We start from the raw sequence: 72,089 nt of genomic DNA on the forward strand, positions 1-72,089 counted from the left end.
CCTTTGAGCAGATTGAGTTTCTGGAGCATCACATTTGTGGGGTCAATGAAACGCTCAAAATGGCCAGAAAAAGAGAACTTTCATCTGAAACTCCACAGTCTATTCTTGTTCTTAGAAATGAAGGCTATTCCACAAAATTATTTGGGTGACCCCAAACTTTTGAACGGTAGTGTAAATAAATAGATTACTGTACAGATAAATATATTGCACTTTTTCATATGCATCCATGTTTATGGATGTATGTTATATTGTCTTTATATTCCAGCAAGTTAATCCATTTTTGGGCGGAATTGAGGGGATTATTATGATGCGTTCAAGAGTCTGATGGTCTGAGGGAAGAAGCTGTTACAGATCTGCTACGGAGGCTGCGGAACCTTTTTCTAGAGTCCAGCAGTGAAAACAGTCCTTGGTGGGGGTGGGAGGAGTCTCTGCAGATTTTCTGAGCCCTGGTCAGGCAGCGGCTTTTTGCGATCTCCCGGATAGGAGGAAGAGGAGTCCTGATGATCTTTTCCGCCGTCCTCACCACTCTCTGGAGAGACTTCCAGTCTGAGGCACTGCAGGCTCCAGTCCAGACAGAAATGCAGTTGGTCAGTAGGCTCTCGATAGTGCCTCTGTAGAATGTGGTGAGAATGGTGAGAGGGAGCTACAAGGGGGTGTAACGAGTCGTTTTCACAACAATTTAATACAAATCATAATTCGAGGTTGCCAATACGATTCAGGGATGATATTAGTTTATGTAGAACGATAAAATCCAAAACGACAAAGTGAGCTGAAATCGATTGACTTAACTTTTTTGCCATTTTTGCCTTCTACCAGTGTGACTGAAGTAAATACTGAATAGACATTGCAGGTGAAGTTTTGTATGTTATTATTTATTGTATATATATTATATATATATATATATATATATATATATATATATATATATATATATATATATATATATATATATATATGAGGTGGCAACTTGTCCAGGGCGTATCCCGGCTTCTGCCCGAGTGCAGCTGGGATAGGCTCCAGCACACCCGCGACCCCAAGAGGGACAAGCGGTAGAAAATGGATGGATGGATATACCGTAATTTCTGGACTATAAGCCGCACCTGACTATAAGCCGCACCAGCTAAATTTAGGGGAAAATACAGATTGCTCCATATATAAGCCGCACCCGACTATAAGCCGCAGGGTTTTGATGTGTAATTAGCGTAGTATATAGGGGTTCCTGCTACCACGGAGGGGATTGTCGGGACAGAGATGACTATTTAGGAACGCAAAGCGTCCCATCTATTAACAATAAATCTTTCAATCATTCAATCAAACTTTCACATCTTTGACATGGCGAACAGCATTCGTGCAGAGTACAAATAATACAACGGTGCAAAGTAATACAAAGTGCTCGCCTGTACGTTATCAAAATAACCAGCCTACCGGTATATGAAAAGTCAGTCTTTAATCATTGTGTCATCGTCTTCCTCCTGCGTACTAAAACCACCGAAATCCTCTTCGTCGGTGTCGGAGAAGAACAGGCCGTAAATAAGCCGCACCCTTGTATAAGCCGCAGGGACCAGAACGAGGGGAAAAAGTAGCGGCTTATAGTCCGGAAATTACGGTATATGTATGTAGACCTTGCCAAAGTTTAACTTAACCAAACACTCATAGGACTATGTGATCAAGATAGTAATCCAAAAATCACGAAAGGAATTGGAAAAGTCGGCATAAACGAAACTTGAAAAATGCTCTGGTGGCAATGCACGCTCTGCCAAAAGATTGCATGCCTCCTTCTTTTATTTTGACTTTCTCCCCCCACCTGACCACAGCTGCTTCCAGAGGGAAGTGGGTCGTAAACAGCGTTGCCTTTGGTTACCGAACAGTTTAAAAGGAGAGGTCGTAGAACAGTTCAAAAAGAGTTCCATAAAATAGTTCAAAAAGAGTTCCAAAATGGTGGTTTATATTTTGTCAATCAAAATCATGCAAAAGCTCAGAGTCCAGGGCAGCCCAGTGCCCCCAAATACGGGAAGACATGCTGAGAGTCTGATGGGTAGGACAGAATCGAGTATCCAATGACTGTCTAGTTTTGCTGCAGTGGAACAAACCCACTCTTTGCTGCCCCATTTAAGGTTTTGGACGATGAGCATCAACACTAGTGCTCTGCGACATTATAGGAACGAACGAGAAGCATGAGTGACCTGTGATAAGTAGCTGATTCTGAACAAAAGTTGAAAGCTTTTTTAGGGGAGCTGAGCTTTCTTTGGAGTCTCAAAGCAATCACCACTCCTATGCAGTGTTTTGCTACGAATGGTAGCAAGACACCATGATTGTGTTAAGAATCTTGTTACATGTTCTCAGTTCTGTATTTGCTCCTAAAGGTTGGAGGTTATGATGGCGACATACGTCTGGCCAGCGCAGAGGCTTATAACCCCCAGACTAACAACTGGATAATATTACCACCCATGGAGTGCCCACGAAGCAACTTTGGCATTGAAGTAGTTGAGGATCGCCTTATTGTTGCTGGGGGTTACAATGGCGTCTCCCCAACCAAGCTTGTAGAGTACTATGACCTAACAACTGGTCTTTGGTCTCCAGCCAGCGACATGGGGGTCTCCAGAAGTGGCTTGACATGCTGTGTGATGTCTGGACTTGGCAACATAACACAATATGCTATGCTTCGAAACGATCTACCTTTGCTACTATTGGAAGACAATACGCAGGATACGTCGGATTGGTCCAACCACGCTATAAACTCTGAAATTGACTGAAAAGCATCTGCACCAATGCATAAAAAGAAGAGTGAAGAATGGAAAACTTTCACAAAACTGTATTTTATTCAATGGCGTTCATATGTATGCACAATAACAAACATTCAAATATCCCATCCATGGATCAATAAAGTCTAATGTTTTTAGCTTTTTTGCCTTTTATTTTCTAAAGTGCATTTTCTTAATAGTTTTGTTTTGAAATGCTCTGTGACAGTGTGTGGACTATATGCTTGGTTATATACAAGCTTTTATTTTGACTTGCATAGTGACACCAAAGAGCCTGGTAGCCACATTGGAAATCAGGGGCCGTACTTATCAAGCTTCTTAGAATGACTCCTAAGAAGTCTGCTAAGAGTTGACTTAAGAGTAAATAAATTCTTCGCTGAAAGCTGCACTTAAAAGTTAGTTATCAAGCGTCTTACTCACACTTTCAGCGAAGTGTAGGACTGAATCTTAAGTGTCACACTCAGAGCTGAATTACGACATTACTATGTGCCGTAAACGGAATTTTAGGTGACGTCATTTCTGTGTCCATAGAAATGACCAATCACGGAAGGGAATCCCTTGTCTAAGAATAAAGAAATATCTTGGAAATATTTAAGTGGACAATGGGAGTGTATATTTTGACAATAAACTACAAAATAATACAAAACAAACTAGTCCCCGCCGGCACTCACGCTACCGCTCCCTCTCTTCTATCGCCCACACACTCACTGACGTCACTCACCTCACGGCCACACACATACGCTACTGTCATAACATTTTCTTTCCAATTCATTAATTAGGCAACTAATTTGAAACTGGTGTGGGTGGCTCTATATATACTAGCCCACTGCAGACACACGCAGAAATCAACAAGGAATCGAAAAGTATTAAATCTGTGACAAAAATAATATCCGCTCTGTCTAAACGATACCGTTTGATCAGCTGCTCGTCATAAAAAACAAACAAACATTGTTCCGTTCCCTGAACGTTGGCGCACGTCTCTCTCGCCTCAGTGCCATCCCCTGCTGGCAACTCCTAACCACTTAAGACACCTCTGAAGGTCTCTTAAATATCGTGGAGAGTAGGAGTGATTCTTAGACTTAAGAACGTTGATAAAAAGCTTTTATTCTTAAGTTTGAGAGTAGGACTAAATTTCGCAAATTCTCAGGACTTAAGTGTAAAATGGCACTCTAAGAAGCGTGATAAGTACGGCCCCAGTTCTTCAGTCACGTCTCTGCCTCAAGCTGCATTTTTCTACTTGTAAGCTTTGTGTTCTTTGCGTCTTCGAAAGCATGGACTATGTCATCATTTATTGACGTGCATTTGTTGTCTTTAGCTTCGCTCCAGTTCATCCTGGATTTGACAGTGCACTCTATTATAGCACTTGGAGCTTGGATGCTACTTCCTGACTCCTGTAATAATTTTGGATGGAGTTTGCCTTGCTGTTGACTTGTGTGCACTTACACACACACACACACACACACACACACACACACACACACACACACACACACACACACACACACACACACACACACACACACACACACACACACACACACACACACACACACACACACACACACACACACACACACACACACACACACACACACACAATGGGAACAGCACAGCAGGGCTTTACTGCACTTAGATTTTATTGTCACTGATCGAAAATATATGTGACCAATGTGAAGGATTAAATCCAAAGTGGTTATAAAGGTGTAATTTAGACCAGTGAAGGGTGTATCCAGCCTCTTACCCAAAGTAGAAAACCACAAGAAGGTTAAATGACTATCGAATGTCAAGATAAATAGCACATCAAAAATTAAGTCCGAAACTGATGTTTATCCAAAATCAAGAATCAGCTGTTTATCTGTCCGCCTTTACGTATTCAGTTGTCCCTTACTAAATGAAACTTAACACTTCCAGAGAGTGCTCTTTATACAATATCTTCAGTCAGGGCCGCGAGATCTCGCCACCATCCAAAACTTCACCAAACTATCCATCCATCCATTTTTATACCGCTTGTTCCTTTCGGGGTGGCAGGGGATGCTGGAGCCTATCTCAGCTGCATTCGGGCGGTAGGCAGGGTACACCCTGGACAAGTCGCCACATCATCGCGTGGCCAACACAGACAGACAACATTCACACTCACTGTTAGAATAATTATGTATAAATTATCACACAACTTTTATGCTTAAGGGCCGTTGCTATAGTTATTATCAATTGTGTTGAAGTAGTACTTCTCTATCTGTGCAAAGAGACGACTTGCAAATCCAAAGATTGGGGAGTTGTCTCGTATCCGTGTCCAGGAACGGCCTGATGACTACCAAGGCCGAACACCGCCGTGACGCAGACAAAGCAGAGACAGGGCGATATCACGACTGTCAGCACATTTGCATTTTTGTATGTTCATATATTGTGTCTAGCTGGAGCTGTCGAGATTACCCCCTTCCCTCAGCGACAGCCTCGGTGATGTAACCAGGGACCTCCCAAATAAATAGAGGAAGCACGTGGGCTACACTTTAGAGCGTAGTTTGGATCTGTAACTAGAGTACAGCCCAAATAACATCACCACTCCTCAATTGAGCAACATTTTACTCTGTCTCTGCATGATTCCTTGCTTCTCGTCTGTTTAATAGATGTCATCAGTGTTGGAACCTGACACTCACATTCACACACTAGGGCCAATTTTTAGTGTTGCCAATCAACCTATCCCCAGGTGCATGTCTTTGGAGGTGGGAGGAAGCCGGAGTACCCGGAGGGAACCCACGCAGTCACGGGGAGAACATGCAAACTCCACACAGAAAGATCCCGAGCCTAGGATCGAAACCAGGACATTGGTATTGTGAGGCACACGCACTAACCCCTGTTCCACCGTGCTGCCTTGACCAAACTAGCCAAGCTCAAAGTCCACTTCCCATTTAACATGAATGTTTTAAAGGCCTACTGAAACCCACTGCTACCGACTACGCAGTCTGATAGTTTATATATCAATGATGAAATCTTAACATTATAACACATGCCAATACGGCCGGGTTAACTTATAAAGTGACATTTTAAATTTGCCGCTAAACTTCTGGTTCGAAACGCCTCTGAGGATGACGTATGCGCGTGACGTAGACCGGCGAACACGGGTATGCCTTCCACATTGAAGCCAATACGAAAAAGCTCTGTTTTCATTTCATAATTCCACAGTATTCTGGACATCTGTGTTCGTGAATCTGTTACAATCATGTTCATTGCATTATGGAGAAGGAAGCCGAGCAAGCAAAGAAGAAAGTTGTCGGTGCGAAATGGACGTATTTTTCGAACGTAGTCAGCAACAACAGTACACAGCCGGCGCTTCTTTGTTTACATTCCCGAAAGATGCAGTCAAGATGGAAGAACTCGGATAACAGAGACTCTAACCAGGAGGACTTTTGACTTGGATACACAGACGCCTGTAGAGAACTGGGACAACACAGACTCTTACCAGGATTACTTTGATTTGGATGACAAAGACGCAGACGTGCTACTGTGAGTATGCAGCTTTGGCTTTTTTTTGCGTATGTACGTAAGTTTTTTAAAATATATAAGCTTTATGAACCTTGGGTTAGGTGAACGGTCTTTTGGGCTGAGTGATTGTGTGTGTTGATCAGGTGTTTGAATTGTATTGGCGTGTTCTATGGAGCTAGGAGCTAGCAGAGGAGCTAGGAGCTAGCCTAACACGTACCGTACCGTACGTGCGCGTCACGTACGTAACTTTTTAAAAATATATAAGCTTTAATAACCTTGGGTTAGGTCAGGGGTCGGCAACCCAAAATGTTGAAAGAGCCATATTGGACCAAAAATACAAAAAAAAATCTGTCTGGAGCCGCAAAAAATTAAAAGCCATATTACATGTGTCATGAGATATAAATTGAATTAAGAGGACTTAAAGGAAACTAAATGAGCTCAAATATAGCTACAAATGAGGCATAATGATGCAATATGTACATATCGCTAGCCTAAATAGCATGTTAGCATCGATTAGCTTGCAGTCATGCAGTGACTGAATATGTCTGATTAGCACTCCACACAAGTCAATAACATCAACAAAACTCACCTTTGTGCACTCACGCACGACGTTAAAAGTGTGGTGGACAAAATGAGACAGAAAAAGTGGCATAAAACACGTCCTAGAAAGTCGGAGAAATTTAGACATGTAAACAAACTATACGGTGAGTTCAAGGACCGCCAAAATAAGTACGAAAAAACGGCGCTCGCCAAATACTCGAATGAGTGAAGCATATTTAATATAAACAGTGTGATTTATAACAATTAGGGAGGTTTGTGTCATGTTTGTCCTCCTACAGAAACCATACTAAAACAAAAAAATACATTTTTTCCCCTCATCTTTTTCCATTCTTCATACATTTTTGAAAAATCTCCAGAGAGCCACTAGGGCGGCGCTAAAGAGCCGCATGCGGCTCTAGAGCCGCGGGTTGCCGACCCCCGGGTTAGGTGAACGGTCTTTTGGGCTGAGTGATTGTGTGTGTTGATCAGGTGTTTGAATTGTATTGGCGTGTTCTATGGAGCTAGGAGCTAGCAGAGGAGCTAGGAGCTAGCAGAACAAACACGCAGGTGTTATTATGCAGGATTAATTTGTGGCATATTAAATATAAGCCTGGTTGTGTTGTGGCTAATAGAGTATATATATGTCTTGTGTTTATTTACTGTTGTAGTCATTCCCAGCTGAATATCAGGTCACCCCCGGCTCTCACAGCATCTTCCCTATCTGAATAGCTTCAACTCCCCACTAGTTCTTCACTTGCACTTTACTCATCCACAAATCTTTCATCCTCGCTCAAATTAATGGGGAAATTGTCGCTTTCTCGGTCCGAATCTCTCTCACTTCATGCGGCCATCATTGTAAACAATAGGGAACTTTGCGTATATGTTCAACTGACTACGTCACGCTACTTCTGGTAGGGGCAAGCCTTTTTTTTTATCAGATACCAAAAGTTGCAATCTTTATCGTCGTTGTTCTATACTAAATCCTTTCAGCAAAAATATGGCAATATCGCGAAATGATCAAGTATGACACATAGAATAGATCTGCTATCCCCGTTTAAATAAAAAAAATTCATTTCAGTAGGCCTTTAAGGTGTATGTTTAAATCGGAAGCGTTATCTCAACACAACGCTTGGAAAGCTATACTGCTTTAAGTAGCTACATTTCTAGAAATCAGATGTTTTCAAATTTTGGTATGCAAAGACTGAACTCAGTGATGTATTCTTTCAATTTAAAGAGCCGGCGCTTTGATGATGTCGATGATGGTGTTGCTGATGACGACGACGGTTTTTGACACAGAAGGCCGCCGTGATGTTATCGCGGGATCCTGCTTCATCCGACTTTCGTTGACACTTCAACAGAAGCCCAAATAATTAAGAAATGGCAAACATTCAAGATGAGTTACAATGGTAAAGCTGCATTCAAGTCTGGCTCTGTGTTCAATGACCTACGCCGAACACGAGAACTTAGTGATGCAGTCATTGTAGTGGACAAAGTTGAATTTCAAATCCATAAAATTATTCTTTGCAACTGCAGTCCATACTTTGGGTGAGTAGAGTCATTTGAACAAATGAATACTATTTATAAAACACATTGAATATTTTTCTGTGTCACTGATGTTTAGAGAACTTTTTCTGCGGTGGTCAAACCCAGACCAGAGGGTCTACATCATCCATGGTCCAACACCTCCCTTAATGCAGCTTCTCATTGACTTTGCATACACCGGCTCTGTGCCAGTGACAGAGGACAATGTAAAGGATCTGTTGGTAGCAGCCGATAAGTTCAACATGACGGCCATTGTTCAAACCTGCTGCACGTTTCTAACAGAGCAGCTCTGCTCAGAGAACTGCATCGGCATCTGGCAGTTCACAAAGAACTGCTACACCCCGGAGCTGCAGGTTGCGGCCTACCAATACATCCTATACCACTTTGAGGAGGTTGCAAACTCTGATGAGTTGTGGCAACTCTCTATTCAGGACATGTGTGAAATCCTCGACAGGGACGACCTGATAGTGAAAAAGGAAAGCACCGTCTATGAAGCCATCCTCCACTGGATTGCACACGCTCCAGGAGAGCGTAGCGGAAACTTTACAGTGCTCCTGGAGAAAGTAAGTCACCATCAACTTTGGTCTTACTGTAGAACAGGACATGTTTCATCAGTGAATGTTTTCTGTGCTCGCATAATAAAGCATAGTATAAATAACGAGAAAAGCTCTCAGATAGCGCAGACCTGCCAGGCCCGACTTACCATTAGTTAAAAAAACGTCCTGAATTCAGACATGGATCCGGATCACTTTCTTTCCGTTCCCATTTCTGATATCTTTTGAAAGTTTAATCAAAATGTGACCATACCAGTAGTACAAAAGTAATATGAGACATCTATTAAAGGGAAACTTCACTTTTTTTTAAAATTGTGAGTTTATGCACTGTGTTGGTTTTGTTCTTTGAACAAGGTGATGTTCATGCACGGTTCATTTTGTGCACCAGTAAAAAAAAACATGGCAACACTTTAGTATGGGGAACATATTCACCATTAATTAGTTGCTTATTAACATGCAAATTAGTAACAAATTGGCTCTTAACTAGTCATTATTAAGTACTTAATGCCTTATTCTGCATGGCCTTATTATAACCCTAACCCTCTAACCCTGGCCCTAACCCTCTAACCCTAACCCTAACCAAATAACTCTAAATTAAGTCTTTGTTACTTAGAATATGTTCCCCTAGTGTCCAAATAACTCTAAATTAAGTCTTTGTTACTTAGAATATGTTCCCCTAGTGTCCAAATAACTCTAAATTAAGTCTTTGTTACTTAGAATATGTTCCCCTAGTGTCCAAATAACTCTAAATTAAGTCTTTGTTACTTAGAATATGTTCCCCTAGTGTCCAAATAACTTTAAATTAAGTATTTGTTACTTAGAATATGTTCCCCTAGTGTCCAAATAACTCTAAATTAAGTCTTTGTTACTTAGAATATGTTCCCCTAGTGTCCAAAAAACTCTAAATTAAGTCTCTGTTACTTAGAATATGTTCCCCTAGTGTCCAAATAACTCTAAATTAAGTCTTTGTTACTTAGAATATGTTCCCCTAGTGTCCAAAAAACTCTAAATTAAGTCTTTGTTACTTAGAATATGTTCCCCTAGTGTCCAAATAACTCTAAATTAAGTCTTTGTTACTTAGAATATGTTCCTTATACTAAAGTGTTACCAAAAACATAACTGTCTTGAATTTGAAAAAAAAAAAAAAAAAAAAATTTTCACTAAAGAAGGTTTCGGTGAATGCGCAAAAGAAACTGGTGGGGTTCGGTACCTCCAACAAGGTTAAGAACCACTGCTCTAGACATAGTAATGTTTTTTTTCTCAAGTTGTGTTTTAGGTTTTTATGTTTATGTTTTATGTTATATTTAAACACTTGCAGCGTGACAAAGTTCACATTGTATATTAACGGAGAGAAAGCAGAAAGGCCGCACCCCATACTTGCCAACACTCCCGACCATTCTCCCGAAATTTCTCCCGATTTTCACCCGGACAACAATATTAAGGGTGTGCCGTGATGGTACTGCTTTTAGCGTCCGCTTTTTCACAGCATGCCGACCCAGTCACATGTTGTATTGGGCTTCTGCATACACACAAAAGTGACTGCAAGACATACTTGGTCAACAGCCATACAGGTCACACTGAGGGTGACCGTATAAACAACTTTAACACTGTTACAAATATGCGCCACACTGTGAACCCACACCAAACAAGAATGACAAACACATTTCGGGAGAACATCCGCACCGTAACACAACATAAACACAACAGAACAAATACCCAGAATCCCTTGCATTCCTAACTCTTCCAGGCTACAATATACACCCAGCTACCACCAAACCCCGCCCACCTCAACCCCCCGCCCAAATCTCCCGAATTCGAAGGTCTCAAGGTTGGCAAGAATGCCGCACCCCCTTTTGGACATCATCCCCCCTAAAAAGCCACCCTCAACTCCCTCTTCGACCCTCCCCTTAAAAAGTGTTACATATTACAACTCATAACTTTTTGAGCTACCCATAGTGTAATTATAAAAATAACTCAGTGCACTCTCTTGTCAGTCACCCACTGTCTTCTTCTCTGTGAGTGGAGGCGGGGACCGCCTGCATACACACAAAGACGTTGAGGTTTGTAATGTAAAGTAAGGGACGGTAGTAACAATGATACGGATCACCCCCAAAATCTAATCAGTTGTTCCTTATCCCATCAAAGACATTTCCTATAAAAGTTGAACAAAAATCTGACCAAACTTTTTGAGTTATTTTGCTTACTTATTTCGACTAACTGCGGAAACCTAATGTGCTCTCGATTGGTTTCGTTCTTACCAATACGGAAGGCAACAATGTGTATTCGTCAATGATCACAATTCACCCTGTATGACCATACATTATGGGGTTCCCCAGGGGTCCATCTTGGGGCCTCTCCTTTTTATCCTATACATAAATGATTTCGTAAACTCCTCCGAAACTTTTCATAAAATAATTTTTGCTGATGATACAAATTTGTTTACCTCACACAGGAGCCTACACCATCTACAGGTAACTGTCAATTCAGAGCTTGTGAAAGTGGATTCCTGGTTCAAATGCATTAAGCTCTCACTTTATGTTAATAAAACAAATGTTATTCTATTTCATTCTAATAAAAACCGGACAAATACTGAGCACTGCCATATCAACATCAATGGGCAGGAAATACAGAGAGTGTATTCCACAAAATTCCTGGGGGTCATCATTGACGAATACCTCAATTTCAAATGTCACATTAGCCATCTGTTAAACAAATTATCCAAATATGTTGGCCTGTTCTTTCACCTTCGTCATTATCTTCCTCTGTATGCTCTACTTACTCTATATAAAACTCTCTTTGAACCACATCTAAACTACTGTAATGTCATCTGGTGTAACACCTTCCCTACCTACTGTACCTTCACAAATTAGAATCCATGCAAAAGAAAACCATACAGGCCCTGTCATGGTCCAAGTTTAATGCCCCCACTCAACATCTATTCCATAATTATCATCTCTTAAGACTGACAGAGTTCGATATTTATCAAAATGCTTGTTTAACCTATCAAGTCATTCACAGGCTGAATCTTAGGCTCTGTAGCTTGGTTCCTATCTACCATCCCCAGCATGCCCACAACACTCGTAACTTAGATCTGATATCAGGTAAACATCGTCTACTGGCTTGTACCGCTCGAAGTGTTGTATGCAGGGGACCTAAGATTTGGAACCGGCTTAATGAGAGCCTCGAGATGCGGTATCCATTCTCCAACTTCAAAAAGAAACTGAAAACTTACCTATTAACCACCTATCTCTAATGCTTCATGTGGGGTTGACTACTGTTGGGTTTTGCATGGTCGAATGAATGTATGTGTGTATGTGAATGCGTGCTTTAGTACTATTATCTTGTGTTTATCATATAGCGTTGTTGTTTTTTTTGTTGTTGTTGTGCTTGCTACCATTTTTCATCATTCCATGTACAAACCCCGTTTCCATATGAGTTGGGAAATTGTGTTAGATGTAAAAATAAACGGAATACAATGATTTGCAAATCATTTTCAACCCATATTCAGTTGAATATGCTGCAAAGACAACATATTTGATGTTCAAACTGATAAAAAAATAAAAACATTTCAAATAATCATTAACTTTAGAATTTGATGCCAGCAACACGTGACAAAGAAGTTGTGAAAGGTGGCAATAAATACTGATAAAGTTGAGGAATGCTCATCAAACACTTATTTGGAACATCCCACAGGTGTGCAGGCAAATTGGGAACAGGTGGGTGCCATGATTGGGTATAAAAGTAGATTCCATGAAATGCTCAGTCATTCACAAACAAGGATGGGGCGAGGGTCACCACTTTGTCAAACAAATACGTGTGCAAATTGTTGAACAGTTTAAGAAAAACCTTTCTCAACCAGCTATTGCAAGGAATTTAGGGATTTCACCATCTACGCTCCGTAATATCATCAAAGGGTTCAGAGAATCTGGAGAAATCACTGCAGGTAAGCAGCTAAGCCCGTGACCTTCCATCCCTCAGGCTGTACTGCATCAACAAGCGACATCAGTGTGTAAAGGATATCACCACATGGGCTCAGGAACACTTCAGAAACCCACTGTCAGTAACTACAGTTGGTCGCTACATCTGTAAGTGCAAGTTAAAACTCTCCTATGCAAGGCGAAAACCGTTTATCAACAACACCCAGAAACGCCGTCGGCTTCGCTGGGCCTGAGCTCATCTAAGATGGACTGATACAAAGTGGAAAAGTGTTCTGTGGTCTGACGAGTCCACATTTCAAATTGTTTTTGGAAACTGTGGACGTTGTGTGCTCCGGACCAAAGAGGAAAAGAACCATCTGGATTGTTATAGGCGCAAAGTGTAAAAGCCAGCATCTGTGATGGTATGGGGGTGTATTAGTGCCCAAGACATGGGTAACTTACACATCTGTGAAGGCGCCATTAATGCTGAAAGGTACATACAGGTTTTGGAGCAACATATGTTGCCATCCAAGCAACGTTACCATGGACGCCCCTGCTTATTTCAGCAAGACAATGCCAAGCCACGTGTTACATCAACATGGCTTCATAGTAAAAGAGTGCGGGTACTAGACTGGCCTGCCTGTAGTCCAGACCTGTCTCCCATTGAAAATGTGTGGCGCATTATGAAGCCTAAAATAGCACAAGGGAGACCCCCGGACTGTTGAACAACTTAAGCTGTACATCAAGCAAGAATGGGAAAGAATTCCACCTGAGAAGCTTCAAAAATGTGTCTCCTCAGTTCCCAAACGTTTACTGAGTGTTGTTAAAAGGAAAGGCCATGTAACACAGTGGTGAACATGCCCTTTCCCAACTACTTTGGCCCGTGTTGCAGCCATGAAATTCTAAGTTAATTATTATTTGCAAAAAAAAAAACAAGTTTATGAGTTTGAACATCAAATATCTTGTCTTTATAGTGCATTCAATTGAATATGGGTTGAAAAGGATTTGCAAATCATTGTATTCCGTTTATATTTACATCTAACACAATTTCCCAACTCATATGGAAACGAGGTTTGTATATACTGTCCTCTGGACCCCCTGTCAAAAGCTTCTTCTAGCTTATTTGGGGGACCCTTTCACTTACCAACATCTTTAAATGATATTCACTACTATTGTAATTGTTCTATGGTATAGTGCAGGGGTCGGCAACCTTTACCACTCAAAGAGCCATTTTGACGAGTTTCACAAATTAAAGATAACAATGGGAGCCACAAAATTATTTTGAAATTTAAAATGAAATTACACTGCATACAAAGCTTTTTTTTAAACTTTTGGGCCATGTTTTTTAAACAGGGGTCTCAGACACACGCCCCGGCCCGCACCTTTTTAAAACAATTTAATGTTAGTGCGGCCCGCGAGTTTCATATTAACGGCGCTTGACAGCATTATCCTTGCCAACTCTCCCAATCTTTCCGGGAGACACCCAGAATGTAGGGTATGTTGGCACTGGCTTTAGCGCCCTCTACAGCCTGCGCAGTGCGCACCTGCTCGGCCACATGTTAAATGCGGCTTCTGCTTTCTCATAAAAGTAACAGCAAGGCATACTTACTCAACAGTAACACAGCTTACACTGACGGTGGTCGTATAAACATTTTTTTAACACAACATTAACACTGTTACGTTACAAATATGCGCCACACTGTGAACCCACACCAAAAAAGAATGACAAACACATTTCTGGAGAACATCTGCACCGTAACACAACATAAACACAACACATCGAATACCCAGAATCCCATGCAGCCCTAACTCTTCCGGTCTACATTGTACCCCCCCCCCCCCCCCCCCCATTAGGGCTGCATGGGATTCTGGGTATTCGTTCTGTTGTATTTATGTTGTTTAACGGTGCGGATGTTCTCCAGAAATGTGTTTGTCATTCTTTTTTGGTGTGGGTTCACAGTGTGGCGCATATTTGTAACGTAACAGTGTTAAAGTTGTTTTATACGGTCAGTGTAAGCTGTGTGGCTGTTGAGCAAGTATGCCTTGCTGTCTCCTACGTGTGCAAGTAAAAGCCACATACACCATGTGACTGGGCTGGCACGGTGTTTGTACAGGCTATAGAGGATCAGAAAATGCAGTGCTATCATGACACGCCCTTGATTAAGTTGTTAGGGTGTAAATTGGAGAATATTTGCCTCGGGAGATCTTAATTTAGTTGTAAGGGTGAAAACTGGAGAATATTTACCCCGGGAGATTTCTAAGAGAGGCACTGAGATCCGTAAGTCTCCTGAGAAGATCGGGAGGGTCGGCAAGTATGCAGCTGAGCCGCATCACAGTGGTCAAAGAGCCGCATGCGGCTCCGGAGCCGCGGGTTGCCGACCCCTGGTATAGTGAATAAACTTGAAACTGTCAAACCAACAGCATCGATTACATAACCTCCTTAGCCTAGGTAACGATGACTCCAACTCACTTTGACAATCTCTTCCTGCAACCATGTAGGTGCGTCTAGCTCTGATGAGTCAGGAGTTCATAACCATCAACGTGTTGACCAATCAGCTGGTGCAGAACTGCGGCAAATGCTTGGACATGGTCGCCTTTGCCACACGAATGATGCGCCACATGACCACGGCGTCTGTGTCTGGATATTGCAACCTTGTCGCCCGCCCTCGCCTACCTTCTGCCATCCTGCTGGCGATCGGAGGCTGGAGTGATGCGAATCCGATACACCACATCGAGACGTACGACATGCACGCCAACTGTTGGGACTACCTTGTAGAGAGTATGCAACAACCCCGCGCCTACTGCGGCGCCGCCTTTCTCAATGACTGCATCTACTGTGTCGGGGGCTTCGGCGGCGCCGTACATTACAACACCGTCAGCTGCTTTGACCTGAACATGCGCACGTGGAGGGAAGTGGCGCCCATGCACTTCCATCGCTGCTATGTGAGCGTGACTGTGGTTAATGGATGCATCTACGCATTAGGAGGCTATGACGGACGTGCAAGACTAAGAGCTGCTGAATACTACACACCTGAAACCAACCAGTGGACTCTTGTCGCTAACATGCACGAAAAGAGGAGTAATGCCGGCTGCACAACCCTCAACAACAAGGTGGACTAAACCAAAAACTGTTTGTTTTGCTGAGATGCTCACCACTCATCCTCCTTTTTGGTTCCAGATTTACATTTGCGGTGGTTTTAATGGAAATGAGTTCTTACAAACAGCCGAGTGTTACAGCCCAGAGACCAATGAGTGGACAATGATAACACCAATGGGCAGCCGCCGCAGTGGCATTGGAGTTGTTGGGTTTGCTGACTATATTTATGCAGTAAGTACCATAACACGATATCTCTGACTGTGCTAGTTCCACCTCATATGCTTTTTTTTTCCTTGTGAAGGTCGGCGGTTATGATGGTGATGTACGTCTGGCCAGCGCTGAGGCTTATAACCCCCGAACCAATAGCTGGATGGTACTGCCCCCCATGCAATGCCCCAGAAGTAACTTTGGCATTGAAGTTGTTGGGGATCGCCTCTTTGTTGCCGGGGGTTACAACGGCGTCTCCACAATCAACCACGTTGAGTACTACGACCTATCAACTGGTCTGTGGTCTTCGGCCAGTGACATGGGGATCTCCCGCAATGCTTTGACCTGCTGTGTGATCACTGGATTTCGCAATGTAAGCCAGTATGCTATGCTTCGGGACAATTTACCAGTGCTCTTCTTGGAAGACGATTTGAACACAGAAGATTTTATGTAAACAGTGGAAAATTAAAAAAAAAGAAAAAGAGCAAATAAATTCTCTACAAAAGGTGTAATCATATATTTTGGCGTGCTTATATTTTTCTTTAGTACTTTGCAAACTGCTCTGAATTTCTGACCGGTATTTGACTGAGGGAGCTTTCAAAATCAGGGGTGTCGAAAGTGCCACACATTCTGCAAAAATTTCAAAATTGATAATACCGTATTTCCTTGAATTGGCGCCGGGAATATGGTATTCGCATGCCTAGAATTACAGCCGGGTCAAACTCGTTTCGCAAAATAACTAGCGCATGCTTGGCACTTCCGCCGGGTCAAATATGAGTCATTAAATGACTCCCGCCTCCTGGTGGTAGAGGGCGCTAGTGATCCTTCTTGCGACTGCTGGTACTGCAGAAGACCTGTGCTGCAGAAGAAGACAACAGCAGCAAGAGTGCACAGCCATTGTTTTTACCATGGAGGATTACATATCTAAAATAAAACAGTTTTCTAAACTGGACTTTCAATCGAAGCAGGAGGTAATACTTAAAAGGAAGATCTCCATCGAGACAGAGAGACTTTTAAAACTGAAGAAAGACTTCTATATCGATGATTTTCTTCAAAAGGAGCTGGCATGGACTCATTTATACCTAAAGGTAAGACCATAATAACGTTTCTTTTAATTAAATGTGCTTTTCATGATAAGGTAAGCGCCGGAGTGAGAAGAGGTTTTAAAATAATTAGCGCATGCATGGCCATCTCGCAGGCTTCTGGTAAGCGCCGGAGTGACAGGAGGTTTTAAATCAATTAGCGCCCCTGCGGCTATTCAAGGAAATACGGTATTGCAAAAATTTAAAAAAACATTTAAAAAAAGTGGAATGAGGTGAAATCTAACAAGAAAAAGTTGCAATGTTGACACAAAGCTGCCATGCAGGCTGTTTTTTTTGTCTTTTGTCTTTGTTTATTTTTCTTTTTGTTGCCATTGCTAAAATAAAAAAAAAAGACTAAAAATCTATGTTATAATGAATTATTACTTAAAAAATGTCACTTTAAAATGTTTTATGTGGAAAAAATATTGCATATATTGTGTGGTTGCCATATAAAAACATCAAAGTTTTATTTGACAAAAGAGCGTAAAACAAACAAAATAATAGTTCAAACGTAAAATCTACAGATATATCTGAAGTTGATCTCGTAATTTAAGTGTTAAAAGTTAAAAAAAAACCTAATAAAAATGTATCACTTTATGAGTGGGGGACCTTTTGGATCCCAAATATATTTATTAGGATTTTATTTAACTTTTCACTGTGATTACTCAAAAATAATTAATATACTTAAAATCAATGGTGTCCTGCAATATTGATCTTTTAAGGCTCTAATTACTAAATACTGCATATTTCAGTTTTACTATAAAAAACAAAGTTGTCTCTGACAGAAAACCTTTTTTTTTTTTTTACTTTATATCAACCTCAAATTGATATAGAGATTTACTGTATTAAATTTTAAAAAAAATAAATAATTGGACTTATTTTAACAGTTTAATGACTGAGACCCTTTATAGTCCCCGGGAGCCCTAAAGGTTAAAAAAAAATCCATATATTTTGTTAAGGTTTGAAAATGAAAAATATCAAAATGGCCCCCGCATGCTTAAATTTTGCCGTGTACGGCCCTCAGTGGAAAAAGTTTGGACACCCCTGTTTTAAATCAACCTCGACTGCCATTGGCCGAATGGCATTCGACACCTTTGACTTTTTGACAGTCCACCACAGGGCACAGACAGCCATCTAGTAAACGTTGCTGCAACCAACCCCAAAGTTAACCACTTTACTATTCAGGGTCCCCTACCAGGCATACCCACGGGGCAGTGGTGTGTTGTTAGGGCCCACTGCTGCCCGACGATCCCCTACCTTTTAGCCTGAGGTCGCGGGACCTCCGTTACTGTGTGCTGCCACGGGGAGGCAAGGAAGGGGTCTTGTTGAAGGAGAGGCTATGTACTGACTTCGGAAGACTTACACCAGGGGTGTCCAAACTTTTTCCACTGAGGGCCACACATGGAAAAATTTAAGCATACAGGGGCCATTTTGATATTTTTCATTTTCAAACCATAACAAAATATATAGATTTTTTGTTTTTTTTTAACCTTTAGGGCTCTCGGGGACCAGTCAAGGGTCAAGGGTTTCAGTCATTAAAATGTTAAAAATAAGTCAAATTATTATTAATTATTTTTTACAGTATATCTCTATATCAACTTCAGGTTGATATGAAGTAAAAAAACAACAGGTTTTATGCCTTTTTTGTCAAAGACAACTTTGTTTTTTATAGTAAAACTGAAATATGCAGTATTTAGTAATTCGAGCCCTAAAAGATCAATAATGCAGGACACCATTGATTTGAATTCTTTAATATTTTTGAGTAATCACAGTGAAAATTTCAATAAAATCCCACTAAATATATTTGGAATCCAAAAGGTCCCCCACTCATAAACTGATACATTTTTATTAGCTGTTTTTTTTACTTTTCACACTTAAATTACAAGATCAACTTCAGATATATCTGTCGATTGTACGTGTGAACTATTATTTTGTTTGTTTTATGCTCTTTTGTCAAATAAAACTTTGATGTTTTTATATGGCAACCACACAATGTATGCAATATTTTTTACACATAAAACATTTTAAAGTGACATTTTTTAAGTAATTGGAGTCATGAATAGGTCAATTATTCATTATGACAGATTTTTTGTCTTTTCTTTGTTTTTTGAGCAATGGCAAAAAAAAATTAAATAAAGAAAGACAAACGAAAGAAAAAAAAAAAGCCTGCATGGCAGCTTTGTGTCAACTTTAAGAGGGGAATATATTTAAGCTAGAATTCACCAACTCAAGTATTTCATATATATATATATATATATATATATATATATATATATATATATTTATTTATTTATTTTATTATACATATAAATAAAATACTTGAATTTCAGTGTTCTGGAGGCTATCCAGTAGATGGCAGTATTGTCCTGTTTAAGAGTGTCACAACATTGCTGTTTACGGCAGACGAACTGCTTTACGGTAGACGAAAACGTGACTGCTGTTGTTGTGTGTTGTTACCGCGCTGGGAGGACGTTAATGAAACTGCCTAACTATAAACCCACATAAGAAACCAAGAACTCACCCTCGATCATTCTACAGTTATAACGTGATTGGGCAGGCACGCTGTTAATATTGTGGGAAAGCGGACGTGAAAACAGACTCAGGTCCGCATTGAGCTGGAGGGGGCGTGGCCTCCAGCTCCGGCTGAATTCCGGGAGTTTATCGAGAGAAAATTTCTGCCGGTAGGTTATCGGGAGAGTTCGCTGAATACCGGGAGTCTCCCGGTAAAACCGGGAGGGTTGGCAAGTATGCTCTAATGCGTGGCCAAGAGATATTAATGCGTGGCACGCATTGAATGTCTGCTGCATTGGATCAGTCTCCTTTCTTTAACAGGAATGCCTTGCATCGTCTATATTAGATATATAACAACGGGTGGGTGGCGGGCGGTTGTGGTTTTGATAAAATGTTAGTTCGGGTGGATGGCGGGTGGATGACGACTTTTGTGATGCGGTTGCGGATGAAATAACTGCCTATCCGCGCATCTCTAGTAGTTACCTTATTTTAGCAAGCAGGAAAATGTTGAGAGGGTTTTAAACGTTGGTGCTTTTGTGTGTGAAAGATAGTTTGAGACGTCAAGACTGCCTGCCTTCTTCTTCTTTTAATGGTGGTTGGCAAGCAAATTTGTGATGTGCATTACTGCCACTTTCTGAAATAGTGTGAATCAAGATGGTACCCTACTCTAAATTATTTTATTTAACCCTGTCTTTTAAAAACTGTATGTATTGCTTTGTACCCTACATGTTCTTTTTCTTTCACTAATCTTATTTTTCATTATTCTTAACATGTTTTAATAAAAGCTGGCCTCACTGGCACTCATCGAGGGCGGACGCTCCCCTTTCCTCTCCCTTATCTCCCCTAATTGCTTCTTTATCTTGTCTTAACTTTCTTGTTGCCTCTTTTTGCACTGCTCTCCAAATCTAAACATTGGAACTAATTTACTGGCCTCAACGAAATTGACAAGATCTTGGGTTTGGGGGAACCTGCTTGTCGTGACGGAGCGGTTGTTGCTGGACACACGATGGACTCTGGGGAGAAGAAGGAGTGCCTGGCGACCCTCACAGTCGAGGACGTGAAGATATCCACCTATTCGGAATTATGACAACAGGACATCTGCTGATTGGAGTAAGCGTTGCTCTGGTTTGTCGACAATTTGGAAGTTGCTGGCAGTCTTCAAAGTACCCCAGAGCTGCCACAAAGGATTGGAGGATGCGGGAAGAACTGTGGACACTCTTGTGATTTTGAATAACATCGGACTGTCTGCCCCGCAGGATGAATTTTGAGGACCAGTCATAGACAATTTAGAGTGAAAAGCACATTTTATTTTCACTCGCATACAAAACATTCCAACTTGGATTGTTTCCCTGGCTTCGAGACTCTCCCGAAGGACAGTGCGGCGAAGACACAACAAACTCCCTTCTTGTCTCTCATGGACTTTGGACTGACTATCGGCTGCACAGCATCAAGGCCGCGGAACAGAGACACACGGCAGGCTTACACACACACACATGCATCCACAAAAAATATACACCACACACACATACCCCACCCCACATCCAACGCTCTCGACGCTTGAATCCCTTAGAACGGCTGGGCAGAATGGACGGCTGGGCAGCGCCTGAAGAGCTGCAGCCTTCAACCATAGCCCCAACTCCCCCCCCTCTGTTGCAAGTATCGAGATATTTTTGTAATATGTATATGTGCTTTGCTATGGAGGTTTTTTCCCACTCCAGACTGGGCCCCCTTAGCTGCCCGGTCTGGATTGTTTTTTTTTTACTCATCCTCCCCCAGCGTTTACCTTTTTCCCATCTTTTACGGGACACCTAGTGGCGACCCATTAGCGTTCCTGTTCTGTAACCCTGTACACGGTTCGTTTGTCTAATCTTGAATGGGTTTGTGCTGAAAAACAAAGTTTCAATAAAGACCTACACTACCGTTCAAAAGTTTGGGGTCACCCAAACAATTTTGTGGAATATCCTTCATTTCTAAGAACAAGAACAGACTGTCGCGTTTCAGATGAAAGTTCTCTTTTTCTGGCCATTTTGAGCGTTTAATTGACCCCACAAATGTGATGCTCCAGAAACTCAATCTGCTCAAAGGAAGGTCAGTTTTGTAGCTTCTGTAACAAGCTAAACTGTTTTCAGATGTGTGAACATGATTGCACAAGGGTTATCTAATCATCAATTAGCCTTCTGAGCCAATGAGCAAACACATTGTACCATTAGAACACTGGAGTGATAGTTGCTGGAAATGGGCCTCTATACACCTATGTAGATATTGCACCAAAAACCAGACATTTGCAGCTAGAATAGTCATTTACCACATTAGCAATGTATAGAGTGTACTTCTTTAAAGTTAAGACTAGTTTAAAGTTATCTTCATTGAAAAATAAGGACATTTTAATGTGACCCCAAACTTTTGAACGGTAGTGTACCTCTATCTTTTTTATAATTCATACACTCTATGGTAGGTGGAGAAAATAATACATTTTTAGATGCATTGCAATTCGGACATGAGCGATTGTAAAATTTAATTAGGCAACATCAATAATAGATTATTTATATATTGTAAATAAAGTAATGCAGGAAGTTCAAAATTGGACTAAATGCAGTGAGCCACCTCACCGAGGGGTCCGACCAACTCCTTTATTTTGGTAGTTTTGCTCACATTTCCATTAATTTAATAAATGTAATGGGAATAATTAAACTGTTTCTTATTACAAAAGTTGCAATGACGTGTCATCAAAAAGTAAAAATGCATTTCTTTGAGTATGCATCATGACAAAAAGGGTAATACTAAAAAAATGAATAGATTTTGATAGTCCAACTCATACTGACTGGTATACACAAGCTATGGAAATGATATCAGTAGAAAAAACTGCATTTAGTTTAGATAATAATGAGTCTTGTATTGGAATACGGGATCCATTATATACATTTGTTTTAATGAGATGTGAGGCAAGTATAAGCCACTGTGACACTATTGTTCATTTTATAAATGTTTTTATTTATTTTTTATAAATGGCTGTAATGATAATGTCAATGAGGGATTTCTAATCACCGCTACGTTGGAATTGTTATCAATAATGATACTATTGTTGATATTATTCATTTTTGTTTGACTACTTTTGGATCGTTTGTGTGTCCCCTCAATTGCTCTGTTGATCGCTGTTCTGGGTGTTGCTGGGCCGGGTTTGGTTTTGGAGTTGGAGTCGTATTGTTGTGGTGTTGTTGTGTGTTGCTTTGTTGGATTGATTAATAAAAAAATAAAAAGTTGCTAGCAATGAATGCTTATTTAGTGGAACAAAACCCAAAGAGGTGAGGACCATCCTATGCAACCTAAGCAGCGTGTTCAGTAACCATACAACGTCAGAGAGTCAGTGGACGTAAAGTCCGAGGCTATTCCTTAGAACAGGGGTCACCAACCTTTTTGAAAGCAAGAGCTACCTCTTGGGTAGTGATTAATGCGAAGGGCTACCAGTTTGATACACACTTAAATAAATTGCCAGAAATAGCCAATTTGCTCAATTTACCTTTAACTCTATTGTATTATTAATAATTAATGATATTTACACTTAATTGAACGGTTTAAAAGAGGAGAAAACACGAAAAAAATGACAATTACATTTTGAAACATAGTTTATCTTCAATTTCGACTCTTTAAAATTCAAAATTCAACCGAAAAAAAGAAGAGAAAAACTAGCTAATTCGAATGTTTTTGAAAAAATTAAAAAAATAATTTATTGAACATCATTAGTAATTTTTCCTGATTAAGATTCATTTTAGAATTTTCATGACATGTTTTAAATAGGTTAAAATCCAATCTGTTAGAATATATAACAAATTGGACCAAGCTATATTTCTAACAAAGACAAATCATTATTTCTTCTAGATTTTCCAGAACAAAAATTTTAAAAGAAATTCAAAAGACTTTGAAATAAGATTTAAATGTGATTCTACAGATTTTCTAGATTTGCCAGAATAATTTTCTTGCATTTTAATCATGATAAGTTTGAAGAAATATTTCACAAATATTCTTCGTCGAAAAAACAGAAGCTAAAATGAAGAATTATATTAAAATGTATTTATTATTCTTTACAATAAAAAAAAAAAAAATACTTGAACATTGATTTAAATTGTCAGGAAATAAGAGGAAGGAATTTAAAAGGTAAAAAGGTATATGTGTTTAAAAATCCTAAAATCATTTTTAAGGTTGTATTTTTTCTCTAAAATTGTCTTTCTGAAAGTTATAAGAAGCAAAGTAAAAAAAAATAATGCATTTATTTCAACAAGTGAAGACCAAGTCTTTAAAATATTTCGTTGGATTTTCAAATTCTATTTGAGTTTTGTCTCTCTTAGAATTAAAAATGTCGAGCACAGCGAGACCAGCTTGCTAGTAAATAAATACAATTTAAAAAATAGAGGCAGCTCACTGGTAAGTGCTGCTATTTGAGCTATTTTTAGAACAGGCCAGCGGGCTACTCATCTGGTCCTTACGGGCTACCTGGTGCCCGCGGGCACCGCGTTGGTGACCCCTGCCTTAGAAAGTACCATTAAAATATCTCCAGCCTACTCCAGGGGACTTCATTCCAATTGAATGAACACATATCCCCACATGTGAGACTGCGGACAAGTGGAATCACATTTCAGCCATAGCCCATGAAATGCCCCCACTGATGGATTGTGGGGTTGGGTTATTGATCTGCTGCTCTAGAGCACGAGCACCATGTCAAGTCATCACAGGCAGTGAGAGTGAGGCTTTTGCTATAAAGACTGACTTGGAATGGAGTATTGTCAGGAGTGAGCACCAGGGTGTAATCACGAAGAATGGGACAGGATTGTGCTTATTGCATATCCGTCAAGAGAACCGCCTCCTGTACACATCACATATTTTCAATTGTTTCATTACAGCAGGTCCGAAATCAAATCAAATCAACTTTATTTATAAAGCACATTTAAAATGTACCACAGGGGTAGCCAAAGTGCTGTACAATGGGCAGGTTAAAAGATAATACGAGAACCGAGCAAACACAACACAACACAAACAGAACACGATAAAAAAATAAAAAAATAAAACATAAAAACAGGTTCACAGCAGGTGTATTCTGGGGCGCCATTGCAGGATGGGTATCACTCAGTGTTAAAAGCCATGGAATAAAAGTATGTTTTTAAGAGAGATTTAAAAACAGGAAGAGAGGAGGCTTGTCTAACACTAAGAGGTAGGTCGTTCCAGAGCTTGGGAGCAGCAGTGGCGAAAGCTCTGTCACCTCTACGCTTCAGCCTTGTGTCTGGGACACAAAAAGGAGTAGCGAGTTGTCTACAATCATTCTCTGTAGCTTGAAATACAGTGCTTATGTTGCAGTTTGAATTATACGTCTGAAATTAAGATACGACTTTTGTTGTGAGACATGTACAAAACCCAGAACCAGTGAAGTTGGCACGTTGTGTAATTCGTAAATACAAACAGAATACAATGATTTGCAAATCCTTTTCAACTTGTATTCAATTGTATAAACTGCAAAAACAAGATATCTAATGTTCGAACTGAGAAACTTTATTTTTTTTGCAGATAATCATTAACTTAGAATTTAAATGCAGCAACCCATTGCAAAAAGAGTTGGCACATGTGCATTTTTACCACTGTGTTACATGGCCTTTCCTTTTAACAACACTCAGTAAACGTTTGGGAACTGAGGAGTTCAATTTTTGAATCTTTTCAGGTGGAATTATTTCCCATTCTTGCTTGATGTACAGCTTAAGTTGTTCAACAGTGCGGGGTTTCCATTGTGGTATTTTAGGCGTCATATTGCATCACACATTTTCAATGGGGGACAGGTGTGGACTACAGGCAGACCCGCACTCTTTTACTAGAAGCCACGCTGTTGTAACACGTGGCTTGGCATTGTCTTGCTGAAATAAGCAGGGGCGTCCATGATAACGTTGCTTGGATGGCAACATATGTTGCTCCAAAACCTGTATGTACCTGGAATCGACTTCCACAATATCTGGTATCAATCACCAGCAGAGTGGGTTTTAAGAATAGACTAAGAGGAGAAGTATTGCAGAAAGAGATTATTCTAGATTGTACCTAATGTCATGACTGTTTTTATTGACTATTTTATTGATTATGGGACAAGCAGTAGAAAATGGTGTATGGAACTTTTTTCGTCACTTACTGTTTGTCTTTGGTACACTAATGTATATATTTTAGGCCATTGGTTCTTTGTTTTATTTTTTTTTTGCAAAAATATATATATATCTATTTTTATATTGCTCTTTTTATCTTTGGTATGAACAATATTATGCAAACTCGAAGTTATTATTATTTTTTTGGTTCTTTGTTGTTGCTATTTTTGTATTACAACATTTTATTATTTGATCATGTTGTACTGCATTTTAATCTTTTGTTTTGTGATTGTGTGATGTTTTTTGCCTGGACCCCAGGAAGAATAGTCTCCACTGCGGTGTAGACTAATGGGGATCCTTAATAAACTAAACTAAACTAAAACCTTTCAGCCTTAATGGTGCCTTCACAGATGTGTAAGTTACCCATGCCTTGGGCACTAATACACCCCCATACCATCACAGATGCTGGTTTCTGAACTTTGCACCTAGAACAATCCGGATGGTTCTTTTCCTCTTTGGTCCGGAGGACACAACGTCCACGGTTTCCAAAAAAAACAATTTGAAATGTGGACAAATCATTGTATTTTGTTTTTATTTATTTTTTACACAACATTCCAATTTCACTGGTTTTGGGTTTTGTATAAGAACAAGTTGGCAAATTGTTGTCTGTCATCTAAATTATTCTTTGAGGATTTTAATCACCATATTTTTAGTTTTCACTGTGTTTAATGAATAGGTTGCAACAATGATGACGAAGAATACATTCACTTTATCAACATCAGTATGAAGCGTGGACTCAATGACTGACCAGAGGTAGTTACATCTGGAACCGTCTAGTGAAGGCAAGTCCATAACACAGACCTAACCCTGTAATTAAGCCAGTAATCAAACAGCTTTGGAATGAACACGAGGGTGATCACAAACCAATACATCTCTCATGTCCAATATTGGTGAGTCACTAAAATGTTCTTATAGATAAAACATATAATTGCTTTGAAACACTTCCTCCTTGTGGAGTAACTCAACCATCTCAGACAAAATCATCCCAAATGATGAAAAGCTGTTCTAGCTCCAAAGAAGAGACTATGTTTTTTATACATACACATGATTTTTAATAGATGTTTAAATTCTTCCCAAATACACTACATTGCCAAAAGTATTTGTCCACCTGCCTTGACTCACATATGAACTTGAAGTGCCATCCCATTCCTAACCCATAGGGTTCAATATGATGTCGGTCCACCTTTTGCAGCTATTACAGCTTCAACTCTTCTGGGAAGGCTGTCCACAAGGTTGCGGGGTGTGTTTATAGGAATTTTCAACCATTCTTCTAAACACGCATTGGTGAGGTCACACACTGATGTTGGTCGAGAAGGCCTGCCTCTCAGTCTTTGTTCTAATTCATCCCAAAGGTGTTCTATCGGGTTCAGGCCAGTCAAGTTCATCCACCCCAGACTCTGTCATCCATGTCTTTATGGACCTTGCTTTGTGCATTGGTGCACAGTCATGTTGGAAGAGGAAGGGGCCCGCTCCAAACTGTTCCCACAAGGTTGGTAGCATGGAATTGTCCAAAATGTTTTGGTATCCTGGAGCATTCAAAGTTCCTTTCACTGGAACTAAGGGGCCAAGTCCAACTCCTGAAAAACAACCCCACACCATAATTCCTCCTCCACCAAATATCACACTCGGGACAATGCAGTCCGAAACGTAGCGTTCTCCTGGCAACCCAGACTCGTCCATCAGATTGCCAGAGGGAAAAGTGTGATTAATCACTCCAGGGAACTCGTGCTTCACACCACTGCATCCCACGCTTTGCATTGGATTTGGTGATGTATGGCTTAGATGCAGCTGCACGGCCATGGAAACCCATTCCATGAAGTTCTCTGCGTACTGCACGTGGGCTAATTGGAAGGTCTCATGAAGTTTGGAGCTCTGTAGCAACTGACTGTGCAGAAAGTCTTTGCACTATGCGCTTCAGCATCCACTGACCCATCTCTGTCAATTTACATGGCCTACCACTTGGTGGCTGAGTTGCTGTTGTTCCCAAACTCTTCCATTTTCTTATAATGAAGCCAACAGTTGACTTTGGAATTTCACGACTGGATTTGTTGCACAGGTGCCATCCTATGACAGTTCCACGCTGGAAATCACTGAGCTCCTGAGAGCGGCCCATTCTTTCACAAATGTTTGCAGAAACAGTCTCCATGCCTAAGGGCTTGATTTTATACACCTGCGGCCGGGCCAAGTGATTAGGACACCTGATTCCGATCATTTGGATGGGTTGCCAAATACTTTGGGCAATATAGTGTACATAAAAACTGTGATCAGTGACAATGTGGTGCTTGAGAAGATTTTAATATTACATTTCCTGGTTAGACAAGTAGGTTTTGGGTGTGGAACGACATAACCCAGTGATGATTTTCTTAACATTAAGGTAGAGGTGCTTTGATGATGCTGATGATGTGGCCCCTGATGGCGGTGGTGGCTTTTGACACAGAATGTCTGAATGATGTAATGCCAGATTCCCCCCGTGGCTTATGTGACTTCTGCTGAGACTCCGCGGATGCCAAAAGTGTTAAGAAATGGCAACAAATTCAAGATGAGTTATGATGGTAAAATTCCATACAAGTCTGGCTCTGTGTACCACGGACTGCGTCTAGTAAGAGGACTTAGCGATGCAGTCATCAAAGTTCACAATGAAGAGTTTCACATTCATAAGATCATCCTGTGCAACTGCAGCCCATACTTTAGGTGAGTCAATCTACTCTCAGGGTCAAAATAGTTCCTCAGTAAATGTTCTCAACTGAAATCCCATTTTGTGTTTCTACCCTGTTGCGCAGAGCCCTCTTCCTACGATGGTCTACCCCAGACCAGAGGGACTATATCATACATGGGCTTACCCCTCACTTAATGCAGCTCTTCATTGATTTTGCATACACCGACTCAGTGTCGGTCACAGAGGACAATGTAAAAGACTTGATGATAGCAGCTGATAAATTCAACATGACAGCCATTGTTCAAACCTGCTGCACGTTTCTAACAGAGCAGCTCTGCCCCGAGAACTGCATCGGCATCTGGCAGTTCACAAAGAACTGTTACACCCCGGAGCTGCAGCTCAGGGCCTACCAATTCATCCTATACCACTTTGAGGAAGTTGCAAACGCTGATGAGTTGCGGCAACTCTCTATTCAGGACTTGTGTGAAATCCTTGACAGAGACGACCTGATAGTGAAAAAGGAAAACACGGTTTTTGAGGCCATCCTCCACTGGATTGCACAAGCACCAAGGGAACGTGGCAGAAACCTGGCGGTACTCCTAGCCCGAGTAAGTCAACAATCACTTTGGACTTATTAACTATTATTTATCAACTAATTATTATTGATCTAACTAAGTTAACTAAATGTTATAAGTTACATAATCAACAATAGGACCACAAGACATTTAGCAAAGAAAGCCATGTTTCCACCAAGCAATCTGGTTTATGGTACGTATTGGTAAATCCAGATTACCTTTGCATTTCTACAGCAGCAGCCAAGTTTGTACGTATGTAGAGTGCTAAAATTTTCTGTCGTCAATTTTTCTCCGACACAAGTCTGGATTTCTTCCCTTTCCTTTCTTAAAGGCCTACTGAAAGCCACTACTACCGACCACGCAGTCTGATAGTTTATATATCAATGATGAAATCTTAACATTGCAACACATGCCAATACGGCCGGGTTAACTTATAGAGTGCAATTTTAAATTTCCCAGGAAATATCCGGCTGAAAACGTCTCGGTATGATGACGTTTGCGCGTGACGTCACGGATTGTAGCAGACATTTTGGAACAGCACGGTGGCCAGCTTAAGTCGTCTGTTTTCATCGCAAAATTCAACAGTATTCTGGACATCTGTGTTGGTGAATCTTTTGCAATTTGTTTAATGAACAATGAAGACAGCAAAGAAAGCTGTAGGTGGGATCGGTGTATTAGCAGCTGGCTACAGCAACACCACGCCGTCCGCCGCCGCGCCGCTGTCCTCACCGGTGTCTGGGTTGACGTCTTCCATCTCCGGGCCGCCGACCGCACCGATGATCATGGTGAAGTCCTCCGTCGCGCCGTCGATCGCTGGAACGCAGGTGAGCACGGTTGGTGATGAGCAGATGAGGGCTGGCGTAGGTGGAGAACTAATGTTTTTAGCATAGCTCTGTCGAGGTCCCGTAGCTAAGTTAGCTTCAATGGCGTCGTTAGCAACAGCATTGCTAGGCTTCGCCAGGTAACCGTGTGGTTACAGGTCCAGGGTTTAGTTCAGTGTCCCCTGAGAGTAGAAGTAATAGTAGTATTGTTGATCTTCTGTCTATCCTTCCAGTCAGGGGCATGTTTCTTCTGTTTCTATCCGCAGTTAAGCACGATGCTGTCACGTTAGCTCCGAAGCTAAAGTGCTTCACTGATGTATTGTCGTGGAGATAAAAGTCACTGTGAATGTCCATTTCGCGTTCTCGACTCTCATTTTCAAGAGGATATAGTATCCGAGGTGATTTAAAATACAAATTCGTGATCCACAATAGAAAAAGGAGAAAGTGTGGAATCCAATGAGCCCTTGTACCTAAGTTACGGTCAGAGCAAAAAAAGATACATACTGGTGTCCTGCACTGCACTCTAATCCTTCACTCTCACTTTCCTCATCCACAAATCTTTCATCCTCGCTCAATTTAATGGGGTAATCGTCGCTTTCTCGGTCCGAATCGCTCTCGCTGCTCGTGGGAATGATTGTAAACGATGTGCAGATATGAGGCGCTCCACAACCTGTGACGTCACGCTACTTCCGGTACAGGCAAGGCTTTTTTATCAGCGACCAAAAGTTGCGAACTTTATCGTCAATGTTCTCTACTAAATCCTTGCAGCAAAAATATGGCAATATCGCGAAATGATCAAGTATGACACATAGAATGGATCTGCTATCCCCGTCATTTCGGTAGGCCTTTAAGTCATTAACACGAAAAAAACTACTCTCTCTCGACCACTGGATAGCAGTGTGTTTAGCTCCATTGTACACAAGCCAGCTAAGATTTGATTCAATAGATATTGTTGTAATCTGAACCAAACTACTGTTTGGTGGAAATCTGCATGTAGCTAAACAGTTGCAAAGATATTCACTACAGCAATTGAGACATGGCCTAGGATAACATATTTTTGAGTACCATCCATGGTCTGGTAGGGAGAAATACGCTTTAAAGGCCTACTGAAAGCCACTACTACCGACCACGCAGTCTGATAGTTTATATATCAATGATGAAATCTTAACATTGCAACACATGCCAATACGGCCGGGTTAACTTACAAAGTGCAATTTTAAATTTCCTGCGAAACTTCCGGTTTTTCGGTATGATGACGTTTGCGCGTGACGTCACGGAGTGAACGGAAGTATTCGGACCCCATTGGATCCAATACAAAAAGCTCTGTTTTCACCACATAATTCCACAGTATTCTGGACATCTGTGTTGGTGAATCTTTTGCAATTTGTTTAATGAACAATGAAGACTGCAAAGAAGAAAGCGGTAGGTGGGATCGGTGTATTAGCGGCAAACTACAGCAACACAACCAGCAGGACTTTGAGATGGATAGCAGACGCGCTAGCCGCTGACCTCACCTTGACTTCCTCCGTCTCCGGGCCGCCGACCGCATCTATGATCGGGTGAAGTCCTTCGTCGCTCCGTCGATCGCTGGAACGCAGGTGAGCACGGGTGTTGATGAGCAGATGAGGGCTGGCTGGCGTAGGTGGATAGCTAATGTTTTTAGCATAGCTCTGTCAAGGTCTCGTAGCTAAGTTAGCTTCAATGGCGTCGTTAGCAACAGCATTGTTAACCTTCGACAGGCTGGAAAGCATTAACCGTGTAGTTACATGTCCATGGTTTAATAGTATTGTTGATTTTCTGTCTATCCTTCCAGTCAGGGGTTTATTTCCTATGTTTCTATCTGCATTTAAGCACGATACTATCACGTTAGCTCCGTAGCTAAAGAGCTTCGCCGATGTATTGTCGTGGAGATAAAAGTCACTGTGAATGTCCATTTCGCGTTCTCGACTCTCATTTTCAAGAGGATATAGTATCCGAGGTGGTTTAAAATACAAATCCGTGATCCACAATAGAAAAAGGAGAGAGTGTGGAATCCAATGAGCCCTTGTACCTAAGTTACGGTCAGAGCGAAAAAAGATACGTCCTGCACTGCACTCTAGTCCTTCACTCTCACGTTCCTCATCCACGAATCTTTCATCCTCGTTCAAATTAATGGGGTAATCGTTGCTTTCTCGGTCCGAATCGCTCTCGCTGCTGGTGTAAACAATGTGCAGATGTGAGGAGCCTTTCGTCACGCTACTTCCGGTACAGGCAAGGCTTTTTTTATCAGCGACCAAAAGTTGCGAACTTTATCGTCCATGTTCTCTACTAAATCCTTTCAGCAAAAATATGGCAATATCGCGAAATGATCAAGTATGACACATAGAATGGATCTGCTATCCCCGTTTAAATAAAAACAATTCATTTCAGTAGGCCTTTAAGATTCAAACCAACTATAAAGGCCTAAAGTATTATGTTACATACTTATGGAAATAAACAGGGATCTCTTAATATCTTAAATATCAGTCTTGCCACTGTGCAGGTGCGTCTAGCGCTGACAAGTGAGGAGTACATCACCATCAACGTGCTGTCCAACCACCTGGTGCAGAACAGCAGCAAATGCCTGGACATGGTTGCTTTTGCCACACGCGTGCTTCGTCACATGACAACAAACTCTGTTTTTGGATATTTCAACCTGGTGGCCCGTCCTCGCCTACCTTCAGCCATCCTACTGGCGATCGGCGGCTGGAGTGGCGCAAATCCAACACATTGCGTCGAGGCCTACGACGTGCACGCCAACAGTTGGATCAGTTTTATAGAAGATATGGAACAACCTCGCGCCTACTGCGGTGCCGCCTTTCTCAATGACTGCATCTATTGTCTGGGTGGCTTCGATGGCACGGAACATTACAACACCGTCAGTCGCTTTGACCTGACCTCACACAGCTGGCAGGAAGTGGCACCCATGCACTATCGCCGCTGCTACGTGAGTGTAACTGTGCTGAACGGATGCATCTACGCATTAGGAGGCTATGATGGACGAGTACGACTAAAGACTGCAGAATACTACAGACCTGAAACCAACCAGTGGACTCTTATTTCCAGCATGCACGAACTAAGGAGCGACGCCAGCTGCACAGCCCTCAACGACAAGGTGGGGGAACCTAAAAAGTGTGTTCTGAAGTATCATATTTGCTTTGTCGTGCTCTCCTTTTGGTTCCAGATATATGTTTGTGGCGGTTTTAATGGAAACGAACCCTTGCAAACTGCAGAATCTTACAGCCCAGAGACCAACGAGTGGACAATGATAACGCCAATGAGCAGTCGTCGCAGTGGCATTGGAGTTATTGGGTTTGCGGACCACATTTATGCAGTAAGTAGCATAATGCAATACCTCTTGTAGGTTTGTGCAGCAGTGGTCTATCAATGGTTTGTCTAAACATACTGGCTAAGGAGCAAACATCTACAATGAATCTAGTTGTCTTTTTTTCCAGGTCCTAGTTATTTTTGGGTTAAAACCACCGGACCCTTGTACAGTGTGGTTGCATTTGTGTTTCTATGCTATGCAACAATTGGGTAACTTTTCATCCACGTAAATACAAACATGTCAGATATAAGCTCAACCAAACCAAGAACAGAAGAGAAAAAAAGACAATTCAAACCACGAGTACTTAAATGGGCTAAGCAGCCCGCGACCAGAACACAGTGGTACCCCGGGATACAAGTTTAATAGGTTCTGTGTCGCAACTTGTGCCTTGAAGAACTTGTATTGCAAAACAGAAATTAATTCAAATCAATCAATTTAAACAGTTACATTTGAACATGAATTCTTAACAGAATAACTAACTTTTTAGATAATAAGTATTGTATGAAAAACAATACAATATAATGTAGAGATGCCGATATTATCGGCAGATAAATGCTTTAAAATGTAATATCGGAAATTATCGGTATCGTTTTTTTTATTATCGGTATCTGTGTTTTTTGTTTTGTTTTGTTTTTTTATTAAATCAACATAAAAAACACAAGATATACTTACAATTAGTGCACCAACCCAAAAAAAAACTCCCTCCCCCATTTACACTCATTCACACAGAAGGGTTGTTTCTTTCTGTTATTAACATTCTGGTTCCTACATTATATATCAATATATATCAATACAGTCTGCAAGGGATACAGTCCGTAAGCACACATGATTGTGCGTGCTGTTAGTCCACTAATAGTACTAACCTTTAACAGTTAATTTTACTCACTTTCATTAATTACTAGTTTCTATGTAACTTTTTATATTGTTTTACTTTCTTTTTATTCAAGAAAATGTTTTTAATTTATTTATCATCTTCACCATACTTGGTTGTCCAAATTACGCATAATAATGTGTTGATTCCACCACTGTAAATATCGGTATCGGTTTATATCGTATCGGTTGATATCGGTATAGGTAATTAAAGAGTTGGACAATATCGGAATATCAGATATTGGCAAAAAGCCATTATCGGACATCCCTAATATAATGTGCTACAAACGACAGTAGTTCTATGAAATAATGTAATAATAATGTAAAGCATTGGAGATAGGGCCGACTTTTAGAATTTCTCTTCAGAGCTTCTCTGTCAAACACCATCAGTAACTTCTCCATATTTTAATGGATACACGTACCACATTTACATATTATTTTAACGTCCTTTGCTCGCTTTATCGACTCATTCTGCTTTAGTATGATGCAGACTAGCAGTGCTATGCTCAAACCTTTTCACCAATTCGATATCGAGCTATAAGCACATACTACAGAGTAAGCCCGGATGTTTACTGTGACATTCGCTACGGCAGATATGCGGTGCCGAGGCTCGTAACCGGATTTTTCCCGCAACCGAAAGTATTACAAATAGAGAGACATCTCATATCCTGAAAAACACGTAAGCTCGGCCACCCGTATACTGAGGTACCACTGAATGTCGTTAATAATTTCACAAATTAAATGACAAACCAAGTGTACATTGCATATAAACAGGAACTGTCAGTCTTCCGAACTTTGATACCAAGATAATCCACTTAGGTCTTAATAATAATTTGGATATGTCTTTTTTTAGCAAGCCTCTCAAGCCCAGGGTTTAAGAGGTAATGTTTTGACACCTTTGCTCTGGCAAAACTGCAGTCCATAAAACCCCACTGTAAAGTTCAGCTTTACAGATACCATGTCTACAGCGACACATGGTGGTATCAATCATGTCTCCTGCAGGTCAAATAGGTGTAATCGGCTAAAATCTTCACCACTTATTTGTGAAAGATGTTCCTCTAATGCAGGGGTCACCAACCTTTTTGAAAGCAAGAGCTACTTCTTGGGTACTGATTAATGCGAAGGGCTACCAGTTTGATACACACTTAAATAAATTGCCAGAAATAGCCAATTTGCTCAATTTACCTTTAACTCTATGTTATTATTAATAATTAATGATATTTACACTTAATTGAATGGTTTAAAAGAGGAGAAAACACAAAAAAATGACAATTACATTTTGAAACATAGTCTATCTTCAATTTCGACTCTTTAAAATTCAAAATTCAACCGAAAAAAAGAAGAGAAAAACTAGCTTATTCGAATCTTTTGGAAAAAAATTTAAAAAATAATTTATGGAACATCATTAGTAATTTTTCCTGATTAAGATTAATTTTAGAATTTTGATGACATGTTTTAAATAGGTTAAAATCCAATCTGCACTTTGTTAGAATATATAACAAATTGGACCAAGCTATATTTCTAACAAAGACAAATCATTATTTCTTCTAGATTTTCCAGAACAAAAATGTTTCTAAGAAATTCAAAAGACTTTGAAATAAGATTTAAATTTGATTCTACAGATTTTCTAGATTTGCCAGAATAATTTTTTAAAAAATTTTAATCATAATAAGTTTGAAGAAATATTTCACAAATATTCTTCGTCGAAAAAACAGAAGCTAAAATGAAGAATTAAATTAAAATGTATTTATTATTCTTTACAATAAAAAATAAATTTACTTCAACATTGGTTTAAATTGTCAGGAAAGAAGAGGAAGGAATTTAAAAGGTAAAAAGGTGTATGTGTTTAAAAATCCTAAAATAATTTTTAAGGTTGTATTTTTTCTCTAAAATTGTCTTTCTGAAAGTTATAAGAAGCAAAGTAAAAAAATAATGAATTTATTTAAACAAGTGAAGACCAAGTCTTTAAAATATTTTCTTGGATTTTCAAATTCTATTTGAGTTTTGTCTCTCTTAGAATTAAAAATGTCGAGCAAAGCGAGACCAGCTTGCTAGTAAATAAATACAATTAAAAAAAAAGAGGCAGCTCACTGGTAAGTGCTGCTATTTGAGCTATTTTTAGAACAGGCCAGCGGGCTACTCATCTGGTCCTTACGGGCTACCTGGTGCCCGCGGGCACCACGTTGGTGACCCCTGCTCTAATGATCCAAGGAAACTTTTTGTACGGTCTCTGAATATTTCACTCTCCATTTTGTTTTTGCTCCTAAAGGTCGGAGGTTATGATGGTCAAACACGTCTGACTACTGCTGAGGCTTACAGCCCCCAGACTAACAACTGGTTTGTATTGGCCCCCATGGATTGTCCCCGGAGCAACTTTGGCATCGAAGTAGTTGAGGATCGTCTCTTCGTCACCGGAGGGTTCGATGGCATCTCTACAACAAAGCTTGTTGAGTACTACGACCTAACAACTGGTATTTGGTCTGCAGCCAGCGACATGGGGATCTCCCGTAGCGCCTTGACTTGCTGCGTGATGACTGGCTTTTACAACATGGCCCAATATGCTATGCTTCGGAATGATCTGCCACTGCTCTTTTTGGAAGATGATATCATGGATATAGAGGAGGACATCTAAATTGTAGAGTAATTATTTGTGCTGCCAAAAAAGTGAACCTGAACCAGCTTTTCAAACAAACGGAAAACTCCAATAAACTGTAAAATAGATCTATTATTATAAAAGGAAATGCATAACAGGAAAACCAGAGAAAATAACTAAATTGCCCGCACTGATTCATACATATTTTGGTATACACCTTATTTATCTGTTTAATGTGATGCAGAATGCCCACTAGAGGTCAATAAAGACTTTTTAATTCTGAAATGCTTTTTCAGTCTTTTAATACATCTCGTTCATGGTACACTACAAGACTTCATTGAGAAGGTTTCAAGGAACAAACCAGAACCGCAGTTATTTTTAGACCTCTGAAAATGAAGCCATATTTCTGAGATAAAAAGACCATCCCTCAGAACCCGGAGTTGTAATCTACGTTCATCAACCCATCCATTTCCACAAGTAAAATACCTTCAAATTTTAATCCTTCATGGATGATATGTCAAGCACTTTCCTTCCAGTGCCGAAGTGTTCTCATTCTTGAATTTCCAGTTTTCCAGATACGTCATTAACCGTGCTTAGCAATAGCATCTTCCAAGGTCATTTCACATAGAACTGAGCTCCAGAAGCAAATGGGAGATGTTGAACTTGACTTTGTAGTGGACTACATCAGTCACATTGGATTAGGCATGTAACAATATGAACATTTCATATCAGTTATTGTGACCACATTATGGTTATCATTATCATAGCATTGTTGAATGTGCTCAAAAAGTACTGATACACACATTGAGATCTTTTAACCAAGTTTTATTTTGGATAAATAAACAGACACACGATATACTTGGCAGAGAAAACATTAAATATTGTTCTTCCTTAAGAGCCACATTACCTTTATTTGAGTGTTGAAATATGTTTATCGGTCATTTCAATTTTTAAATGTTTTAAAAATTAAGGCAAAACAAGGGTTGCACGTCAGGTTTAAGTGATGTCCAGGGCGTTCACTTCCTGTTGTAGACACCTTGTTTCTAATGCGGTTTGATTTGTACGAGCAAAAAAATATATAATCATAAAATTATGAAATGATATCAGCTTGCCGCTACAATCTCCGAGCAGTTCTGCAGCATGTACCTGTATAATTGTGCGAAGCTGGACAGCCAGTTAACATCCAAATGTCCTCCAATAAGTACACAAGGTTGGTTTCATCTTGTATTTTAGTCAAGTCATTTACAAAAGGTAAACATGGTACACATGGTATACACAACGGCTAAGCAAATGATAGCACCCAAGCTCGGTATTAGTTGTAAGTCACTTTAATTGAACAATATTGCAATATAAAACACATAGGTTAATATAAACTAGTATCAAATAATTATAGTTTATTACTTACACATACATAGTCTCCAAGGAAGAAGCATATTAGAAAGTATTCAGTATCCAGTCTGCATCATTTTAACTCACTGCGTCATGAGTTTAATTTAATTATCGTGGCCACTAGGTGTCACCAAATAATCCAATCCAAACCACTTTATTTATATAGCACAGGGGTCAACAACCTTTTTGAAACCAAGAGCTACTTCTTTGGTACTGATTAATGCGAAGGGCTACCAGTTTGATACACACTTAAATAAATTGCCAGAAATAGCCAATTTGCTCAATTTACCTTTATCTCTATGTTATTATTAATAATTAATGATATTTATCTTTGTGGAAACACTGATCATCTTAATGATTTCTCACAATAAATATATATAGAAACAGATAAATATCAATATGCAACACTTTATTTTTATATTTTCTTTAAGTGCACATTTTTCAAATTGAACATTTTCAAATGATCACTTCTAAGACAGTCTTGTGAAATCACAATATCCCATTTTAACTAGCTAGCCACTAACATTTTTTAACAAATCATGAATTACTTTGCACCATGTTTGTGCAAATAATAACTCATGTAAAATACAAAAGTCAACTCTAAAATTTTTAAATAAATCATGTCCCACTTTGAACTGGACACCAAATCTGTTCTGTTTCTTTGTCAGACCAAGTCTTTAAAATATTTTCTTGGATTTTCAAATTCTATTTGAGTTTTGTCTCTCTTAGAATTAAAAATGTCGAGCAAAGCGAGACCAGCTTGCTAGTAAATAAATACAATTTAAAAAATAGAGGCAGCTCACTGGTAAGTGCTGCTATTTGAGCTATTTTCAAAACAGGCCAGCGGGCTACTCATCTGGGGCCGTACTTATCAAGCTTCTTAGAGTGCCATTTTACACTTAAGTCCTGAGAATTTGCGAAATGTAGTCCTACTCTCAAACTTAAGAATAAAAGCTTTTTATCAACGTTCTTAAGTCTAAGAATCACTCCTACTCTCCACGATATTTAAGGGACCTTCAGAGGTGTCTTAAGTGGTTAGGAGTTGCCAGCAGGGGATGGCACTGAGGCGAGAGAGACGTGCGCGAACGTTCAGGGAACGGAACAATGTTGTTTTTTTTATGACGAGCAGCTGATCAAACGGTATCGTTTAGACAGAGCGGATATTATTTTTGCCACAGATTTAATACTTTTCGATTCCTTGTTGATTTCTGCATGTGTCTGCAGTGGGCTAGTATATATAGAGCCACCCACACCAGTTTCAAATTAGTTGCCTAATTAATGAATTGGAAAGAAAATGTTATGACAGTAGCGTATGTGTGTGGCCGTGAGGTGAGTGACGTCAGTGAGTGTGTGGGCGATAGAAGAGAGGGAGCGGTAGCGTGAGTGCCGGCGGGGACTAGTTTGTTTTGTATTATTTTGTAGTTTATTGTCAAAATATACACTCCCATTGTCCACTTAAATATTTCCAAGATATTTCTTTATTCTTAGACAACGGATTCCCTTCCGTGATTGGTCATTTCTATGGACACAGAAATGACGTCACCTAAAATTCCGTTTACGGCACATAGTAATGTCGTAATTCAGCTCTGAGTGTGACACTTAAGATTCAGTCCTACACTTCGCTGAAAGTGTGAGTAAGACGCTTGATAACTAACTTTTAAGTGCAGCTTTCAGCGAAGAATTTATTTACTCTTAAGTCAACTCTTAGCAGACTTCTTAGGAGTAATTCTAAGAATCTTGATAAGTACGGCCCCTGGTCCTTACGGGCTACCGGGTGCGGGCTACTCATCTGGTCCTTACGGGCTACCGGGTGCCCGCGGGCACCGCGTTGGTGACCCCTGATATAGCACATTTAAACAACAAAATGTTTCCAAAGTGTTGCACAACAAAAATAAATACATATATATCCAATATAAAACCAATATAAAATAAATACGATTAAAAACAATTTTAAAGGGTGAAACCAGTCAAAACAGTAAATAGAAATCCAAATTTTAAAAACACAGAGGACAACAGAAGACCACACAACTCACGTAGTGTTAAAAGCCAGAGAATAAAAGTGGGTCTTAAGACGAGATTTAAAACACTCCACCGTGGGAGCAGTTGGAACATGGAGGGGCAGAGTGCTCCAGAGCTTAGGGCCGACCACAGAGAAGGGCCCTGTCTCCCCTGGTTTTAAGTCTGGTCTTGGGCACTACGAGCTGGAGCTGGCTCTCGGACCATAAAAATAAACAATTATCACTTCACTTCAACTTAAAAGACAGCATAAGTCCATTCCAGACGGTTAATAATAAATAGGTTAGTGCTTTTCATACCTACCGCCGTTCTCAGTAATTTCACTTGATCAAGCCATTTCTAACATTGCACACTTCAAATAGTAAATGTATAATTTGTGCTAACATCAAATTGGATACCAGCTAAAACCCAAATCTCCAATATCGGTAGTGGAAGTAAAAAATTGTATCAAGAAACCTGATTCTGACTAAAGGGGCGGTGCAGTGCGTCAACACCTATGAAGGCTCTTATTTGCCATTAGTTTTTCTTCAGATTGCAGAATAAATTAACTGTTGGTTTAATCAGACTTGCAGGAATTTATCCATGCCGTTTTATTTTTATTTTAGAGCTCTTGTGTCAACTATAAATGATTACTTTCTCTTTTAATTGTTCTCAACTCTCAAGAAACCCTCACTTCAAGTTGGGTGTGATTATTAGATAGTCTTGTGTACAGTACTCAGGAATATGTTGTGTAGGTAAGTGACGAATCTTGAATTAATTTATTCAATGAATTGACCTTATCTGGGCAAGGGAAAGTTGTTTAGCAATGCTAATTGGAAAAAGGTGCTCGCATATGATGAGGAAATTAGTTTGTGAACGCAGGAAAATGTGTGTTGCTGAATAATTACTAGTGTTTTAAACCAAATTAGAAATGCAGGAAAAATGTGTGTTGCTGAATAATTACCAGTGTTTTAAACCAAGTTAGAAATCGAACAATTAGGGGTTTGGACTGAAAACAGCCAGTGATGTTTTCTTTTAAAATCAAAGCGCTTAGAGCCTTGATGATGCAGATGATGTATCTGCTGATGACACGGAACGCCTCCATCATGCACAATCGTCCCCTGCAGCTCCGCAGTATGTAGCTCGCGCTCAGACTGGGCAGAAGCCAAACGTGTGAAGAAATGGCAACAAACTGGCAAAGATGAGTCACGATGGGAAGTTTTCATACCAGTCTGGCTCAGTGTACAACGAGTTGCATCTCACAAAAGGAATTAGCGATGCAATCATCACAGTTGGCGATGCAGAATTTCACATCCATAAGATCATTCTTTGCAACTGCAGCCCGTACTTTGGGTGAGTTGACTTAATATTAAGGAAAGGCTTTGGACTTTTAAAAAGTCTACAATGTTTTTCTTCTGCTCCCCTGCCCCCTAAAATGTTGAGTGTTATCATATCTTCTGTGTCTTTATCCTGATGTTCAGAGCCCTCTTTCTACGTTGGTCAACCCCAGACCAGAGGGTCTATGCCATACGTGGTCTGACAGCTCACTTAATGCAGCTCATTGTTGATTTTGCATACACCGGCTCTGTGTCAGTGACAGAGGACAATGTAAAGGACTTGTTGATAGCAGCCGATGAGTTCAATATGATAGCCATTGTTCAAACCTGCTGCACGTTTCTAACAGAGCAGCTCTGCCCAGAGAACTGCATCGGCATCTGGCAGTTCACAAAGAACTGTTACACCCCAGAGCTGCAGCTCAAGGCCTACCAATTCATCCTATACCACTTTGAGGATGTTGCAAACTCTGATGAGCTGCGGACACTCTCTATGCAGGACTTCTGCGACATCCTTGACAGAGACGACCTAATAGTAAAAAAGGAAAACACCGTTTATGAGGCCATCCTACGCTGGGTTGCACAAGCCCCTTGGGAGCGAGGCAGAAACCTGGCACTCCTTCTGGCTCGAGTAAGTCAACAAGCGCTTTTGGTCTTAAGACAGGGGTGTCCAAAGTGCGGCCCGCAGCTAATTGTTTACCGGCCCGCCACACATTCTGGAAATGCTATTGCAAAAATTTAAAAAACATTTAAAAAAGTGGAATGAGGTGACATCTAACTAGAAAAAGTTGTAATGTTGACACAAAGCTACCATGAAGGCTTTTTTCTTTTCTTTTGTCTATCTTTTTTCTTTTTTTGCCAAAAAAATCAATGTTATAATGAATTATTGACCTATTCGAGGCTCCAATTATTTCAAATATTTCACTTTAAAATGTTTTATGTGGGAAATATTGCATATATCGTGTGGTTGCCATACAAAAACATCAACGTTTTATTTGACAAAAGAGCATAAAACAAAGAAAATAATAGTTCAAACGTAAAATCGACAGATATATCTGAAGTGGAGCTCGAAGTGTTGAAAGTAAAAAAAAAACTAAAAAAAAATGTACCACTTTCTGAGTGGGGCACCTTTTGGATCCCAAATATATTTAATGGGACTTTATTTATCTTTTCACTGTGATTACTCAAAAATAGGGATGTCCGATAATGGCTTTTTTCCGATATCCGATATTGTCCAACTCTTTAATTACCGATACCGATATCAGCCGATACCGATATCAACCGATATATACAGTCGTGGAATTAACACATTATTATGTCTAATTTGGACAACCAGGTATGGTGAAGATAAGGTACTTTTAAAAAAAAATTATAAAATAAAATAAGATAAATAAATTAAAAACATTTTCTTGAATAAAAAAGAAAGTAAAACAATATAAAACAGTTACATAGAAACTAGTAATTAATGAAAATGAGTAACATTAACTGTTAAAGGTTAGTACTATTAGTGGACCAGCAGCACGCACAATCATGTGTGCTTACGGACTGTATCCCTGCAGACTGTATTGATATATATTGATATATAATGTAGGAACCAGAATATTAATAACAGAAATAAACAACCCTTTTGTGTGAATGAGGAGGGAGATTTTTTGTTTTGGTGCATTAATTGTAAGTGTATCTTGTGTTTTTTATGTTGATTTAATTAAAAAAAAACAAAAAAAAAAAAAACAAAGCGATACCGATAATAAAAAAAAACGATACCGATAATTTCCGATATTACATTTTAACGCATTTATCGGCCGATAATATCGGCAGGCCGATATTATCGGACATCCCTACTCAAAAATAATAATGAATCAAAATCAATGGTGTCCCGCATTATTGATATTTTTAAGGCTCTAATTACTTCACATCAAACATTGCTTTCTGAATGTTTTGGGCAGTGGGGGAAATACTGCATATTTCAGTTTTATTATAAAAAACTAAGTTGTCTTTGACAGAAAAGGCATAAAACCTTTTGGTTTTTTTAAACTTTATATCAACCTGAAGTTGATATACTGTACAGATTCACTGCAAGCGTTATATAAATAACAAAAATAATAATTTGACTTGTTTATAACATTTTAATGACTTAGACCCTTTATGGTCCCCGGGAGCCCTAAAGGTAAAAAACAAACAAAATCCATATATTTTGTTAGAGTTAAAAATATCAAAATGGCCTCCGCATGTGGACACCCCTGTCTTAAGAGGTTGTACTTGTTGAGAAGCTTGTAAGTTTGAAGTATTTTTTACATGACAAACGATGGCTATGGTAGCTGAGGTCAAAGCAAACAAACAAGTACATGTCCCTTTGCATTGCTCTCCCAGTCTTCAATCAAATGTCACAATCTTTTTACCGTTATTGGTATAACTCTAAAAAGTAACATCAGTTTTACCTCTTCTACCTCATATTTTGAATTACCATGACAGTGTGATTATCTAACAATCAACTGGAATTAAGGACAGTCTTCTCGCCTCTCTGCAGGTGCGTCTAGCGCTGACGAGTGAGGAGTACATCACCATCAACGTGTTGACCAACCACCTGGTGCAGAACAGCAGCAAATGCCTGGACATGGTTGCTTTTGCTGGCCGAGTGATTCGTCACATGACAACACACTCCGTGTCCGGATATTGCAATGTCATCGCCCGTCCTCGCCTGCCTTCTGCCATTCTGTTGGCGATCGGAGGCTGGAGTGGCGCCAATCCGACACAATGCATTGAGGCCTATGACGTGCACGCCAACTGCTGGGTCAGTCTTTTAGACGATATGGATCAGCCCCGTGCATACTGCGGTGCCGCCTTTCTCAATGACTGCATCTACTGTCTGGGTGGATTTGACGGCACGGAACATTACAACACCGTCAGCCGCTTTGACCTGAACACGCGTGCTTGGCAGGAAGTGGCGCCCATGCACTATCGCCGCTGCTACGTGAGTGTAACTGTGCTGAACGGATGCATCTACGCAATCGGAGGCCATGATGGACGAGTACGACTAAAGACTGCAGAATACTACACGCCTGAAACCAACCAGTGGACTCTTATTGCCAGCATGAACGAACTGAGGAGTGACGCAAGCTGCACAGCCCTCAACGACAAGGTGGGTGGAGCTAAGAAACAGTCCGCACAGCCCTTGTGAAATGTCAGGGTCTTGATTTCAGCTAAACCTTTTGTGTTTCCAGAAGTGTGTTACAGTGGTACCTCAACTTACGAGCTAGTAACTCAAAACACTCGTATCTCAAATCAGCACTAACCATTCAAACAAAAATTTAGATATGAAATATTGTTTAAAAAACATTGCAATATGTCAGGTTCAAACACTGACGACACATCTATTAAACAGATAAAGAAGCAAGGAATTAAACAAACAGAATAAAATTTGGCTCATTGAGGAGAAACGCGTAGACCTGGGGCCGTATTTATCAAGCGTCTTAGAGTGCCATTTTACACTTAAGTCCTGAGAATTTGCGAAATTTAGTCCTACTCTCAAACTTAAGAATAAAAGCTATTTATCAAGGTTCTTAAGTCTAAGAATCACTCCTACTCTCCACGATATTTAAGAGACCTTCAGAGGTGTCCTAAGTGGTTAGGAGTTGCCAGCGGGGGGTGGCACTGAGGCGAGAGAGACGTGCGCGAACGTTCAGGGAACGGAACAATGTTTTTTTTTTTTTGATGACGAGCAGCTGATCAAAAGGTATCGTTTAGACAGAACGGATATTATTTTTGTCACAGATTTAATACTTTTCGATTCCTTGTTGATTTCTGCATGTGTCTGCAGTGGGCTAGTATATATAGAGCCACCCACACCAGTTTCAAATTAGTTGCCTAATTAATGAATTGGAAAGAAAATGTTATGACAGTAGCGTATGTGTGTGGCCGTGAGGTGAGTGACGTCAGTGAGTGTGTGGGCGAGAGAAGAGAGGGAGCGGTAGCGTGAGTGCCGGCGGGGACTAGTTTGTTTTGTATTATTTTGTAGTTTATTGTCAAAATATACACTCCCATTGTCCACTTAAATATTTCCAAGATATTTCTTTATTCTTAGACAACGGATTCCCTTCCGTGATTGGTCATTTCTATGGACACAGAAATGACGTCACCTAAAATTCCGTTTATGGCACATAGTAATGTCGTAATTCAGCTCTGAGTGTGACACTTAAGATTCAGTCCTACACTTCGCTGAAAGTGTGAGTAAGACGCTTGATAGCTAACTTTTAAGTGCAGCTTTCAGCAAAGAATTTATTTACTCTTAAGTCAACTCTTAGCAGACTTCTTAGGAGTAATTCTAAGAAGCTTGATAAGTACGGCCCCAGGGGCCGTATTTATCAAGCGTCTTAGAGTGCCATTTTACACTTAAGTCCTGAGAATTTGCGAAATTTAGTCCTACTCTCAAACTTAAGAATAAAAGCTATTTATCAACTTTCTTAAGTCTAAGAATCCCTCCTACTCTCCACGATATTTAAGAGACCTTCAGAGGTGTCCTAAGTGGTTAGGAGTTGCCAGCGGGGGGTGGCACTGAGGCGAGAGAGACATGCGCCAACGTACAGGGAGCGGAAGGATGTCCTGGCTTTGTTTGATGACGAGCAGCTGATCAAACGGTATCGTTTAGACAGAGCGGGTATTATTTTTGTCACAGATTTAATAAGGGGCGTCATCTCATCAGCAACTACACCAGTTTCAAATTAGTTGCCTAATTAATGAATTGGAAAGAAAAGGAAACATTTATTTTTGATTCATTGCCAATATTGTTTGTTTGTTTTGTATTATTTTGTAGTTTATTGTCAAAATATACACTCCCATTGTCCACTTAAATATTTCTAAGATATTTCTTTATTCTTAGACAAGGGATTCCCTTCCGTGATTGGTCATTTCTATGGACACAGAAATGACGTCACCTAAAATTCCGTTTACGGCACATAGTAATGTCGTAATTCAGCTCTGAGTGTGACACTTAAGATTCAGTCCTACACGTCGCTGAAAGTGTGAGTAAGACGCTTGATAACTAACTTTTAAGTGCAGCTTTCAGCGAAGAATTTCTTTACTCATAAGTCAACTCTTAGCAGACTTCTTAGGAGTAATTCTAAGAAGCTTGATAAATACGGCCCCTGTACCCTTGCACAGTGTCCCACCACGCTCTGACGAAAGATTGTTTGGACTTTTCCTGATTACATGGCAACAGCTGTTTCTAAAAGGGACGGAGGGTCGTAAACAGCCGCTGGCTTTGGTCACAAATAGGGCTGCAACTAATGATTAATTTGATAATCGATTAATCTGTCTATTACTTTGATTAATCGATTAATAATCGGATAAAAGAGAAACTACATTTCTATCCTTTCCAGTATTTTAGTGGGAAAAAAAACATATACTGGCACCATACTTATTTTGATTATTGTTTCTCAGCTGTTTGTACATGTTGCAGTTTATAAATAAAGGTTTATAAAAAATAAAAAAAAATTTGAAAATAATAATTTGCCTCTGCGCATGTACATAGCATAGATCTAACGAATTGATGACTAAATTAATCGCCAACTATTTTTATAATCGATTTTAATCGATTAGTTGTTGCAGCCCTAGTCACAAAACCGTTCAAAGAAAAGGTGCCTGGAGGGGCGTCAGGTCCTGCTTCCTCTCCGCTTTGTAGATCTCGGGTCAAGACAAAATCTTCCTGTGGATTACAATACATCAAAGAAACAGACACCTTCATGTCGCTTCCCATCCTACACAGTGGAGTTTTACAAGCCTTTTGATTGGTAAGATCAAAGACATCTTTTGTCTGCTCGCCGGGAACTCAATGAAACACAAAGTTTTGTGATAACTCAGATACAATTATTCTGACACAATATCATATATTACAAACACAGTAGTTTGATGAAATAATGTACCGTATTTTCCGGACTATAAGGCGCACTTAAAATCCTTTTTTTTTTTCAAAAACTCGACAGTGCCTTACACCCTTGTGCGCCTAATGTAAAGAATAACTGGTTGAGCATACCCACCTTGAAGCTATTTTATTTGGTACATACTGTAATGATAAGTGTGACCAGTAGATGTCAGTCTCACATAAGAGATAAGTGTAGGCTGCAATATAATGGCATACACAAGAGATACGTGTAGACTACAATATGACTCAAGTAAACAACACCAACATTTTTCATGTTCCATTGAAAATATAGAACATTACACACGGCGCTCAAAAATCTATCAAAATGTTTTAGTACGACTTTGGTAAAGTACGAAGCGGCACCGCTCCATGTGCTTCAACATACGAGTATTATGGTGTGTGTATAAGATAAGACATATCTGGCGTTTTGTTTCGCAATATTACGCAAAAGCTACTTTTCTTACCTTCTGGTACCTGCTGATCTGTATTTGGGATCTGCATAAATCCTGAAAAATTGTGCGCCTCCGCCTTTGTGGTCCGTGGTGACACCGTAGTCGATAAGCTTCTTCTTTTTCTTTATCTTGTTATGTGACATTCATCCTCAACTGTTGCCATTTCTAATATAAAGTAGTGTAAAGTTCTTACTTATATCTGTCAGTAAACTCGCCATGAAAGCGCTAAAACATACCGGTATAGTGAGTTTACATTATTCACCCAAGGAACTTTAGTTATTAGAGAGTTCCGGTCGGACCATTTTTCACGGTTTTTCTGTTGTTGTTGTTTCCGGATGAGGAGACGCTTCTCCGTTATTGATTGAAGTAAAGTCTGAATGTCATTAAAACAGTTAGCGCCATCTTTTGACACTTCTTCCACCCCCGTCCTTGCACGCTACACCGCTACAACAAAAGATGACGGGGAGAAGACGCTGCCGAAGGTGAGCCACGTAAATAAGACCGCCCACAAAACGCCGCATCCGGAAGCGTTCAAGTAAAACATAATCTATGCAACATTTTGACCAAAGAACCACCATTACATGTTATGTAGACCACAAGGAAGAATTTTCAATTTAGAAAAAAATTATAATAATATGACTCCTTTAATGTACCCGATAATCCGGTGCGCCTTATATATGAAAAAAGATTAAAAAAAATAGACCATTCATCGGCAGTGTGCCTTATAATTCGGTGCACCCTATGGTCCGGAAATTACGGTAATAATATTTCTTAACCCTTACCAGACTTCTGTTGCTGTTACGGTCCCCGTCTTTTATTGATGGACCTGAGAGGTCAGAGTTGATTGACAGCAGGCGATATGTATGTTTGTGTACCAAAGGTAATGCTTGACCATCCAGTTTGTTAAATAAGGACTTGACAGAATGAACTGAAACATGTCAAACACAGCATCGGTTGCGAGCTGCCGGACTGACTCGCTGGTTCAGCTGCGAACTGGTAGGACATGATTCTAATGGTTTGTTTTTCTGATTTGCTTGTCGGCTTTTTCTCCTTCTCACTAACTTTCTCAGTTCCGGTGGTAAGAGGGCAGGATTCTGTCGCTTTTTGAACTGTGGACAATTACTACTTCAACCGGGCGCTGAGTCTCGTAATCAGAGGGGCGTAATAACACGTTACATTTACTCCGTTACATTTACTTAAGTAACTTTTTGGATAAATTGTACTTGTTAGAGTCGTGTTAATGTAACATACTTTTGACTTTTTATACATACATTTTTTGAGAAGAAGAAATGCTACTTTTACTCCGTTACATTGAGTTTCATTCCGATCGTTTACATGTATTTATATCACAATTATCGATGAAGCCTTGCAAAGACGTATTCTTAAGTCAGTGACCCTGACATACTTGGTCAACAGCCATACAGGTCACACTGAGGGTGTCCGTATAAACAACTTTAACACGGTTACAAATATGCGTCACACTGTGAACCTACACCAAACAAGAATGACAAACACATTTTGGGAGAACATCTGTACCGTAACACAACATAAACACAACATAACAAATACCCAGATCCCCTTGCAGCACTAACTCTTCCGGGATGCTACGATATACACCCCCCATAACTTGACTTGACTTATTTTGGAAAACCTTGTTACATTGTTTAATGCATCTAGCGGGGCATCACAACAAAATTAAGCATAACAATGCGTTAATTCCAAGACTGTATATATCGGTATCGGTTGATATCGGAATCGGTAATTAAGAGTTGGACAATATTGGAATATCGGATATCGGCAAAAAAGCCACTATCGGACATCTCTAATCGTCTCTGTATATACCGGTATCGGTTGATATCGGAATCGGTAATTAAGAGTTGGACAATATCGGAATATCGGCAAAAAAAGCCATTATCGGACATCTCTAATCTTCTATGATTACTTTCAAACTAGTTAAAAGAACAAATATGTCATGTGTGTCAGTAGAAGTGTTCACATTTCAGCTTGCACGAATTATACTTCCAACTAAAGAGAAAATGTTGAAGTGTAAATTAATTTTATGTTTTACACACACACAAACTCAAAAGCATGCACACACACACACACACACACACACACACACACACACACACACACACACACACACACACACACACACACACACACACACACACACACACACACACACACACACACACACACACACACACACACACACACACACACACACACACACACACACACACACACCACGACAATTGTAGTCCAAGAATCATTAAACAATAACTACTGAATAAATCAGAAGTTACTCGCAAGCTACTCACTACTTGAGTAGTTTTTTCACAGAATACTTACTCTTACTCAAGTAATTCTTTTGACGACTACTTTTTACTTTGGTCATATTATTCTAAAGCAACGGTACTCTCTTACTTGAGTACAATCTTTGGGTACTCTACCCACCTCTACTCGTAACCCAAATGTTGCCCGCAATTTAAGGCATAACAAAAAGTCTGTATTTCACCTGTATCTTAAAATACAGGTGAAACTCAAATAAACTGAATAGTGTACGGAAGTTGTATATTCCAGCAAGCAGATACAGTACACATGTTGAAAGTAATATACTACATAGCCTCACAACATGCCAAACCTTATTTTGGTATGATTTTGATGATTATGATTTACAGTTTATGAACATCTCAAATTGAAATGTTGGGCTTGTCGAAAACTGTAAGACATGATTATCAAAATTGGACAAAAAAATAAAGGCTTGACGTATCTCACTTTGCATGTAATGAGTTTATATCCCATATTAGTTCCACATTTGAAGTTGAATTGCAGACACAAATGAATTTATGCTGATATTTTAATTTTTGAGGGTTTCACTTGAACCCGTAAGTTGAAGTACTTTGTTTGAAAGCACCTTTTGAACATATCTTAGCTTTCCAGTATTTGCTTTGTCCTTTCCTGTACTTGAACTCTGTTTTCACGAAACTCAGCCAGGTGGTTGCTCTCTTGCTATCCTGCTTAAAAATGTGCTTGAATTATTGACTTTATTGTAGGCCTCCATGCATCCTCATTGACCATGTTTTTAGAGATTATTTATCTTGGTGCCATTTCTTTGACATTTTACAGTATCACTCTTTTCTATGAGATACCAGGAGACTACAATACTTTACTTCAGGTCAATAATAATCTCTTATATTATCTTCACCACAGCTTTACATTTGTGGTGGATTTAATGGCAACGAGTCCCTGCAAACAGCAGAATGTTACAGCCCAGAAACCAACCAGTGGATATCAATAGCCCATATGAGCTGCCGCCGCAGTGGGATTGGCATTGTTGGGTATGCCGGCCATGTATATGCGGTAAGTGTCACACTGACATTACCATCACATGCTTTTAAATAGTACGAAACTCAAAACCAGTGAAGTTGGCACGTTGTGTAAATCGTAAATAAAAACAGAATGCAATGATTTGCCAATACTTTTCAACTTACATTCAATTGAATAGACTGCAAAGACAAGATATTTGATGTTCGAACTGAGAAACTACTTTTTTTTTTGCGCACATAATCATTAACTTAGAATCTAATGGCAGCAACACATTGCAAAAAAGTTGGCACAGGGGCATTTTCACCACTGTGTTACATGGCCTTTCCTTTTAACAACACTCAGTCAATGTTAGGGAACTGAGGAGACCCATTTTTGAATGATTTCCCATTCTTGCTTGATGTACAGCTTAAGGTGTTCTCCGTTGTCGTATTTTAGGCTTCATAATGCGCCACACATTTTCAATGTGAGACAGGTCTGGACTAAAGGCAGGCCGGTCTAGTACCCGCACTCTTTTACTACGCTGTTGTAACACGTGGCTTGGGATTGTCTTGCTAAAATAAGCAGGGGCATCCATGAAAAAGACGTTGCTTGGCAACATATGTTGCTCCAAATCCTGTATGTACCTTTCAGCATTAATGGCGCCTTCACAGATGTGTAAGTTACCCATGTCTTGGGCACTAATACACCCCCATACCATCACAGATGCTAGGTTTTGAACTTTGCGCCTAGAACAGTCCGGATGGTTCTTTTCCTCTTTGGTCCGGAGGACTTGACGTTCACAGTTTCCAAAAACAATTTGAATTGTGGTCTCGTCAGACCACAGAACACTTTTCCACTTTGCATCAGTCCATCTTAGATGAGCTCGGGCCCAGCGGGTGTTGTTGATAAATGGCTTTCGCTTTACACAGTAGAGTTTTAACTTGCACTTACAGATGTAGCGACCAACTGTAGTTACTGACAGTGGTTTACTGAAGTGTTCCTGAGTTCATGTGGTGATATCCTTTACACACCGATGTCACGGGCATTGCCGCTTACGTGCAGTGATTTGTCCAGATTCTCTGAACCTTTTTGATGATATGGTAAAATCCCTAAATTCCTTGCAATAGCTTGTCGAGAAATGTTGTTCTTAAACTGTTCGACAATTTGCTCACGCATTTGTTCACAAAGTGGTGACCCTCGCCTCATCCTTGTTTGTGAATGACTGGGCATTTATTTCATGGAAGCTGTTTTTACACCCAATAACGGCACCCGTTTAGCCTGCTCACCTGTGGGATGTTCCAAATAAGTGTTTGATGAGTATTCCTCAACTTTCTCAGTCTTTTTTGCCACTTGCGCCAGCTGTTTTGAAACATGTTGCAGGCATCAAATTCCAAATGAGCTAATATTTGCAAACAAAGTATACTAGTATATTGTCTTCGCAGTCTATTCAATTGAATATAGGTTGAAAAGGATTTACAAATCATTGTATTCTGTTTTTATTTACACAACGTGCCAACTTCACTGGTTTTGGGTTTTGTATATTGGATTAATAATGCTTGTACTATACTTTGGATATGATGGATAAGCCTCAGAAGTATCTCTGGGTACCCCAATTCTGACCGAAGTTCCAATTTTAAGACCAAACATTTATTAGCCTAACCTTTTGGGTTAGGGTTAGCGCTATGATTATTATTTTCTTTCTTTTGTCAATCATTATTCTTAATTTTGGTTTTTTTCTTTGAAGGTTGGAGGTTTTGATGGCGAAGACCGCCTAGCAAGCACAGAAGCCTACGACCCCGAGACGGACACGTGGATTAGTTTGCCTTCTATGCAATGCCCCAGAAGCAACTTTGGCATTGAAGTAGTTGAGGATTGTCTCTTTGTGGCTGGGGGGTACAACGGTATCTCCACGACCAACCTTGTGGAGTACTACGACCTAAAAACCGGTACGTGGTCTCCAGCCAATGACATGGGGCTCTCCCGCAGTGCTTTGAGCTGCTGCGTCATGTCTGGACTACCCAACATTTCCCAGTATACAATGCTTCGTAACGACCTGCCGCTGCTCTTCTTGGAAGACGACTCAATAGACATGGAGGATGACATCTAAACCCTGGAGTGGGTTTTTTGTGTGCGTTACCCAACTACAAACAATAATCTGAAAAACAAATGTGCCTTTTCTTGTTTTCTCTTAAAATGTAAGAAACTATCATGAGGCTTTACTGAGACACATGAGAACAATGAGATATTTTGCTAAACAACTGGATCATTCATCAAAAAAATAAAATACATAAAAACAGCTGAATTTGTGCTTTTTATCCTGCATGGTATAAATACTCGGTTTCTATACTGTTTCCAAGGCGTCCTCTTCACGTTGCCTTCGAGGAACATAGAAACTAATTCGGTTTAAGCCAACATCTTATACAGGTTACACATTGTGATTGTCACCGCTGACAAATTGCAGAAATGGCCCGACAAATCGTGATAAAGGCCTACTGAAATGATTTTTTAAAAATTTAAACGGGAATAGCAGATCCATTCTATGTGTCATACTTGATCATTTCGCGATATTGCCATATTTTTGCTGAAAGGATTTAATAGAGAAAATCGACGATAAAGTTCGCAACTTTTGCTCGCTGATAAAAAAAAAGCCTTGCCTGTAGCGGAAGTAGCGTGACGTCACAGGAGCTAGTATTCCTCACAATTCCCCATTGTTTACAATGGAGCGAGAGTGATTCGGACCGAGAAAGTGATGATTACCCCATTAATTTGAGCGAGGATGAAAGATTCGTAGATGAGGAACGTTACAGTGAAGGACTTGAGAGACAGCGATGGACGTATCTTTTTTCGCTCTGACCGTAACTTAGGTACAAGCTGGCTCATTGGATTCCACACTCTCCTTTTTTTATTGTGGATCACGGATTTGTATTTTAAACCACCTCGGATACTATATCCTCTTGAAAATGAGAGTCGAGAAAGCAAAATGGACATTTAGTGCCTTTTATCTCCACGACAATACATCGGCGAAATGCTTTAGCTACGAGCTAACGTGATAGCATTGTGCTTTAACTGCATATAGAAACAAAAAAATAAACCTCTGACTGGAAGGATGGATAGAAAATCAACAATACTATTAAACCGTGGACATGTAAATACACGGTTAATGCTTTCCAGGCTGGCGAAGGTTAACAATGCTGTGCTAACGACGCCATTGAAGCTAACTTAGCAACTTAGCAACAGGACCTCAGAGCTATGCTAAAAACATTAGCTCTCCACCTACGCCAGCCAGCCCTCATCTACTCATCAACACCCGTGCTCACCTGCGTTCCAGCGATCGGCAGAAGGACGAAGGACTTCACCCGATGCGTTTGGCGGCCCGGAGACGTAGGAAGTCAAGGTGAGGTCGGCGGCTAGCGCGGCTAGCGCTCCAACAAAGTCCTCCTGGTTGTGTTGCTGTAGTCCGCTGCTAATACACCGATCCCACCTACAACTGTCTTCTTTGCAGCCTTCATTGTTCATTAAACAAATTGCAAAATATGTCCAAAATACTGTGGAAATATGAAATGAAAACAGAGCTTTTTGTATAGGATTCTACGGGTACCATAACTTCCGTTACTCTGACTTCGTCACGCGCATACGTCATCATACCGCGACGTTACCGGGAAATTTAAAAATACCCTTTATAAGTTAACCCGGCCGTATTGGCATGTGTTGCAATGTTAAGATTTCATCATTGATATATAAACTATCAGACTGCGTGGTCGGTAGTAGTAGGTTTCAGTAGGCCTTTAATATGCATTTCAACAGCAGACCATTAAATTCCGATTTTTGCATTGCACCTCAAGTGCAGCGCGCCGTGCCGGGCATGCGCAGTGATGCACTCCCAATTGCAACAGATCAATGGCGTCCGGTTATGCCAGAGCTGTCACGCCAATTTTCTTCCCATCACAAAAACCTTCCTAACCCCCATTTACTTCCGGGGTCATTTCCGCTTACGTCAGTTCCTCTTACTTACGTCATTTCCTCTTACGTCATTGACAGCGATCGATAGCACTTCGTTTGACTCTTTTTTTATAATACAGCGTTAACAAAACGTCTGAATTATCAACGATAATGTTGATTTAAAGTACAGATATTTAACTTTATATATTAATTAATATTACTGAAATGTTTCAACAATAATATTGATTTAAAGTACAGGGGCCGTACTTATCAAGCTTCTTAGAGTGCCATTTTACACTTAAGTCCTGAGAATTTGCGAAATTTAGTCCTACTCTCAAACTTAAGAATACATTTTTTTTATCAACATTCTTAAGTCTAAGAATCACTCCTACTCTCCACGATATTTAAGAGACCTTCAGAGGTGTCTTAAGTGGTTAGGAGTTGCCAGCAGGGGATGGCACTGAGGCGAGAGAGACGTGGCCGAACGTTCAGGGAGCGGAACGATGTCCTGGATTTGTTTGATGACGAGCAGCTGATCAAACGGTACCGTTTAGACAGCAGGTATTATTTTTGTCACAGATTTAATACTTTTCGATTCCTTGTTGATTTCTGCATGTGTCTGCAGTGGGCTAGTATATATAGAGCCACCCACACCAGTTTCAAATTAGTTGCCTAATTAATGAATTGGAAAGAAAATGTTATGACAGTAGCGTATGTGTGTGGCCGTGAGGTGAGTGACGTCAGTGAGTGTGTGGGCGAGAGAAGAGAGGGAGCGGTAGCGTGAGTGCCGGCGGGGACTAGTTTGTTTTGTATTATTTTGTAGTTTATTGTCAAAATATACACTCCCATTGTCCACTTAAATATTTCCAAGATATTTCTTTATTCTTAGACAACGGATTCCCTTCCGTGATTGGTCATTTCTATGGACACAGAAATGACGTCACCTAAAATTCCGTTTACGGCACATAGTAATGTCGTAATTCAGCTCTGAGTGTGACACTTAAGATTCAGTCCTACACTTCGCTGAAAGTGTGAGTAAGACGCTTGATAACTAACTTTTAAGTGCAGCTTTCAGCGAAGAATTTATTTACTCTTAAGTCAACTCTTAGCAGACTTCTTAGGAGTAATTCTAAGAAGCTTGATAAGTACGGCCCCAGACATTTAACAGTATTATATATTAATTAATATTAGTGAAATGGTTTCAACAATAATGTTGATTTAAAGTAGTACAGACATTTAACAGTATTATATATTAATTAATATTTTTTGCACGTTACCACGAAGACAGAAGTTCGCAGCAGCGGCCCTAACACTCCGCTTGAAATGTTGCGAAGCCTGCTGGTGTTTGACATAAGTCCCCTGGGACAGATAAAGACGAATATCATCCAGTGACACCACCATTTTCAGGAGATTTGGATTTATCGATCGCTGGCAATGATGTAAGAGGAAATGACGTAAGTAAGAGGAACTGACGTAAGCGGAAATGACCCCGGAAGTAAATGGGGGTTAGGAAGGTTTTTGTGATGGGAAGAAAATTGGCGTGACAGAGCCATATATTAGGTTCTTCAGCACGCTTCTGCGGCTAGCACACAGGTGAGGAGACTCTTGTTCACAATGAAAAGTCTTTTTGTGACAACATTCCATTTTTTTCCCAGGTAGCAATGTTAGCCATGGTAATGGTTATGGTATTAGTTTATTTCGAACATTTGTTGCCACTAGCATAATTATACCAGTAGAGGTCACTGTTGGCCCTCTTACTTTGTTTATTTGTGTTTCTGCAACTGCCTTCCAAAAATGGGATTTATAGCTCTTTTTTTAAGATTAACATGTTAAGATTTCAGTGATTTAAGTATATTTTTCCTTTGATAAATATTAAGAAAGTTCTGCAATTTTTTAACCCGTTGAGAACGCACTTATTTATGGCCAACCTCTTCAATACAAAGTCAATGGGGATCAGGATTTTCGGTGTGACCTTTTTGTTAAAAATGCTACAACTTCCCTAATATTTACCCTATTTTAAAAAGGTTGGACAGCTCAATAAACAAAGAACCATAATTGTATTGATTTATTTATCGAATCCTTTAAATTAGTGTAGGAAGTGATGGAAAATCTGAGTAAACATGACTGGTCAGACACCAGCCACCAGGAAAAGGAAGTCGGCGAGTCTAAAAAAATCTGTGTCTGAATTTATCAATTTATAATATATTTGGCAGACTCACAGATGCATGTATAACTTACACTTTAAAAGGAATTTTAATGATTTTTTTACTTTTTTGCAGGGGCGTTTTGTCGAGTGTAAACAGGCCAAATTTGACTTGTACTTAAGAGTAAATAAATTATTCGCTGAAAGCTGCACTTAAAAGTTAGTTATCAAGCGTCTTACTCACACTTTCAGCGAAGTGTAGGACTGAATCTTAAGTGTCACACTCAGAGCTGAATTACGACATTACTATGTGCCGTAAACGGAATTTTAGGTGACGTCATTTCTGTGTCCATAGAAATGACCAATCACGGAAGGGAATCCGTTGTCTAAGAATAAAGAAATATCTTGGAAATATTTAAGTGGACAATGGGAGTGTATATTTTGACAATAAACTACAAAATAATACAAAACAAACTAGTCCCCGCCGGCACTCACGCTACCGCTCCCTCTCTTCTATCGCCCACACACTCACTGACGTCACTCACCTCACGGCCACACACATACGCTACTGTCATAACATTTTCTTTCCAATTCATTAATTAGGCAACTAATTTGAAACTGGTGTGGGTGGCTCTATATATACTAGCCCACTGCAGACACATGCAGAAATCAACAAGGAATCGAAAAGTATTAAATCTGTGACAAAAATAATACCCGCTCTGTCTAAACGATACCGTTTGATCAGCTGCTCGTCATCAAAAAAAAAAAACATTGTTCCGTTCCCTGAACGTTCGCGCACGTCTCTCTCGCCTCAGTGCCATCCCCTGCTGGCAACTCCTAACCACTTAAGACACCTCTGAAGGTCTCTTAAATATCGTGGAGAGTAGGAGTGATTCTTAGACTTAAGAACGTTGATAAAAAGCTTTTATTCTTAAGTTTGAGAGTAGGACTAAATTTCGCAAATTCTCAGGACTTAAGTGTAAAATGGCACTCTAAGAAGCTTGATAAGTACGGCCCCTGATCTACTAAACGTGTGCAAAGTTGTTGGGTCAAAAAAAAAAAACAGAAAACCTGCTGATTGCAGAACATTGACAATGCGTTTCTGTTTCCTCACTTTGGAAGTAGTCTGAGTCAATACATAATTGGTAAATTTTTACTCCAAAAGAAAAGACCAACTATAAAGTATGACCTTTTGTGCGAGTAGGACCTGTAAAGAGTAAAATGAGTCCATAAAAGATACCAGCTCAGCTACCAAGAGACAAGAGGTGTTATCAACATGGAGATTGAAATCACCAATAATTAATACACTCTCCAGCTTAACAATAGATGACATAAAATCCGTAAATTAACCTAAAAATAAACTAGTAGGACCAGGCGGACGGTAGATTGTGATAGTGAAGCAGAATATATTGCATTGGCTGCTGCAGCACAAGAAAGTTTGTATATTGTACAGCTGTTAAATGGAATGGACAGTGGATGCAAATATGCACCCGTAATGATTTTCGAAGACAACCAAGGTGCAATATCCTTGTCAAAGAACACAGTTTGTTGTCAGAAAGGCAAACCTATTGATTTTAAGTATCACTTTGTTAGGTTTGCACTCAGTGAAAATAAGGTTAACATTGAATATTGTCCAACAGAAGAGATGATTGCAGATGTTCTTACAAAGCCTGTGACAAAAATAGCTTTGTTTGCAAAGTTTTTACTTGGAATGTAAACTTGTGTGTGATGTATGTAAAATGTGAAAGTTTTGCTAACAATGTTTGGTGTTATGCCCAACAGATTGTACAGAGTAAGAACAAGCTGGGATGTTGGAATCTATATGCTCTTACACTAAAAAGGAGGGTGCTTTGTGCATGTTCGTGTGCGGAAATTAAAAAACTAAAAAGGTCGAGTTCCAGTTAAGCAACCGATGGCTGATGTTTCCTTTATTCCTTCCAAAGTATATAGTTACAGTTATCATACCCTATTAGAATGACACAACCAACAATACACTCAGCAATACTGCTACATAATGCTTATATAATCATTAAAGTAGTCGTTGTCTCTCATAAAATCTGCCATGATTAGTAACAGTTGTATTTTGTTGAAGGAAATAGTAAACATTGTGATGCAATGTGAAATCAATGCACTGCTGTAATTCTTAAAACGAGTAAATATGACATGGTATTAATGTGCCTGTTACTACATTACATATATACTTACAGTGTGTATATAAAATGTTGTTGGAGGTTTTTGGATGTTATTTAGAGATCTTACTAGGTCAGGGGTCGGCAACCTTTACCACTCAAAGAGCCATTTTGGCAAGTTTCACAAATTAAAGAAAGTAATGGGAGCCACAATTTTTTTTAAAATGAAATACACTGCATACAAAGCTTAAATGCTTTGTGCTATGTTAACCAGGGGTCTCCGACACACGCACTTTAATGTGGAAATTTGATGTTAGTGCAGCCCGCGAGTTTTGAATGAATGGCGCTTGATAGCGTCATGCTTGCCAACCCTCTTATTTTTCCCGGGAGACTCCCGAATATCAGAGCGTGATGACACTGCATTTGGCGCCCTCTACAGTCTGCCCTAACAGTGTACCTGCTCGACCACACGTAGAATGCAATTAAAGCTTGCTCACGTAAGTGACAGCAAGGCGTACTAACTCAGCAGCCACACATCTTACACTGACGGTACCAATACCCAGAATCCCATGCAGCCCTAACTCTTCCGCTCAACCAACGCACGGAGAGGGGGGGGGGGGGGGGGGGGGATTTGGTGGTAGCGGGGGTGTATAATGTAGACCGGAAGAGTTAGGGCTGCATGGGATTCTGGGTAATGGTTGTGTTGTGTTTATGTTGTGTTACGGTGGGATGTTCTCCAGAAATGTGTTTTTCATTCTTTTTTGGTGTGGGTTCACAGTGTGGCGCATATTTGTAACGTAACAATGTTAAAGTTGTTTGATACGGCTACCGTCAGTGTAAGCTGTGTGGCTGATGACTAAGTATGCTTTGCTGTCTCCTGTGTGTGCAAGTAATAACAACATGCAACATGTGGCTGGACTGGCACGCTGTATGTAAATGGTATAGAGGACAATTACTGCAGTGCAATTAGGGCACGCCCTTTATTTAGTAATTAGAGTGTAAATAGGATTATTTTTTCCCTGGGAGTAATCTATGAGAGACACTGATATCCATAAATCTCCTGGGAAAATCGAGGGGGTCGGCATGTATGTAGCTGAGCCGCATCAGAGTGGTCAAGGAGCCGCATGCGGCTCCGGAGCCGCGGGTTGCCGACCCCTGTACTAGGTGGAAGATATAGAATCCGCATTGTCTGCCGTCGACTACGAGCCATGTATTACAAACTAGAATGCATAACAGAGAAAAACATGTGTTCTTGTCTCACATAAGGATAGGCAAAATTCCCCCAAAAAGTTTCCCTTTAAGGGTTATCAGTGCTTAAAGTCAATTGGACAAACTTGAGACATCAAATGTTTAATTTGAATACAATAATGAGAAACTATGCTAAAATAGCCTTGAGTCAAGACCATTTTTTTTTGCAGTTCTAATTTGGTTAATTGAGGTGAGGACAGACATCACAAGAAGACTACAAAATATTTCTCAGTTACTTTAACATTAGAATCAAGGCTTTTATTAAAGGAAACAAATATATATATCAACAGTGTCTCATTAGTTGCTGAAGCCAAAAGTTGGGCAACGAAGAAAACAGTTTTAGACTAGTCACTGCTATCTACAAACACGCTCCTATGTCGAGTATGCAGACTTAGATGGATGAAGGACGTCTCTGACATTGTAAAGAACTCCCTAGTTGAAGTCCTCTGTTTTGGCAGACTGAAAGGTGTGTTCTGATGAAAAGGGTGTCACACTGCTCAGACTTCCTTTTGATTAATGAAGATTGTTCTGGAGGAATAATGTGGATTCCATCCTGTGTAGCTCTTCGCCTTGACATACCTGCTAGCGCTGGGTGCATTAGATTAAGCTGTTTGTTTAGGATCAGGGTTAAGGTTTAGGATTAAGGCTTTAGGATCAGGGTTAAAGTTTTTGGTTTGAGAGTGAGGATTAGGAAAAGCAGAGGGGTATACACTAGAATGTGCACATCCTGCTGAAATGTGCATTATTCATTTTGGTGTTGGAATGGAAAAAGTGAACAAAGTGATGATCTGTTTAAATTTAAAGTACCCTTGCTTTGATGATGCCAATGATGTAACTGCTGATGACGAAGGTGGCTTTTGACATAGAATGCTACAATGATGTAATTGTACACTCCTGCTCAATGTTCCTTCTGCTGAGAAAACATCAGAAAACAAAAGTAGTACGAGATGGCCCAAAAATCAAGATGAGTTACAATGGCAAATCTTCATACACGTCTGTCTACGATGAACTTCGTCTAACTAGAAAACTTAGCGATGCAGTCATCACGGTTGACAATGTGGAATTTTATATCCATAAGATCATCCTTTGCAAGTGCAGCCAGTACTTCAGGTCAGTTAAAATCTGTATTATAAGGGATTTCTTAATCGTTTTTGAAAATGTGTTTGCCGGATAGAATGTTGATCATCTCCTATCTCTGTGTTCTCGATGTTCAGAGCACTCTTTCTGCGCTGGTCAACTCCGCACCAGATGGTCTACGTCATACAAGGTCTTACCCCGTACTTAATGCAGCTCATTGTGGAGTTTGCGTATGAGGGCTCTGTGTCAGTGACAGAGGACAACGTGAAGGAATTGTTGTTGGCAGCCGACAGGTTCAATGTGACGGGCATTGTCGAAACCTGCTGCACTTTTCTAACAGAGCAGCTCTGCCCAGAGAACTGCATCGGCATCTGGCAGTTCACAAAGAACTGTTACACCCCAGAGCTGGAGCTCAAGGCCTACCAATACATCCTTTTCCACTTTGAGGAAGTTGCAACCTCCGATGAGCTGCGGCAACTCTCTATTCGGGACTTCCGTGACATCCTTGATAGAGATGACCTGATCGTGAAAAAGGAAAACACCGTTTTTGAAGCCATCCTCTACTGGATTGCACACGCTCCAGGAGAGCGTAGTGAAAACATTGCAGTGCTCCTTGAGAAAGTAAGGAAAAACCCCAATTCTCCCCCTTAACCATTCCGTCTTTGTCTAAACCCTCGCCCTCACCCCTTCAAACAGAGGGCCAAGACGTAATGGTGGAAAACACGCCCTAAGAAATGAGACGCCACTTGTTTCCTGCTATGTCATCACCGCAAGCTGTTTAGTGGCTGTGACTTAGACAGTAAACATACTACACTACGACAGTTATTAGACATATAAGTTATAAAAAGCCACCGCCTCAGGAATAAGAAGCTACAATATGTAAATTAGCGTTAAATGGACATCATGAAGAGCAGTTTTAAAAGTAAAGAACAACAACATTCTAAACATGGCTAATGTAAATTATTAAAGTACATGAATTGATTTCAGTCATGGTAGCGAAGCCGTTTGCTGCTAGTCTGACACCGTAATTTACTTGATTGAAACTTTTAGTAGTAGATTGCACAGTACAGTACATATTCCGTACAATTGACCACTAAATGGTAACACCCGAATACGTCTTTCAACTTGTTTAAGTCGGGGTCCACGTTAATCAATTCACTACCTACAGCCACCTACAGCTAGCTCGTATCACGGGCGAATTTAAAAATAAAAACAACATTCAAAACATGGCAATACTTACGTGGAGTGGAAAAGGATTGAATACTAGATAAAACATATACAAACATAAACATATAAAAACATAATCATGTTTAGGCTTCCGCCATCCTAGTCACTGCCGTTGTGTCCTTGCGCAAGACACTTTACCCACCTGCTCCCAGTGCCACCCACACTGGTTTAAATGTAACTTAGATATTGGGGTTCACTATGTAAAAGCGCTTTGAGTCACTAGAGAAAAGCGCTATATAAATATAATTCACTTCACTCCAGCACCCCCGCGACCCCGAAAGGGACAAGCGGTAGAAAACGGATGGATGGATTGATTTACGACGAGAAGAAATAGGGAACAGACTGATTAAACATCTTTATGAATTGCGCGAGTTCAGGGCCGACCCTTCCTATAACGATTGAAAGTGTGACGGAGAAAACGCAATGCATTGTGGGTCTTGCGAGCCTCGGAATATCTTTTTTACGGCTGAATACAGGACTCTGTTCTAAAGTTTTGTTCTTTTTTTAACAAGTTCTGAACATGACGCTAACGTGCGGCATCATTGACTGCCGCCAGCGTGAAAGCATAGTCAAGGATCTCGGGTTAGTGAGTGAAGGGAGGATAACTTTTTCTCCTATGCGTGTTCGTTTAATCTCTAATAAAGCTCACCAAGTCGTCGTCAGTTTTCAGATTCACCATCTTGGATTTATTTCACAGTGTGATTATTTGAAGCAAAGAAAAACAATTCCCTCATGACCACGAGTAGGCCCCTCGCAAAATGTCTGTCTTCTCCTTATTCCTAAGGACTGATAAACTGTTCCAAAGGGGGGTTGGGTTGTCTTTGTCCCATCTGACTCCAGTTTCCATGGTAACATCTCCTTCCGCTGGCTTATCTTGATGATTATTGCCGCACGCAAAGACCTCGCACCCTCATGTCAGGGCTCTAGTGTGTGTTTTGATTGAAACTTTTATTAGTAGATTGCACAGTACAGTACATATTCCGTAATATTGACCACTAAATGAGGGCAGCGCGAAGGTCCTGAGTTCAATCCCGGGCTTGGGATCTTTCTGTGTGGAGTTTGCATGTTCTCCCCGTGACTGCGTGGGTTCTCTCCGGGTACTCCGGCTTCCTCCCACCTCCAAAGACATGCACCTGGGGATAGGTTGATTGGCAACACTAAATTGGCCCTAGTGTGTGAATGTGAGTGTGAATGTTGTCTGTCTATCTGTGTTGGCCCTGTGATGAGCTGGCGACTTGTCCAGGGTGTACCTCGCCTTCCGCTCGAATGCAGCTGATATAGGCTCCAGCACCGCCCGCGACCCCAAAATGGACAAGCGGTAGAAAATGGATGGATGACCACTAAATGGTAACACCCGAATAAGTTTTTCAACTTGTTTAAGTCGGGGTCCACGTTAATCAATTCATGGTCCCTTTATATGTGTTACTTTAAAACTAACCATTTGCAGTAATATCTAATAATTTATTACTATAAAAACTATGGTAGTTAGCATGCAGAAATTTGATGGTAAGATCAATATACTCATTTTATTAAGTGAATGTGTGCAATACGTGTAGTTAGCATTAAAAAAAAAGAGTAAAATCCTTCATGAGCTAATGGATAGCATCCGTGACATGATCAAACATCACTTTTAACGCCACCGCCTGGTACATGTTGGTGTGTTCACAGCATTTTCAGACTGGTAAGTTTCAATTAAAGCATTTTAGTGGGCTGTTAGCATTAGCCAAGCTAGCTGCGGGCTACCAGCAGCATACAAAAAAGTATGTTGCCTGTTCACTTTTAGTCTTGTGTAAGCACAAAAAATTAATGAGTATAACTTTCGGAGTTGTAGCGCAGTAATCAAAGTATTTAAACAATAATGGTCTTGTTTTTGTTTTTTTTATGGAAACCTGCTTATGACTTGAGGCTGGGCTCCCTCACTCCTGCTCAGACACATAAGAGATTGCAGATTATGCGCAATGTGAATGGAGGACAATAAGCCTAGGCAGCACGGTGGACAGGGGTTGGTGCATGTGCCTCACAAGACGAAGGTCCTGGGTTCGATCCCTGGGCTCGGGGTCTTTCTGTTTGCATGTTCTCCCCGTGACTGCGTGGGTTCCCTCCGGGAACTCTGGCTTCCTCCCACCTCCAAAGACATGCACCTGGGGATAGGTTGATTGGCAACACTAAAAATTGGCCTTAGTGTGTGAATGTGAGTGTGAATGTTGTCTGTCTATCTGTGTTGGCCCTGCGATGAGGTGGCGACTTGTTCAGGGTGTACCCAACCTTCCGCCCGAATGCAGCTGAGCTAGGCTCCAGCACCCAGCGCGACCCCGGAAGGGACAATCGGTAGAAAATGGATGGATGGATGGACAATAAGCCTTAACAGACTTTGCATTCTGAAATGCTTCGGTATAAAAATTGACTGCGTTGACGAAATATGGACTACTTTGACAATGGCGGCACCTTATTCAAATCTCTTGTCCATTGGACATGCGCTTAGGGATTTGATCCATAAGCGCATGTCCAATGGACAAGAGATTTGAGTAAGGTGGATCAATTCCATTAGCGCACGTCCACCAATTCTACTTATTCTTTACGAGATAACCAGCCTTTGGAACAGGGTGCAGTTAGTCACGGCACAGTCCTTTGATTTTTATACCATCCATTTTAATCTCGTTCATTGCCCTCTTTCACATTAACGCGGGTACAGTACAGACATGTAGACAAAAGCGCTGGCCAAAAAAAATTGCTCCCGCGACCACACAATGCATTGCCATATCACATGCCCATTCGTGCCCTATACAGTACACAGATCAAGTGAAGAAGCACATGTGGAATGTCAATTATTGTATGACCGGGCGCTTCTACGACTGCACGATTAATCAATGTTCAATTATGACTTCATTAAATTGATGTTTCTCTCTATCGTGTCTTGCACTTCCAAACTAGGCTCCTCCTTCCTGCCACGTTCGTGTTCACCATTCATTTATTTGTGGCCACAATTCAAGTCAAAAATGCAGATTCGGCGCTTCCAGGTTCGCCCTTGTTCATAAACAAATTATCATTGTCTTATATTTTAATTTTTTATCCTGTAAAGCATCTTTGAGTGCTCTGAAAAGCGCTATACTAATTGCAATTTATTATTATTATTATCATGGAAGTGTTGCGAAGTGTATCGTCCGTTTCACAACACACCTGCTTTGCAAGAGAAGATGCAGCAGAAACGTTCTGTGAACAATTTTACGACATTGCTTCTTCCAATTCCTTTCCAGATAAGTTAAAATGTGCAAATATGACCCACATGACGTTCCTTAAAGGCCTACTGAAACCTACTACTACCGACCACGCAGTCTGATAGTTTATATATCAATGATGAAATCTTAACATTGCAACACATGCCAATACGGCCGGGTTAACTTATAAAGTGACTTTTAAAACTTCCCGGGAAATATCCGGCTGAAACGTTTCGGTATGATGACGTATGCGCGTGACGAAGTCAGAGTAACGGAAGTTATGGTACCCGTAGAATCCTATACAAAAAGCTCTGTTTTCATTTCATAATTCCACAGTATTTTGGACATCTTTTGCAATTTGTTTAATGAACAATGAAGGCTGCAAAGAAGACAGTTGTAGGTGGGATCGGTGTATTAGCAGCGGACTACAGCAACACAACCAGGAGGACTTTGTTGGAGCGCTAGCCGCGCTAGCCGCCGACCTCACCTCGACTTCCTACGTCTCCGGGCCGCCAAACGCATCGGGTGAAGTCCTTCGTCCTTCTGCCGATCGCTGGAACGCAGGTGAGCACGGGTGTTGAGTAGATGAGGGCTGGCTGGCGTAGGTGGAGAGCTAATGTTTTTAGCATAGCTCTGTGAGGTCCCGTTGCTAAGTTAGCTTCAATGGCGTCGTTAGCACAGCATTGTTAACCTTCGCCAGCCTGGAAAGCATTAACCGTGTATTTACATGTCCACGGTTTAATAGTATTGTTGATTTTCTATCTATCCTTCCAGTCAGAGGTTTATTTTTTTGTTTCTATATGCAGTTAAAGCACGATGCTATCACGTTAGCTCGTAGCTAAAGCATTTCGCCGATGTATTGTCGTGGAGATAAAAGGCACTGAACGTCCATTTCGCGTTCTCGACTCTCATTTTCAAGAGGATATAGTATCCGAGGTGGTTTACAATACAAATCTGTGATCTACAATAGAAAAAGGAGAGTGTGGAATCCAATGAGCCAGCTTGTACCTAAGTTACGGTCAGAGCGAAAAAAGATACGTCTATCACTGTCTCTCAAGTCCTTCACTGTAACGTTCCTCATCTACGAATCTTTCATCCTCGCTCAAATTAATGGGGTAATCATCACTTTCTCGGTCCGAATCTCTCTCGCTCCATTGTAAACAATGGGGAATTGTGAGGAATACTAGCTCCTGTGACGTCACGCTACTTCCGCTACAGGCAAGGCTTTTTTTAATCAGCGAGCAAAAGTTGTGAACTTTATCGTCGATTTTCTCTATTAAATCGTTTCAGCAAAAATATGGCAATATCGCAAAATGATCAAGTATGACACATAGAATGGATTTGCTATTCCCGTTTAAATAAATAAAAATCATTTCAGTAGGCCTTTAATATAACTTGTTGAACATAGGTCGTGAGTTCAAACCCCTGTCGAGTCATACCAAAAGACTATAAAAATGGGACCCGATACCTCCCTGCTTGGCACTCAGCATCAATGGTTGGAATTGGGGGTTAAATCACCCAAAATTATTCCCGAAAGCGGCCACCGCTGCTGCTCACTGCTCCCCTCACCTCCCAGGGGTTGGAACAAGGGGATGGGTCAAATGCAGAGGGTAATTTCACCACACCTAGTGTGTGTGTTACTTTCAGTGGTACTTCAACTTTAACTTGTAAATTGTTGTTTAATGTCCTTAAAACAAATAAATCACATACATAATCAAATCATAATAAGAGAGCTTAGAGACACTTTCATCATTTAGGAAAACACTTCCGTCCTGGTGAAATATGTAAACCATTGGTGTTCAAAGTGTGGCCTGGGGGCTATTTGTGGAACACAGCTGTTATGAACCCGTAAAATAAAATAATCAAGAAAACCATAAAAAAAATTAAAAATAGAGCAAAATAGCTGAAATGTTGATGCAAATAATAAAGACACACTATTTGTATTTAAATATAGGTATAATGTTTATTTAGCCTTTTATTAGCCTATTTCTGTGGTTCTCAAACTTTTCACCAAGTACCACCTCAGAAAAAAACATGTCTCTCCTAGTACCACCAGAATGACCAACATTAAAATACAGTAATGTAAGAGGCCCAAGTATTCATCAAAAACAAGGCAGAGGTTTTATTTATCAAGTATATTTATTATTTTTGGCCACCGTAACATTACACCCAGTCTGAACACAAACACTGTGTTTGAATATAGAAAAACAATCAAGTGACTCGTTGGCATACCCGTAAATGGAGCTGGTAGGCGTCCCACAGTTTGAACATCAATGGCCTATTTCATTACAAATAACATGACGTTAGTAACCCCGACCTCTGTGTTGTCTTTTGTGTTTTTTTACCAAACAAATCGAAATCCTAAATAGACGTTTTAGACAAAAAATTTATTTCAGATGAAAACGATTCATATGAAACCTATTCCTTACTGCTTCGTCCCTGATTACAATTTAATGGCAAATTTCCCTACATAGTCACACTGGCTCCCGTGGTGCATTGTGTTAGTGCTTCTTGAAAGGCAGTAGTACCGAGTTCGAATTTTGATCGGAGTTGAATTAAGAAAGTAAGGATGTGACGGTCGCAAACGATTCAAGTCTTTTTGAACAGCTCTTTTGCATGAACCATGAGAACCAATTCACAGTTCGTTTGAGAGCCGTTTATATATGCAAACTGCCTACGCTTCCCAATTGTAAATGAATAATCACATCACTGAGTTTGAGTGATCAAAAGAAAACGCTCCATTAACGTGAACAAAGCTTCGTATGTGCACATTAATTTAGGGAAGAACATGAAGATGCACCTGACTATACTGAAGATTTTTGCTACTGTATTTGGAAGTAGTGTCTGATTGACTGGGAATGTTTTTGTCTTTGGGAGAAAGTGTTTTTGCAACTGAAATAGGAAAACAAAATGAACTAAGGTCAATGGCAGTATTTCCTGGAGGGTACATTTGTAAAAATAAACATCTATCTTTCAAGTGTAAGTAAACTACTTTGACTGCCATATGAAAACTCTCAACAGGCAAATTGTTTGATTTAAGAAATGAACTGACCGACTACGGCATTAACGAGAGTGACTTCTTTGTCAGTCCTTCCACTGATTCTGCAACTCCTGACACCATACTACTATTTGTATATTTGTTCTGTATTTTTAAAAGGTTCTTGTCTGGAAAATTTGGAAAAACGTGGTTTTACATGGAAGTTACCTTTAGCCTACATAGTTTTAATCTAATTTTAAACGTTCTGATCCGCAACTTATCTTATTATTGCATTGAGTGATTGTTTCCTTAATAAAAATTAGTTACTTAAACAAAAATAGGAAATTGAAAAACAAGCCATTCTATTGGGTGATCTTGTCCTTTCGGTCATAACCCAAAGCTCATGACCATAGGTGAGGGTAGGAACGTAGATCAGCCGGTAAATCGAAAGCTTTGCCTTCCAGCTCAGCTCTATTCTCACCACGACGGACCGATACAGGAACATCACTGCAGTTGCCGGACCGATCCACCTGTCGATCTCACGATCCACTCTTCCCTCATTCGTGAACAAGACTCCGAGGTACTTGAATTCTTCTACTTGGGGCAAGATCTCTTCCCCAACCCGAAGATGGCACTCCACCCTTTTCCAGGCAAGAACTTGCAGGTGCAGATTCTCACCCCAGTCGCTTCACACTCGGCTGGAAACCGATCCAGTGAGAGCTGAAGATCCTGGTCAGATGAAGCCAGCAGGACCACATCATCTGCAAAAAGCAGAGACCTCACCCCGCAGCCACCAAACCGGATCCTCTCAACAACCTGACTGCGCCTTTAAGTTATGAACAGAACCGGTGACAAAGGGCAGCCCTGGCAGAGTCCAACCCTTACTGGAAACGGGTCTGACTTACTGCCGTCAATGTGGACCAAGCTCTGACACCGATCATACAGGGAACGGACCTCCACAATAAGGCAGTCAGATACCCCATACTCTTGGAGTACTGCCCACAGGACCTCCCAAGGGACACGGTCGAATGTCTTCTCCAAGTCCACAAAACACATGTAGACTAATTGGGCAAATGCTCCATCGAGGATCACCCGGCGGAGCACTCTACAGTACTCCCTCTAGTAAGTACTGGAGACTGCTCTAGCTGCTGTTTGGGGCGTAGACACAAACAACAGTCTAAACCCATCCCCTCACCCAGAGGTGAAAGGAAGCTAGCCTCTCGTCTACTGAGTTAAACTCCAACATACAGGCTCTGAACTGCGGGTATTGCCACCCCCGCCTGTCACCTCTCACTATTCGCAATGCCACAGTGGAAGAGAGTCCAGTGTTTTTTTACACAGAATTTTTATACACTGAATTTTAAAACACGCATTTTACTAAAAACCTCTCTCTCTGTGTGTGTGTGTGCGCATATATATATATATATATATATATATATATATATATATATATATATATATATATATATATATATATATATATATATATATATATATATATATATATATATATACATACATATATATATATACATACATACATACATACATACACACACACACACACAGTTGCACTGCTGTTTGTACAATTATTTATGTATTTATTTTTAACATGTTATTTATTGCTTATATTGAATGTATGACAATGTGCAGCGTTCTATTCTATTGTTATTTACACCGGAACATATTTTTTGGATACATTTGAGTTCACAGATTGTTTAGCAATGAACATAAATTCAACAGCAACCACTACCATTAAGTATGGCAGACTTCGTGAGAGCCAACGGCGACTGCTTTGGGACAAATATTGATCCAGAACTTCATATTATTGAGCCTGAATATACAAAGAATGAGTTACAAGTTTTATAAGCTGGGTGCCTAGCAGATCCAGCTGTCGTGAAACACAAAGCCATCATGTAGCAATAGTGTTAAACCAAATAGAAACATAACAAAAAATGAACAATTTCCACTCTCACTGGAATGCAGACAAATGGGATGGTTGTGTCTTTTAGCACGAGACTTGTGCTCCCAGTTTAGTCATAATTACCCTCATGCCTTACGTAAACCAACAACAACAACAAAAACAAGCATCTTGCTGCGTCTTTTTAACAATGTCTTCGGGTACAAGTTGAATTTCGAGGTTGACCAACCTCTTGGCTTTTACAGGTGAAAAAAATGATTTATAATCTAGCATTAACATTTCCAAATTTAGTGGTGACCCAGCAGCAGCTCAGTAGCCAGTTTACCTCTCGCTAGAGGTCAGAGTAGCATTGAGAGTGTCTCTGTGAGCAAAGCGTCGTGTAGTTCCTCTGCGTTAGCTCCTACAATAACCGCTGTAGTTTGGTTAATAAGCAGGGCACTGCATGTAAATGAAATGTTGATGGCAGTTTTTAGAGGGCTTTGTATAGGCAAAATAGATAACTCCCATTACCTGCATTGTTCGCTGCCTCTTTTAGCAGTTTTTCACTATTGAGAACACACAGAACAAATAAATATGTGTGTTCTTTTCTCACATTAGGATTGTGTTCGAAGGGGCCACAAAAAGGTGCAGTTTTCCTTTTAAAAAAGGGACAACGCAGATTCTAATAAGACGACAAACTTAAGGCTGACCAAGGGTAACTAGATCGCTGACAACCTTGACAAAACATCTTTTCTTGCCTCTCTGTAGGTGCGTTTAGCGCTGACAAGTGTGGAGTTCATCGCCATCAAAGTGTTGACCAATCAGCTGGTGCAGAACAGCAGCAAATGCCTGGACATGGTTGCTTTTGCCACCCGAGTGATGTGTCACATGGCAACAAATTCTGTGTGTGGATACCGCAACCTCGTCGCCCGTCCTCGCCTACCTTCAGCCATCCTGCTGGCGATCGGTGGCTTCAGTGGACCCAATCCAACACACCGCATCGAAGCCTACGACGTGCACGCCAACTGTTGGGACTACCTTGTAGACATTATGGAAGAGCCGCATGCTTACTTTGGTACCGCCTATCTCAACAACTGCATCTACTCCGTTGGTGG

At 40.3% G+C, this 72,089-nt stretch overlaps 5 protein-coding genes across 5 annotated transcripts in view; all 5 read left to right on the plus strand.

Annotated features, from left to right (window-relative positions):
- Nucleotides 1-2,819, plus strand: part of LOC133631108 (kelch-like protein 10) — an 11,494-nt gene extending 8,675 nt beyond the window's left edge. The window contains exon 5 of the mRNA XM_062023155.1: nt 2,364-2,819. Coding sequence (XP_061879139.1) covers nt 2,364-2,753 — 390 coding nt within the window. The 3' untranslated portion in view covers nt 2,754-2,819. The remainder of the gene's footprint in view (nt 1-2,363) is intronic.
- Nucleotides 2,820-8,172: 5,353 nt separating this feature from the next.
- On the plus strand, nt 8,173-16,551 carry LOC133631393 (kelch-like protein 10). Its single transcript, XM_062023589.1, has 5 exons — nt 8,173-8,324; nt 8,401-8,884; nt 15,292-15,903; nt 15,971-16,120; nt 16,191-16,551. The coding sequence occupies exons 1-5, from the start codon at nt 8,173-8,175 to the stop codon at nt 16,548-16,550; spliced, it is 1,758 nt and encodes a 585-aa protein (XP_061879573.1). The 3' UTR covers nt 16,551.
- An 11,807-nt stretch (nt 16,552-28,358) lies between these two features.
- Nucleotides 28,359-36,915, plus strand: LOC133631394 (kelch-like protein 10). The gene is made up of 5 exons (XM_062023590.1): nt 28,359-28,550; nt 28,640-29,123; nt 32,433-33,044; nt 33,114-33,263; nt 36,397-36,915. Exons 1-5 carry the CDS (start codon nt 28,363-28,365, stop codon nt 36,757-36,759), a joined length of 1,797 nt encoding a protein of 598 aa, XP_061879574.1. The 5' UTR covers nt 28,359-28,362; the 3' UTR covers nt 36,760-36,915.
- A 4,332-nt stretch (nt 36,916-41,247) lies between these two features.
- LOC133631395 (kelch-like protein 10) lies at nt 41,248-53,411 on the plus strand. The gene is made up of 5 exons (XM_062023592.1): nt 41,248-41,457; nt 41,586-42,069; nt 43,966-44,577; nt 51,024-51,173; nt 52,864-53,411. Exons 1-5 carry the CDS (start codon nt 41,306-41,308, stop codon nt 53,224-53,226), a joined length of 1,761 nt encoding a protein of 586 aa, XP_061879576.1. The 5' UTR covers nt 41,248-41,305; the 3' UTR covers nt 53,227-53,411.
- An 8,107-nt stretch (nt 53,412-61,518) lies between these two features.
- Nucleotides 61,519-72,089, plus strand: part of LOC133631109 (kelch-like protein 10) — a 14,493-nt gene continuing 3,922 nt past the window's right edge. The window contains exons 1-3 of the mRNA XM_062023157.1: nt 61,519-61,688; nt 61,793-62,276; nt 71,743-72,089. The exon at nt 71,743-72,089 is cut by the window's right edge and continues 265 nt beyond it. Coding sequence (XP_061879141.1) covers nt 61,543-61,688; nt 61,793-62,276; nt 71,743-72,089 — 977 coding nt within the window. The 5' untranslated portion in view covers nt 61,519-61,542. The remainder of the gene's footprint in view (nt 61,689-61,792; nt 62,277-71,742) is intronic.

Source organism: Entelurus aequoreus, linkage group LG16 (assembly GCF_033978785.1).
Source record: "Entelurus aequoreus isolate RoL-2023_Sb linkage group LG16, RoL_Eaeq_v1.1, whole genome shotgun sequence".
NCBI lineage: Eukaryota > Metazoa > Chordata > Actinopteri > Syngnathiformes > Syngnathidae > Entelurus > Entelurus aequoreus.

Excerpts from the sequence above, each read along its gene's own strand:
- LOC133631394 (XM_062023590.1), top strand. The coding sequence starts at position 28,363 with ATGCCAAAAGTGTTAAGAAATGGCAACAAATTCAAGATGAGTTATGAT. Across the intron at positions 29,124-32,432 it reads TGGCGGTACTCCTAGCCCGA|GTGCGTCTAGCGCTGACAAG; the intron begins GTAAGTCAACAA and ends GCCACTGTGCAG. Across the intron at positions 33,045-33,113 it reads GCACAGCCCTCAACGACAAG|ATATATGTTTGTGGCGGTTT; the intron begins GTGGGGGAACCT and ends TTTTGGTTCCAG.
- LOC133631395 (XM_062023592.1), top strand. The coding sequence starts at position 41,306 with ATGAGTCACGATGGGAAGTTTTCATACCAGTCTGGCTCAGTGTACAAC. Across the intron at positions 41,458-41,585 it reads AACTGCAGCCCGTACTTTGG|AGCCCTCTTTCTACGTTGGT; the intron begins GTGAGTTGACTT and ends CCTGATGTTCAG. Across the intron at positions 44,578-51,023 it reads GCACAGCCCTCAACGACAAG|CTTTACATTTGTGGTGGATT; the intron begins GTGGGTGGAGCT and ends TCTTCACCACAG.
- LOC133631393 (XM_062023589.1), top strand. The coding sequence starts at position 8,173 with ATGAGTTACAATGGTAAAGCTGCATTCAAGTCTGGCTCTGTGTTCAAT. Across the intron at positions 8,325-8,400 it reads AACTGCAGTCCATACTTTGG|AGAACTTTTTCTGCGGTGGT; the intron begins GTGAGTAGAGTC and ends ACTGATGTTTAG. Across the intron at positions 15,904-15,970 it reads GCACAACCCTCAACAACAAG|ATTTACATTTGCGGTGGTTT; the intron begins GTGGACTAAACC and ends TTTTGGTTCCAG.